The sequence below is a fragment of the Oryctolagus cuniculus genome, chromosome 14, assembly GCF_964237555.1.
Source record: "Oryctolagus cuniculus chromosome 14, mOryCun1.1, whole genome shotgun sequence".
Lineage (NCBI taxonomy): Eukaryota > Metazoa > Chordata > Mammalia > Lagomorpha > Leporidae > Oryctolagus > Oryctolagus cuniculus.
This window is the reverse complement of record NC_091445.1, coordinates 89022311-89094399: the sequence shown is the minus strand read 5'-3', so window position 1 is coordinate 89094399 and position 72089 is coordinate 89022311. Positions and strand designations below refer to the sequence as shown.

The 72089-nt window shown below is 44.3% G+C and overlaps 1 long non-coding RNA gene and 1 other non-coding gene across 2 annotated transcripts; one reads left to right on the top strand and one right to left on the bottom strand.

Annotated features, from left to right (window-relative positions):
- The first annotated feature begins 14562 nt into the window (after positions 1-14562).
- LOC138845220 (uncharacterized) lies at positions 14563-66474 on the top strand. The gene is made up of 3 exons (XR_011382111.1): positions 14563-14793; positions 32623-32729; positions 66362-66474. It is a non-coding gene; the product is annotated as an uncharacterized lncRNA (long non-coding RNA).
- A 524-nt stretch (positions 66475-66998) lies between these two features.
- On the bottom strand, positions 66999-67101 carry LOC127492914 (U6 spliceosomal RNA). The gene has a single exon (XR_007922732.2). It is a non-coding gene; the product is annotated as a U6 spliceosomal RNA (small nuclear RNA).
- Positions 67102-72089: the final 4988 nt, after the last annotated feature.

The following is a 72089-nucleotide window of genomic DNA, read 5'->3' as shown; positions in this document are numbered from 1 at the left end:
GTGATCCCTGTTAAATAGAAGAGTGGGAATAAGAGAGGGAGGAGATATACAATTTGGGACATGCTCAATCGGACTTGCCCCAAATGGTGGAGTTAGAAATGTGCCAGGGGATTCCAATACAATCCCATCAAGGTGCCATCTCACTAGTCCATTTGATCAATTTCAGTTCACAATTGATCACACTGATAGGTCTAAGAGTCAAAGGGATCACACAAATAAGACTAGTGTCTGCTAATACTAACTGATAGAATCAAAAAGGGAGAGAACAATCCATCATGGGAAGTGGGATACACAGCAGACTCATAGAATGTCAGATGTCCTAAACAGCACTCTGGCCTCAGAATCAGCCCTTAAGGCATTTGGATCTGGCTGAAGAGCCCATGAAAGTATTTTAGGCATGGAAAGCCAAGACACTCTGTGAAAAAAAAAAAAAGACCTAAATGAAAGATCTCTGTGAGTGAGATCCCAGTGGAAAGAATGGGGCCATCAAAGAAGGAGGTACCTTTCTCTGAAGGGAGGAGAGAACTTCCACCTTGATTATGATCCTGTCGGAATAAGATCGAAGTTGGCAAACTCAAAAGGCTTCCATAGCCTTGGCAACTCATGACTAGAGCCTAGGGAGATTACTGACGCCATAAACAAGAGTGTCAAATTGTTAAGTCAACAACAGGAGTCACTGTGTACTTACTTCTCATGTGGGATCTGTCCTTAATGTGTTGTCGAATGTGAAGTAATGCTATAACTAGTACTGAAACAGTAATTTACACTTTGTGTTTCTGTGTGGGTGCAAACTGATGAAATCTTTACTTAATATATACTAAATCGATCTTCTGTATATAAAGAGAATGGAAAATGAATCTTGATGTGAATGGGATGGGAGAGGGAGCAGGAGATGGGAGGGGTGTGAGTGGGGGGGACGTTATGGGGGGGAAGCCATTGTAATCCATAAACTGTACTTTGGAAACTTATATTTACTAAATAAAAGTTTAAAAAAAAAGAAATCTGCACTTAGAAACTTGTAGAGAAATTGTAGAAGTAAAACAAACAACAAGAACAAAACCAAAAATCAGAGAGAAAGACAGGCTTGCTACAAAAGAGGTATAATTAGAGAGCTGACTTCTCAGTAGCAACCTGGAGGTCAGAAGATAGTGAAACACTATTTTTAAATTGCTGGAGATAAAATTATTGTCATCCTAGAATCGCTTACCCAGTAAAACTGTCATTTAAAAATAGTATGAAATGAAGAGCTTTTAAAACAAAAACTGAGGCATTTACCAGATGTCTTAAAGAAGGAAGCATCTCAGAAGACTGAATTTCAAGGAAAATTAGTGAGCAACAAATACAGTAATATGTTGCTATCTACACATGAACAATGAAATAAAATAGCAATATTTAATTCATGGGGTGAAAATAAATTTAAAAAATTTCCCATTAAGGAAGCCTACATCAGAAACTATCATTTAACATTAAAACATCATAATCTTGTACTGTTTAGCACAGGCTAAATAAGTCTTCTTAAAATTAAGGGAGGAGAGAACCTCCACTTTGACTATGACCTTGTCTAAACAAGATAAGAATCGGAGAACTCAGAGGGCTTCCATAGCCTTGGAAACTCATGACTGGAGCATAGGGAGATTACTGATGCCATAGACAGGAGTGTCAATTGGTAAAGTCAACAACAGGAGTCACTGTGCACTTACCCCTCATGTAGGATCTCTGTCCTTAATGTGCTGTGCATTGAGATTTAATGCTATAACGAGTACTCAAACAATATATTTCACTTTGTGTTTCTATGGGGGTGCAAACTGTTGAAATCTCTACTTAATGTATACTAAACTGATCCTCTGTAAAAAAAAAAAAAAAAAAAAGAAATTATCAACTCCCAACTTGACTCTCACTGGGATTAAACATGACAATAGGTCTGATCTGATTTCATCATCATTTTAAAAAAAAATCATCTATTATTTTTCACTTTATGTTTCTGTGTGGGAGCAAACTGCTGAAATCCTTACTTAATGTATACTAAGCTGATCTTCTGTATATTAAGATAATCGAAAATGAATCTTGATGTGAATGGAAGGGGAGAGGGAGTGGGAAAGGGGAGGGTTGTGGGTGGGAGGGACGGTATGGGGGGGACGCCATTGTAATCCATAAATCGTACTTTGGAAATTTATATTCATTAAATAAAAGTTAAAAAAAAGAAAAAAGAAAAAAAAATTAAATACAAATGTTAACATTGCTAGGAGAAGCACTAAAACTAGTAGGCACAGAAAAAAAATGGAATAAGGAAAACAATATAAATCTCAAGCAACCTAATCAAGGAGAAATTGGGAAAAAATAAATGGAAAAATCAGAGCCAATAGAATGTGAAAGTAAGATGGTAGAGATGGATTAAAATAGACTTGTAATCAATGTAGGTGGGCTAAACTCCTGAATTCAAGACCATCTGAATATATTTTTTAAAAAGGTAATGTGATATTTTGCAAGTACACATTCAACCAAAAACTTAAGTGCAGAGAAAGATTAGAAGTCAAAAGACAGAAAACTAGATAATAGAGAGTTAACAAAGGGAAATTTGCAAGACTGGTTTAGCATCAGAGAAAACATACTTCAAGGCTGAAGGAATTACCAGAAATAAAGTGATTAATCGTATTTTTATAGAAGTTTCAATTTACTGGGAAGATAGAGCAACCCTAGTTTTTATAGTCTTGTAAGACAACTTCAGAGGGCATGTGCTGTGGCACAGCAGGTTAATGCCCTGGCCTGAAGTGCCGGCATCCCATACGGGTGCCAGTTTGAGACCCGGCTGCTCCACTTCTAATCCAGCTCTCTGCTGTGGCCTGGGAAAGCTGTAGAAGATGGCCCAAGTCCTTGGGCCTCTGCACCCATGTGGGAGATGGGGAAGAAGCTCCTGGCTCCTGGCTTCGGGTCAGTACAGTTCCAGCCATTGCGGCCAATTGGGGAGTGAACCATCGGATGGAAGACCTCTCTCTCTCTCTCTATCTGCCTCTCCTCTCTCTGTGTAACTCTGACTTCCAAATAAATAAATAAATCTTAAAAAAATAAAATACAACTTCAGAACATAAAATAAGTACAAGTTTAGAGGCAGCTACTAAAAGAAATTGACAAGTCCATCATGAGGCCCAATCTGAGGTTCTCAAACTTGAGCACACATCACTGTTCCCTGCAAGGCTTGTTCAAACCTCACTGCTTCTTTTAACTCCAAGAGTTTCCAATTCACTAGATCTAGGGCGGGCCCGAGACTGCATTTCTACAAAGCTCCCAAGTGGTGCTGATGTTACTGGCCTAGGGACCACAGCCTAAGAACTAGTATTCTAGAGAAGTACATAGGCAGCAGCAGAGGTAAGGGATGGTCCCTTACTCTGGCTTGATTTATGATATTTTGACTTTACAATAGTGCAAGAGTATGTGCATTCAGTAGAAACTGTACTTTGGATTTTGAATTCTGATCTGCTCCATTACTCTTGTTATACAAAGGACCACAGCTTCCAGTCAGCCATCCATCATGGGGCTGGGGTAGGGCTAGGAGGCGGGGAATAGTCATTACTCTGCAGTGTACTGTTACTGGCATTTTTTTTTTGGATGTAGAGCATTCAATAAACCACATGAATTATTCAGTATTTCATTATAAAATAGGTTTTATGTTAGACAATTTTGCCCAACTATAGATTCATGTATTCTGAGCATATTTAATGTTGGCTAGGGTACGCTATGCTATTTGATAAGTTAGGTATAGTAAATGCATTTTTTTACTTAGGATATTTTCATTTTACAATGGGTTTATCAGGATGTACCCCAAATGTAAGGCCCAGAGCCTCTGAATCAGAAAGCTTGTAGTAGTCATTGTGGAAAAATATTGGTGACACTTGTTATGGCAATCAACAATACAAACTATAAACTAATTCAGCATCTGGACTAGCATTGTGATGCAGCTGGTGAAGCTGCTGTTTGTGCTGCCAGCACCCCTTACCACAGCGCCGGTCAGGCCCCAGTTGCTCTTCTCTCTACTGATGCACTGGGACGGGCAGAAGATGAAGGCCCAAGTACCTGGTCTCCTGCAATCCATGTGGGAAACCTGGATGGGCTTCCTTGCTTCTGGGTCCTGGATGGGGCCTGGCCCAGCCCTGGCTGTTTCAACTATTTGGGGGAGTCAACCAGCCTATGGAAGATCTCTCTCTCTCTCTCTCTGTTTCTCCCTGTCTTTCTCTGTTAACTCTGGCTTTCAAATAAATAGACAGATAAGTAAATCTTTAAAAGAAACCCTATTTTCAGAAAATTGGATACTAAACTGTGATGACAAGGAATGAGCTATAGCTACATGCATCAACATAGCTAATTCTCAAAAATGTTTGAACAAAAGGAGAAAACAAGAAAGCAATACATAAAGTAGGATTTCATTCGTATAAAGTTCAAAGCACAACAAATTAAAACTGTTAGGGATATGCCCAGTTATGAAAAAAACCATAAAGAAAAGAATGAATAGGATTGTTTCTCTGTGGGGTGGGGGTGGGGAGATGTTATCAGAGGGAATAATGCACTAAATCTTCAGCTGGGAGAGTTATTAGATGTTTACTTTATTCTGATTGTACAGTAATGATGCCTATTTTAGTATGTAAGGTATATTTCTTGATGAAAAGAAGAGAGTGTATGAGAAGGAGCAATCACTTCCTACTAAAGAAGTCAAGTGTGGGTTCCACGTGGAGTCAGGACTTGAGCCGTACCTGTACGTTCGATGGGGAAAGTCTAGGAGGAGGTAGGGAGAAAGGTATTTTACCTTTGGCCAAATGACACAATCAAACCATAAGAAGTACACCAGTCTGCCCAGGGAGAATTGTTCAGGCAGGCAGATCTGGTTGGCAAAAGTTAGACCAAATTTGTAATTCAGTTAACTACCTAGGACACAGTTTTGAGGAGATGGACATGCATGAGAAATATTCTGATGAGAGAATGTCAGGGAAATTCAGGGGAGTGGCTGCTTTCTAGTGGAAAATTCCAAATCACGTGGCTTATGAGAAACTTAGGCAAGAGTCTGATGATGCCGGCAGACCCATCTCTACCTACAGTGAAACGTCTCTGCCTCACCAAGTTCATTTTTATCATCGTAATATATGTGTGAGCCTTCAGGTCAATAAATCCGTAAAGTTTACCATGAAAAATAATAGTTAATCCTCTCTAATCCTGCCCGTCCCTGAGTTCCGTTGCCTGGGCTCTTTCTTCTGATTTTAATTTCATGAAAAACATCCCTGCCTTGCTGCTTCTTGATTTAGCCGTGATTCGCTCTCCTGGATTAGGACTTAGCTCTTTCATGACTGCCATCCTTGGACACTACCACACACAAATACTTCTCCTGTCCTCCCCAAATAAACCTTTCACAATTTTGTCTACATCAAAGCACAGTGTTTACACGTCTATGATCATGTTGTAGTCTCAGCAGAGCCACGAGGCACACTGGGGATACATTTCTTTTCTTGTAGAACTTGAGATTTTTCATCTGCTGGTTCATTCCCCAAATGCCTGCAGGAGCTAGGCTGTGGCAGGCTAAGCTAGGAGGCATGGAAATCAATCTGCGTCTCCCATGTGGTGGTGGGGATCCAAGTACTTCAGCCATCACCTGCCACCTCCCAGGAAGCCGGAAAAGCAGCAGTCAAGACTTGAACCCAGGCACTCTGATATGGGATATGGGTGTCCCAAGGATGTCCTGAGTACTGTGCCAAATGCGGGCTACTCTAGTACAACTTTTAAATTCTACAGCAGTTGATTGCCTCTTTTATATTTGTAGTTTTCTATTTAACTATCAATGAGTTATTCAGGAGCTCTCCATTTGGGAGAGCTAAATACCTCTTAACATGGTCTCATTCAGCTGATTTTTTTTTTAAGATTTATTTTATTTATTTGAGAGGGAGGGAGAGAGAGAGAGAGAGAGAGAGAGAGAGAGAGAGAGAGAAAGGTCTTCCTTCCCTTGGTTCACTCCCCAAATGGCTGCAATGGCTAGAGCTGCGCCGATTAGCAGCCAGGTGCTTCTTCCCAGTCTCCCATATGGGTGCAGGGGCCCAAGCACTTGGGCCACCCTCCACTGCCTTCCCAGGCCACAGCAGAGAGCTGGATGGGAAGAGAAGCAGCCGGGACTCGAACTGGCACCCATATGGGATGCCGGCGCCGCAGGCAGAGGATTAACCTAGTGCGCCTCAGCACTGGCCCCAGCTGATTATTTTTATGCTTTATTTTTGCCCCTGGAGGAATTCCTCTTGGCATACTCTGCTTCCTTGTTCCAGTCTGCCTTAACACAGCGTTATTATCCCAGGGCTCCACTCAATGCCATTCCAGAAATGTTCACCTTCCTTCTGCTGGAGACCATCTTCCCTTTTCCTCTCTGGGCCTAGGGCGGGGCTTGTCCAACGAGAGGCCTTCCTGCACACCCAGTCTGATTCTTTGGGGGATAGCCTCATGTCAGTTATCTTCCTCTGTCTTGGGCTTCTCAGCTTTCTCAGACAAGATCCATCACTGGCCTGATGGTAGGGGTGTGTGTGTTAAGATTGCCCTCCAAGTTTTCCACTGCGAAGTCTGCGTTGTGGTAAGGTCTTAGGGAAGGGAGCAGGCTTGCTGTTCAGTTTGAAGACATTCCTTAATCATTCTGTTTTCAATAAAGAGCCTTGGTTCCCCTAAAAATATTCCAGGGGTCTAAAAAGTAGCCCCGTTCAGTCCAGATGGATGAGGTTGAAAGTTATATCATCGGATCATAAAACTATCAAGATTTTAAAAGGGGTAAACCAATTCAGTTTTATAGTCAACAAATATATATTTTGTACCTAATTTGAACAAGGCATTGTGTTGGAAACTGAGTGAACACATACTTTTTCACTAGATTTTTTGGACCTGAAGTCTACTCTTTGAGGAAAAAGAGACCAGTTTAATATAAATCCCAGAAAGGAATACTGACGCACAGTTTTGAAACTCATTACTCCAACAAGCTCTAGGTTCAATATGGAAACATTTTCAAAAAAAGATACCGATAGGTTCACAAAAGTCAGTCCCATCAAGAGAAACTAAAATGTTTTAAAAACATTTCTAACCTCTAAGACTAAGGAGACCAACCATGTGTTTTAACAATTTTAGTGGCAGTGGGTGGTAAGGTTCAGCCATGCCACATGCAGTTCTTGGAATATACTAAATTCTAGGTTGAGTAGATAGATGGAGTGCATCTGCTATTGTGCAAATCTATCAGAAAATATTTTCTATCTTATTTAAATTAGGTATGGGTTGGAATGACCTTCAAAGACCAACAGTCCTGAAAACTGTAGCCTGTGGGTATTTAAGAGTCCCCAAGGTCAAAACTATTTTTTGGAATAACATTAAGATGTTATTTGGCCTTTCCACCGTGTTGCTACTTGCACCAATGATGTTTGTGCTTTAGCATGAACCAAGACAGTGGCATGAAACTATGCCAGTAGAAATACTATATTCTGTACTACTAAGTCCTTATGGTGAAAAAAAAAAAGCCAGTTTTACTTAAATGTCTTTGATAAACCGAAAAAATGATTAATCTTATAACGTCTCAACTATAAGTTCACTTGACAACAGCAGTGTGGTAAAATTGTTCATGCACAGAAAACACTCTGGTGTCTACTGAAGTATGATGGTTGGCTTGAGGAGAGGTGCATGTGAATTGTATGAGTTACATGCTAAATAGCCATTTCTCACAAAACACATTGTTTTTTGCTTGAAAGAATGACTGACAGTCAAATTATGGTTCTTCATACTTGAGTATTTGTTAGACATTTTCTCAAAAAGTTAACGAAGTGAGTCTATCGCATCAAGGCAAACTGGCAGTGTACATTGCCAGTGATCAAATTCAAGATTTCAAGCAGAAATTAGAACCTTAGGAAAAAACCCCATCCAGCCCCGTGAGATTTACAACGTCCTGCTATGTCCCGGCTCTGCTGATGAGATCGATGACGATGTTAACCGTTATGATCTTTAGTATTCAGGTAATAAAATCAGTAATAAAATGTGTCGAATTTGGGAAGAAGAACACAGCTTGGGGATCCAATAGTTTCCAAATGACTAATGCATAGGTAAAAGACCCACTCGGAGTGAAAGATAGAAGAATTTTCATGTGACAAAGCAACATTTACTACTTGGGCTGGTGCCATGGCTCACTTGGCTAATGCTCTGCCTGTGGCGCCGGCACCCTGGGTTCTAGTCCCGGTCGGGGCGCCGGATTCTGTCCTGATTGCTCCTCTTCCAGTCCAGCTCTCTGCTGTGGCCCGAGAGGGCAGTAGAGGATGGCCCAAGTCCTTGGGTCCTACACCCACATGGGCGACCAGGAGGAAGCACCTAGTTCCTGGCTTCAGATTGGCGCAGTGTGCTGGCCATAGCAGCCATCTGGGAGGAGAACCAACCGAAGGAAGACCTTTCTCTCTGTCTGTCTGTCTGTCTCTCTCTCACTAACTCTGCCTGTCCAAAAAAAAAAAAAAAAAAAAAAAAAAGAAAGAAAAGAAATTAATACTTGGTGAGTAACGGGCAGAATTAGGAATGAATATCCACAACTATTTTGAAAGGCTAGGGGCCAGTGCTGTGGTGTAGTGGGTTAGCGTCCTGGCCTGAAGCACTGGCATCCCACATGGGCACCAGTTTGAGACCCGGCTGCTCCACTTCTGATCCAGCTCTCTGCTATGGCCTGGGAAAGCAGTAGAAGATGGCCCAAGTCCTTGGGCCCCTGCACCCATGTGAGAGACAGGGAAGAAGCTCCTGGCTCCTGGCTTCAGATCAACGCAGCTCCAGCCGTTGCGGCCAACTGGGGAGTGAACCATCGGATGGAAGACCTCTCTCTCTCTCTCTCTGCCTCTCCTCTCTCTGTGTAACAATTTCAAATAAATAAATAAATCTCTTTTTAAAAAAGGCTATTAAAGGGGCCAGCACTGTGGCAATAGTAGGTTAAGATGCCTCCCGCAGTGTTGGCAAACCCATTTGGGTGCCAAGTTCGAGTCCTGGCTGCTCTACTTCTGACCCAGTTCCATGCTGATGGCCTGGGAAAGCAGCAGAGGATGAGCCAAGAACTCGGGGCCCTGTGCGCATGCGGGAGACCTGGATGAAGCTCCTGGCTCCTGGCTTCATATCGGCTCAGCCCTGGTTGTTGCAGCCATCTGAGGAGTGAACCAGTGAATGGAAGACATTTTTCTCTCTGCCTCTCCCTCTCCCTGTCTGTAACTCTACCTTTCAAATAAATAAATCCTTTTTTATAAAAGGCTACTAAAATGCTCTCACATTTCTTGACTACATATGTGTGGATTTATCTTCATTTACTTCCATTGAAACAGCACATTATCACAGAATCTAAGCATGTAGGAGAAACTAGATTCTTCTATTAAGCCAGATGCTAAAATACAATGCAACAATGGACATTTCTCATGATACCTCTCAAAAATAGATGACTGATTTTTATAAAATATGCAATGGTTCCCAACTTGGGAAGATACTGTCCACCTTCCCCACCAGGACCCTCAGTTTTGGTTGTCACGTTGGTGGAGGTAGGGAGGGAGGTGTTACTATCATCTACAGAGTAGAGGCCGGGGAATGCTCCTACACATCCCACAATGCCTGGGGAAACCTCCACGGCAGAGTCATCCGATACAGCACATCAGCAGGGAGACACTCAGCCTAGTGGTCAAGAACCTGCATCCCTCGTTGGAGCACCTGTCTGATTCCCAGCTTTAGCTCAGGACTCCAGGCTCTTCCTCTTGCAGAGCCTGGGAGGCAACATTGACATAACAAGTATTGAGTTCCTGCCGTTCATGTTGGAGACTGGATTGAGTTCTAGGCTCCCAGCTTCCTGCTGGCCCAGCCTCCTGGGGAGTTATGGGCATTTGGGGATGACAGCTGGCAGATGACAGCTCTCTCTCTTTCCATGCCTCTCAAATAAATAAAATAAAAAAAAACCCAAGACATCAATAGTACAGAGGTTGAGAAACTCTAGAATAAGTTACAGAATAAGAATAAATCATTTTCTAAAAGAAAATAAAGGGTAATTTTTGAGCTCTGGTTTACCGCTACAATTAGTTTTTTAGAAGCTTGTTTCATCTTGTGCTCAAGAAGCAGCTTGTGCTTGGTATTACATATGCGGATCTGCATTTCGGAATACGTAGCAGATGTGAGGCCAGTGAGTCTGAACAGGAAATAAGAGACACAGAAATTGGCACCTTGTACTCTGGGTTCGGACTCAAGGCAATCTCTGAAAACCACAATTCACCAATTAGTCATTAAACATAAGATTTAAAGAACTGGCAAAACATTGCATTTTAAAAACTGAAATAGAATAGTACTACCGAATGGAGATAGTTCATACTTGCTGGACAAATTAATGACACCATTTTGTAGAAAGAAATAATAAAAATTCTAGGATCTCAGAGTAGGTAGGATCAGCAGAGCAGTCGCTCCTCACACTTACTGTTGTGGGTTGAGTTATATTCTTCCTGCCCTTCTTCCCCTGTCCTCTACCCCTGCCCTAGAGTATGTTGAGATCCTAACCCTAGAAACATATGAAAGGGACTTTATTTGGAAACTGGGTCTTTGTAGATGTTAAGATAAAAGTATGCTGGATTAGTAGACCCTAAACCTAATTATTGGTATTCGTGTAAGGAGAGAGAGATGGGAGACGCAGAGGGGGAAGAAGGCCTTGTGAGGGTGGAGGCAACTGCAGGGACAGTCACCAGACATGAGGCTCACGGTGTTAGCAACCACTGAGCGCCGGCAAGAGGTAAGGACTGGTTCTTCCCTCGAGACTGCAGAGGGAGCAGGACGCTGACAGCCCCTCGATTTTGGACTTGTAGAACTGCCAGGCTACATTTCTACTGCTTTAAGTTACTTGGTTTGTGGTACCTTGCTACAGCCGTCCTAGGAAACTAATATATCTTTTATCTCATGCCAAAATCTCTTCTTCAAACCTCTTGCAGCCTCTTTAATGGACTTGGGCTGAAAGAGTCCCAGGATGGGCACTTACTACCCAACAGAGCTGGAAGATTAATGACTTACAGATTTTTTAAATAGAAAGCTTTTATTTAATAAATATAAATTTCATAAGTACAACTTTTGGATTATAGCAGTTCTTACCCCCATACTCACCATCCAACCCCTAAACCATCCCACCTCCTGAACTCCCTCTCCCATCTCATTCTTCATTAAGATTCATTTTTAATTATCTTTATATACAGATCAATTCTATACTCAGTAAAGATTTCAACAGTTTGCACCCACACAGACACACGAAGTATAAAGTACTGTTGGAAGACTATTTTTACCATTAATTCTCATAGTGTAACACATTAAGGACAGAGGTCCTACATGGGGAGCAAGTGCACAGTGATTCCTGTTGTTGATTTAACAATTGGCAGTCTTATTTATGGCATCAGTAATCACCCTAGTTTCTTGTCATGAGCTGCCAAGGCTATGGAAGCCTCTTGAATGCACAAACTCCAGCATTATTTAGACAGGGCCATAGTCGAAGTGGAAGTCCTCTCCTCCCCTCAGAGAAAGGTACCTCCTTCTTTGATGGCCCATTCTTTCCACCGGGATCTCACTCACAGAGATCTTTCATGTAGGTCATTTTTTTTTGCCACATGACTGAGAGATTTAAATAGCTACAGAGCTCTTCCTTACATATTCAATTGAAAGACTTTTCTGTTCATTGCTTAATTTGCTTGATTTCTATTAACCATCAGTTTAGAATTCTGTCATCTATAATGCATACTATGATATACGAGGGTAGTTCCAAAAGTTCATAGAAAATGGAATTAAAAGATGAATTTATTTTGGTGCAAAACTATTTTGAAATCCAAAGGTTTTCAGAAAGTGCATGAAAAGTGTATATTATGAAAAAGTTATGTGCGGATTTCAAAACTGTTTTGCATCGAGATCAACTTATCCTTTGCTTCCATTTTTCTGCAAACTTTTTGAAATCACCTTGCACTTTGGCAAACGGTTCCCTGAAAGTCCATTCATCTCATCAAAGACAAATGCTGAGATCCCACAAGGTGAAACGGAGGCCCTTTCTTCTCTCCGTCTGCCTCTCAGTTCAGGAAGCACAAATGAGAGAAACTGGCCAGAGAGCCCACTGGGAACTGTGGCTTCCACCAGCGAGAAGGGGCGGCATTGTCTCAAGTCGCTCAAATTCAACTTCTAAAACCATCTGCCTGGGGAAGTGGGCCGGAGGGCAGGGGCCCAGTTTACATGAAAGGGACAAGCAGCTTTTTTACCTTTACACAGTTAGTGGGTGAGATGGAATTAGAACCCAGCTCATCCCGTGCGAGATCCCTACTGGTTTTCTGATGCCATGCAGAGTACCTTATCTGAGCAAGCCTGGCAACATCTGTAATTTAATCCGGCACGTTGTGAGGGAACTCTGCACTGGGTGCCTAATAAATGCTCTCTATTTAGTTTACTCCCGTGTCATTGTGTGTCCTTTCGCAGAAATGAAAATCGATTTATAACAAATTCACTCAGTATTCACGTGGGCGATGCATACATTTGAAAATGTTCAGCTGCAATTTGGATCTAATTAGTTGACACTTTGAGGACTGCCAAAAATTTCTGATTCAGGAGTGGATTGGCTGTTTCAACAACAAATCCTCAAAAACATCTGTAGAGTAAAGCCAACTGGCAACAATATTTATGTTACAGCTTTCAGCTGTGACATAAGGGGACATTCCATCTTATGTACTTTGCATTCATTGCAAGGGCTTTGGCCTCAAGGATGCTCTGTGGGAAGGGTTTCCTCACTTGCCTTGTCTTTCCTTCCTTTGTGGGATCCAGTTTACAAGGTGCTTTGGATAGAAAATTCCATAGCCTGGCAGAATATTTTGTTTGCATCTAAACATTTCATTTTCTGTAGGTAAAATGAAAAGCAAGGCTGATAGTCACAAAGCAAACAACTTTTAAAACAAGTTTTGGGGGCTGGTGCTGTGGCGCAGTGGGTTAAAGCCCCACCCTGCAGGGCAGGCATCCCTTAGGGGCACCAGTTTGAGTCCTGACTGCTCCACTTCCGATCCAGCTCCCTGCTGATGTGCCTGGGAAAGCAGAGGAGGATGGCCCAGGTGCTGGGACTCCTGGACCCTTGAGGGAGACTCGGAAGAAGCTCCTGGCTCCTGGCTTTGGATTGGCTCAGTTCTGGCCATTGCGGCCATCTGGGGAGTGAACCAGAGGATGGAAGACCTTCCTCTGTCTGTCTCTGTCTCTCTGTAATTCTTTCAAATAAATAAAATAAATCTTTAAAAAAAGTTTTATTTATTTTTTTTAAAGGCAGTATGACAGATATAGATATCTTCCATCCATTGGTTCATTCCTTAAATGCTTGCAACAGTCAGGGCTGAGCCAGGCCAGAGCCAGCAGCCTGGAACTCTGTTCAAATCTGTCACATGGCTGTTAGGGACCGAAGTATTTGAACCATCACCTGCTGTCTCCCAGCGTGCACATTAGCAAGAAGATAAATCAGAAGTAAGAGTTGGGACTCCAACCCAGGTAGGTCTTTTTTTTTTTTTTTTAAGATTTTATTTATTTATATGACAGGTAGAGTCATACAGATACAGGGAGAGACAGAGAAAGATCTTCCATCTGCTGGTTCACTGCCTAAATGGCTGTAATGGACAGAACCAGGCTGATCCAAATTCAGGAGACAGGCGCTTCCTCCAGTTCTCCCATGCAGGTGCAGGGGCCCAAGCACTTGGGCCATCTTCAACAGCTTTCCCAGGCCAAGGCAGAGAGCTGGATCAGAAGAGCAGCAGCTGAGACATGAACCAGTGCTCATATGGGATGCCAGCGCCGCAGGCAGAGGCCCAGCCCACTATACCACAGGGCCAGTCCCCCAACCCAGGTACTTTGACATGGGTTGCAGTTGTGCCAAGTAGTATCTGACCTGCTGAGACAAATGCCCACCCAGGAAATCATTTTTAACGATGGAGAATGCTGCCAACAGAGCAGGTGTTGGCTAATATTATGATGAAAGTATTGCTGATGATAATGATGAAAATAACTACATTGGACAATTGCAGCTCCTACTAGTCCAGTCACAGTACCAGTTCAACACAGTACCTTGATAGCTCTGTAAAGTAGCTATATGTTATTCCGGTCTTAAAGATGAGAAAATTAAGTTACTTTTTTAAAGTCTCACAGCTAGTTACACAGGGGCCAGCATCTCAAGTCAGCTATCCACCTTATGAAGTTCAGCCTCATAATCACCGTGTTATATAAACTCAAGTGTGTTTTAGGAGACACATGGAGTAACAACACAGTATAAGCTGTAGTGTGTATGTTCTACATTTCTACAAGGCTGCCATTTCAGTCACTGAGGCGTGGATTTAGATCAGAGGCATACTAGCTTTCCCAAGGTACAAACAGTGACACAAAGCGAAAATCGGGCTGGCAGCAGAAGCGGGTATTCAAGGCAGTGTGTTCTTTTGTGTTGGTGTCCTCCAGCAGAGGTTAACAAAACTGCAAGGCAATGACCTCAGCCACGCCCCTCTCCTTCCCATTTCTTATTAATTCCATCTTAGAGTGAGAGGCAGATTCTGTTCGAATAGCTGCTTCAGTTATTCATTTTGATATACTAGTGAAAGGATGCAGACCTCTCTCTAGAAGTCTGAAAACTTGATCTCCCCACTCCATCTCATCAGGATCAAGCCAGGGGAGCAAGCTCCAAGGCACAGCGTATTGTGAAAGAATGCCAGAGTCAGATTGTCTGGGTTCAATTACCGGCGTCATCACCCACTAGCTATGTGATTTTGGGTAAGTTTTAAACTTTCTTTATGCTTTAGTTTTATTCTCTCAAAACAGAGCTAATGCTTGTAACTCCTTATAGAGTTGTTGGCTAGATTAACTCACGCATGTAAGCCACTTGGAACATATAGGAAGAACTCAGGAAGTGCCAGCTACCATTGCCAATGCTGACATCTCTTAGACCCTTGTAGGAATCGAAGTGCTTTGACCCCTGCTGTGACCTTTGTTTTCACTGGGGAAAATTAAGCAGTACCAAGGGTTGTTACTTGTAAACCCCAAATTCCTTAAGGAAATTATGTATTATTTGTACTAGACAGCAATGATTTTTAGGATAGAGCAATGAGCTATAGAATTTTCTAAAAATCTGATTTTTATGGAATTATCTTTTTAAAACGCACTCAGTTAAGAAGTTTGTCTTTTGAGAATTTACTTGTGAGGGGCCAGCATCATGGCATGGTAGGTTAAACCACTGCCTGTGATGTCAGCATGCCCTGTGGGCACTCGTTCAAGTCCTGGCTGCTCAGTTTCTGATCTGTCTCCCTGCTGATGCACCCGGGAAAGCAGCAAACAACGGCCTGAGTGTTTGGGCCCCTGCTGTCCACATGTGAGACCTGAATGAACTCCTGGTTCCCTGCATTAGCCTAGCCAACCCTGGATATTGTAGTCATTTCAGGAAGTGAACTGTGTATAGAAGATCTCTCTCTTTCTCCCTCTCTCACTGTAACTCAAATAAATAAATAAATCTTAAAAGGGATTCACTTTTGGGGTGGCCACAGGGCAGCAAGATAAGCTGCCATTTGGGAACCCTGCATCCCCTATTGGAATTTCAGCTTGAGTCCTGGCTATACTGCTGCTGATCCACCTCCCTGCTGATACACATAGGAAGGCAACAGACAATGATCCAAATACTTGGGTCCCTGCCACCCATGTGGGAGACCCAGACGAGTTCCTGGCTCCCAGCCTCAGCCTGGCCCAGCCCTGGCTGTTGTGGGTATTTAGAGACTGAACCAGTGAATGGAACATTCTCTCTCTTGCCCTCTCTCTGTCATTCTGCCTTTCAAATCAATAAATTAATTAATTTAAAAAACTTAAAAAATTTTTACTTCTGGCTGAAGACAATATAGAGAGAGCACAAAGCAGAGGAGTAGTAGGCACTATAAATGCCTACTATCACTAGCATTAATGTTAACATATTCATATCTGATTTGCGGTCCTCATTAGTACTTCATCCATGGTTCATTTTTCTGCTGCGGATGGTAACTAAATATTTGTTATATCTTCTGAATGCTGAAAATGTTGCCTTTTTAAAGCACAGCAATTGTCATTTTTCCTTCTCTGAACTTCCTGATGAAAAATATCTGACTTGCCTTCTTCTCTAAAGCTGGAATTAGAAAAAATTTAATCTGAGTGTGAAAGAATAAATTAGAGCCCATACAGAATTCAAAATAGTGTTCCAGTGCTTCCGAGTTCAAGTTCGTCAATAGAACCTGGACAGAATCCTATTAACATCCATGGAAAGTAAATGAGCACGCAGGACCTGAGTTTCCACCCTTTCCATGCTGAGGAACAGCAACCCAAGAAGAGGATCCCTGGGTTAAATGACCTGCTTACATGAACCTGTCCTTGGCCTGGAGAGTATATTTGGTGTTTATATTTTACTGGATGATGCTGTCTCAATGACAAGTCTTGTCTCTGTCACAACATAGTATTCACTTAATTTCTTTTTATTTGACAGGTAGAGTTGTAGACAGTGAGAGAGAAGAGAGAAAGGTGTTCCTTCCCTTGGTTCACCCCCAAAATGGCCGCTACAGCCGGAGCTGTGCTGATCCGAAGCCAGGAGCCAGGTGCTTTTTCCTGGTCTCCCATGCAGGTGCAGGGGCCCAAGGACTTGGGCCATCCTCCACTGCACTCCCAGGCCACAGCAAAGAGCTGGACTGGAAGAGGAGCAACTGGGACTCGAACTGGTGTCCATATGGGATGCCAGTGCCGCAGGCGGAGGATTAACCAAATGAGCCATGGGGCTGGCATCTAAAAATTTTTTTTAAAAAAAGATTTATTTATTTGAAAAGCAGAGAGAGAGAGAGAGAGAGGGAGGGAGAATCTTTTAGCCACTGGTTCATTCTTCCAAGGGTCACAACAGCGAGCACAGGTCCCAATGGGTGGCAGGTACCCAAGCACCTGGGCCATTTTCAGCTGCCTTCCCAGGTGATTAGTGGGGATCCAGATCCGAAGTGGAGAAACTGGAGCTCAAACCAGTGATCTGTGTGGGGTGCTGGCATTGCAGCTGGCAGCTTAGCTCACTATGCCACAATGCTGGCCCCATCCATTGTATTTAACGTAATTTAAAATAATTTTGTTGCTAAGTAATGCATATGAATTTTAATTAAAAATATCCTACCAAATAAGAAAAAATGGAAAACTAAAATCACCTGTGTCATCCCACCATAAAACCAGAAGTACTGTTAACTTTAGGGAACCTTGCATGAAGATATTTCTCTCTCTGGGATATTTTGAAGATTTTTTAAATGAAATAATCTAGCTTCTTCATAGCTTCTGTATTTGTGTCACATTCATCCTTTCCCAAATAAATATTAAAACACCGCTCAGTTGTATTTTTCATCGTTTACTATTATAGGTTCATTTTAGGGGTGAGTAAGGGACTATATTTTGTTTCTCCAAATGGATGGCCAGTTGTTCAGAGCTAACTCACTTAATAATCCATTTCCCTCTGTTGATTTGAGGTACACCTTTTCATATAGCAAGTTCATCCATAGCCAACAGTTTGTTTCAGTTCTTTCCACTCTGTTTTACTGATTCATATGTCTATCCCTGCATAGAACTATATCTATTAACTATTACTAATTTAGTGGGTATTATTAGAAAAAATTGGGGAGCTAGCATTTAGTGTAGTAGTCAAGATGCCTGTGACTTGTGTTACGTATCTGGATTTGAATCTTGCCTCCAGCTCTTGATTCCAGCTTCCTGCTAGGAGGCAGTGGTGATAGTTCAAGTGACTGGGCTCCTGAGACCCACCTGGAAGACCTGGGTGGAGTTTCTGGCTTCTAGTTCTAGCCTCAGTCCAGCCTCAACTCTTGCAGGCATTTGGGAAGTAAAACAATGGGTGGGGGTGCACCCCTCCTAATAAATAAATACATAAATAAATATTTTTAAAAAATGTAAAAGGAAAAATTTGGTGACTTTATTTATATAAGATCTGCATTTATCTTTTTAAGTTTAATAATACATTCTACTTTTCCTTTTTTGGGGAAACATTCACTGATTTAAGTGTTTTCATAGATAATATATGCACAGTGTGTAAACTCAAATGGTACAAAAGCATAAATAGTCAAAAGTTCCTTCCCTTACTTTCTCTGCCAGTTACTTCCCACTCCGGAGCCAACTGCTATTTCTTATTTATCTTTCCAATGTTATTCTATATATAAGCATAGAAATAGTAAATGAAAATGATACTTTTGGCCAAGGCCCTAAAATGAGAGAGATTAGATTTCAGATGCTGATGTGAGTGTTATATCAAAATATAAATCTCCAATGGGAACACTCAAAAGTAAGTTCCATGACCCTTCAACTTCTTACCTTCACTGAAGATATAAAAATTGTGTGCTGTTCTCAGAGAAAGGAAAGTTATATAGATTTATATGTGAAGATAATTTCTTAAGGGACAGCAGTGCTGTATATCCTATTTCCCACTGTGCTTGGGCCTAGAGAAAAGAATCTTCCATGACAGTATTTGCGAGCTTGAGGTGTGGCCTTGGTTGAGTGGCTGACATCAAGAACAGTGTTTCAGGCCGGCGCCGCGGCTCACTAGGCTAATCCTCCACCTTGTGGCGCCGGCACCCCAGGTTCTAGTCCCGGTCGGGGCGCCAGATTCTGTCCCGGTTGCCCCTCTTCCAGGCCAGCTCTCTGCTGTGGCCCGGGAGTGCAGTGGAGGATGGCCCAAGTGCTTGGGCCCTGCACCCCATGGGAGACCAGGAGAAGCACCTGGCTCCTGCCACCGGATCAGTGCGGTGCGCCGGCCGCGGCGGCCATTGGAGAGTGAACCCATGGCAAAAGGAAGACCTTTCTCTCTGTCTCTCTCTCACTGTCCACTCTGCCTGTAAAAAAAAAAAAAAAAAACAACAGTCTTCACTCTTACCCGAGAGCAGAGGCTAGAAGGGGCTGGCTGCTGACAGCAGGGCCATAGGAGTGTGGCCAGGTGGGCTGGGCCTGAGGGCTCAGTTCTGTCAGGGCAGAGGGTGTGGGAGTGGCTCTCACATCCCAGGCAGGTGCTGTGTAAGGGAGGGAGAATGAGGGCTAGAAGGGAGTAGAGAGGGGAGGGAGAAGAGAGGTGGGGGAGAGATTGTATTAGTTTGCTTATGTTGCTGTAAGAAAATACTCAAAACTGGTTGAGTTATCAAAAAAATAGCTATTTACTTCTCACAGTTCTGGAACCTGGAAGTCTAGATCAGGGCACCAGTAGGTATGGAGTATACTGAGCTCCCAGTCGTAACTCTTTCAAATAAATAAAATAAATCTTTTTTTTGTTGTTGTTGACAGGCAGAGTGGACACAGAGAGAGAGACAGAGAGAAAGGACTTCCTTTTGCCATTGGTTCACCCTCCAATGGCCGCCACGGCTGGTGCGCTGCGGCTGGCGCACCACGCAAAAAGAAAGGGTATCTTTGCCTTCCTGAGGAGGGTGTCTCCATGTCAGCACTGCTCAAACGGCCCCATCTGAGCCTGGTACTCGTTTCCCTAACACCTCTCTGAGGGACCCATGGGAGTTTGCTGACACCTTCTTCCTCTTTGGGGAATATTGGGAAAATTCAGAGCTCTGGATAAGGTCAGTGCACCTAGGTTTGCTTCTGACTGCCATTTAATTTGAACTTGAGCAAGTTATCTCAATCTTTTTTAAAAAATACATTCCCTTGTGCATTTTTGAGATTTACAACATGATAGTATATGGGATACATACAGACTAGCTTCTCCTTTCAAGTATTACTTTCCTTCAGTGTAAAATTGGAATAACTATAATGTTTCTTGTTTCATAGGATTGTGCTGATGTCTCTAGTCCAAGTGCACTAGTTTATCAGAGTGCCTGATAAGCCAAGTAAGCAGAGGCTTGAGGACAGGAGATCTGGTCCAGGCTGAGCAGGGATTAGCTTTGCGGTTGTGGGTAGCTCATGTAATTGCTCTTTTCTTCAGTTTCCTCATTCAACTCAGCTCTTATTTATTCAGTGTGGGTTCCAAGAGACATTGTAAATCTCAACTCCTCTGATCCTCAGTTTCCCCACTGGAACCCTGATCTGATCGACTAGCTGGTTTTCACATCCCTTTCATGTTTAACTTTCCATAAAATCCTTACAGTGGTTGCCCTCCCCTCTGTGAACCTGGGTTCAGTCATGCGCTCTGCTCTTAATTACCCACGGTCCAGGCCATCACAAAACAATCCACTGCTCCTTCGCTTCTAGATGTCGTGTGATATCCGCATGAACTCAGAGAGTCAAACGTAAACACACTTGCACACACGTCCCTCTTCGGTATTTATTTTAAGTTTCCTTTTGACTTGATATCGCTGGTGTCATCAGTTCAAGGGCTTATGAACTGGATAATTTCCAAGACCCACAGTCACTAAAAAAAGGATAATCCCCTTGCAAATCCATCAGGGTGGACTCTAGTTAAAGATGTTATCCTCTGTCCTCTCTTGGATGAAGTAGAAAGCATGGTACAAACAAAGCTTTGGTGCCAGACAGACCAGAGTGTGGAGGTTTTTTGATGATACTTACCACCGTGTGATCTCAGATTAGTTACTTAATCTCCGCAAACTTTAATTTCTTCATTTGTATATGCCATCTCAACATATTGCTGAGAAAATGAAATGAAACAATTATGCAATAAAGACTGACACAGTCTACATTCTTTTCTTCCCTTATATTGGAGAACTACAGATTACAAATTACGACCACTGAGAGGCCTGTGATCTTGAACCCTGAACTTTCTACCCAGCACGGGCAATGCTATCGTGGATGCTACTTTTTTCCCCTTTCAGACTTAAAATTCAACATCAAAAAATCGCTTCAGTGAATGAAGTTCCCAGTGGTTATTCACTGCGGCATTATTCAGCATTATAAAATTCTTCTATTTGCCCTAAATTTCTGAGCTAATGCAGACCACATCATCTGATGGGGGAGTGCTTATGAGGTCGCCTGCATGAGAGGATGGCGGGGGGAGGTGATAAAATTCTGAGGCTCCGTCCACATGCTGGCACACAGGACATGGTGGCAGAGTACTGCTGTCCAGAGGAGAAGTAAGGGGCTGGCCCTGTGGCGGAGCAGGTTAATGCCCTGGTCTGCAGTGCAGGCATCCCATAGAGGTGCTGGTTCGAGTCCCGGCTGCTCCACTGCTTTTTTTTTTAATAAGATTTATTTATTTATTTATTTGAAAGTCAAAGTTACACAGAGAGAGAAGGAGAGGCAGAGAGAGAGAGAGAGAGAGAGAGGTCTTCCATCCGATGGTTTACTCCCCAATTGGCTGCAACAGCTGGAGCTGTGCTGATCTTCTTCCTGGTCTCCCACATGGGTGCAGAGGCCCAAGGACTTGGGCCATCTTCTACTGCTTTTCCAGGTCATAGCAGAAAGCTGGATTAGAAGTGGAGCAGCCAGGACTCGAACTGGCACCCATATGGGATGCCAGCACTGCAAGCGGCGGCTTTACTTGGTATGTCACAGCGCCAGCCTCCTGCTCTACTTCTGATCCAGCTCTCTGCTGTGGCCTGGGAAAGCAGTAGAAGATGACCCAAGTGCTTGGGCCCCTGCACCCATGTGGGAGACCTGTAGGAAGTTCCTGGCTCCTGGCTTCGGACCAGCTGTTGAGGCCATTTGGGGAGTGAACCAGCAGATGGAGGACCTCTCTCTCTGTCTCTCTCTCTGTCTCTATGTAACTCTGCCTTTCAAACAAATAAAGAAGTAAGTTTTTTTTTTTTTTTTAAGAAGACAGGAGAAATAAAAAGGTGAGAAGAACAGGAGGTAGAATGCAGATAAATAGGAAAAGAATAACTTACTTGCTCTTTTTATTTTTTTTTGCTGTGACCAACTGGTAGTAGATATTCCAAGAAACATTATAATCTCTCAAATAGTGACTAGAGAGAGGTCATTTTCAGGTTAGGTGACACAGAAAAGAAAAGCAAAACTGAATAACTGAAACTTTGAGTGTCCAAGTGCTGATTAACCGAGAGCTGGCTCTAAAAAACAATGAAAACATCTGCTGGCTTCTTTAAAGGAAAAAAACCAATCCCTTTGGGCTTTTACTGCAACGAATCCTGTTCTCAATTTTCGGTTTGGGAGTCATCCAGGAAAAAAATGACCTCTCCCATTCTAGTAATGAATTTCTGTTCCCTTTTGAACTTTAAATATGTTAATTTAATCCCCAGATGGTCACCAAAAAATATGCATTGTGGAACCATAGATCTTGGTGTTCTGCTTCGGGACTTGTCCTTATGCTGTCACTCCAATTTCACTCGTTTTCAACAGAGAGCTCACCGAGGGGAAGATGGCCTGGGAGAGCCCAGCCCTGGCCTGCCCCTCCAGTGTTTACAAGAATTTTGCCTTTTTGTGATGATGTCCCTTCACTGAGTTGAAGCATTCCCAACCCTCCAACAATTTCGGCGATTGGCTAAGAACAGTGAGTGGAATGCCATCAAAACCACAGTACTTCTCATTTCTGGACTTGAAACCACAAGCATTCGGAACACATTATCTTACAATGTAGCAGATACCTCCCAACTGGGAATTTACTGATTTCTTTATAAAATAATTCAAGTACCTGTCCTTATAAGAACAGATTATCTAGTAGGTTAATCTTAAGGTCTGAGTTTGAGTTGGTGTGGAGGGCTAAGGATATTTGGATGTGTCTATAGTCCTAGTAAGGCTGACTCCCACTGCATCCCCAAATCACCTCCGTCAGAGGCAGCTACTTAGTAAGGTGTGGATTCCTCGTTCTAATCTGGGACTCATTGGCATTTATTCAGTTCTGGGCCCTATCCTGGAGGGGAAGAGTCTAGAAAGTATAGGAGACCTTTGTCCCTGTCTTCAGCACACCCAGTCCCTGCTCCCTTAAACCATTCTGGATTCCCCAACTAAGCAAATAGGCTGAGCTGCACACACAGAAAGCGCTAAGTGAACACCTGAGCTTCCATGTAAGCATTTATATGAGCAGAATATGAACATCTAGGGATGATGTGGATTCCCTATTACTTCGGAAAAAGTTTTCTTATTTAATTGAAAGCAATTATTTGAAAAGGAGAGATAGAGATAGAGAGAGAGAGAGAGAGAGAGAGAGAGAGAGAGAGGGAAAGAGAGATCTTCTAGGTACTGGTTTATTCCCTGGTAGCTAGGGCTGGGTCAGGCTGAAGCCAGGAGCAAGGAACTCTGTGTCTCCCACTGGGTGGCAGAGACCCAAGTACTTGAATCATCACCTGCTATCTCCCAGGGTCCCAAGGAACCTGCATCAGAAGCAGAGCCACTGCTAAACCAAATGCTTGCCTCCAGCAGAAGCTGTATGAACAACAGCTGCGTGTGTATGCAACCATGCCCATACTGTAACAGGATGCACAGACGAGAAATTACAGACCTCCCTTCAAGGAAAGGATAATCGAGTAGGGTAAGTGAGAAATGTATGCATCCCCCTAACAAAAGGAAGAAATTAAGATCCCAAGCCACCCAAACCACATAGTTGTGGCCGCGTCCCATATTCAATGATGACTTTTATATTTTGTTCATCTCTCTATCTACCTATTTTATTTGTTTTCTTCCTTGGCCTATAAGTATTGGATGTGGCCTCTAACAAGAAGGTCTACCATAGCATAGAGATACAATATTACTAGAAAAAAGAAAATATTTCCATCCTCACTGGTGTCTTCCAATCCTGCTGGTCCATACTCAACACACAAGTCGCGAGATACTGGCGTGGGTAAAACCTCCCTTTCTCTGCACCTCAGTCACCCTTCCCTACTGATAGATACTCCCCGAGTCTTACAGATTGGAGATGCACAGCCTCCAGTGCTTTAAGTTCTGATTAGCAATTGCTGACTAAGCTTCTATCCTACCACCTCTCCTCCTCCCATGATCCCATTGTGTTTGCTATCCAGCCTCACTTCTTCTAACACAGAGGTCCTCCAGTGCTCCTGCCTCCCCACTGCTTGGTCCCCCCTTGTGACTTTGCTTCTTCCCTTACCCAGAGGAGATGCAGATGCATTGCTTTATCCACTTTTTTTTTTGACAGGCAGAGTGGACAGTGAGAGAGAGAGACAGAGAGAAAGGTCTTCCTTTGCCATTGGTTCACCCTCCAATGGTCGCCGCGGCTGGCGCGCTGCGGCCGGCACACAGCGCTGATCTGATGGCAGGAGCCAGGTACTTGTCCTGGTCTCCCATGCGGTGCAGGGCCCAAGCACTTGGGCCATCCTCCACTGCACTCCCTGGCCACAGCAGAGAGCTGGCCTGGAAGAGGGGCACCCGGGACAGAATCCGGAGCCCCGACTGGGACTAGAACCTGGTGTGCCGGCACTGCAAAGCGGAGGATTAGCCTAGTGAGCCGCGGCGCCGGCTGCTTTATGCACTTTTTAAACATCTGCCTCCTCAATATCCAGACTTGGATCAACCAGATCCCCTGTCTTCTCCTATGTTTACGTCTTGGTTGCCCAGTGCTACCCCTCGACATTCAGGGTCTCCAAACCCAGTCTTGTCCTTGGAGTGCTCAGTGTACTTTAAAAAAAGTCCTTCTCGATTTTCTCTCCAAGTCTCTACAGGGACTAGATTTTCACTACTGCCTTCAAGCTACTTTTGCAGTATTTTCTGTCCCCTTATTTCATAGGGAAGATGAAGACTATTATTTTTGATCACCCTGAAAGCAAAGGTCTCCTTTTTAGGAAATATCTACCTCCTTATCATTACTACCTCCTCACTTCAAGTGCAGTGGAAAAGCTATGCTGCTCCTGAACAAAGTTTCTCTGTCTGTGTTGCTGCCACAGCTTTCGTAGGATGATAATGTGGGGAGAAATGAGGCCTCCATGAGTCAGCTGGAATTCGTGCTTCTTCAATCTCTCTCTGAAGCCATTTCTTGGGTAAACATGTCCCTACCTCCGTTATGACAATTGTTATCTCACAGCTAAATCTAGGGTATTCTCATGGACTTGTTATTACAAAATTTGGGGGCAAAGGATAAAAAGCACTTATGAAAAGATACACATGAGCTAAATTCTTGAATACCCTAGTCCGTATTCTACTTTGGATACTGCATTGCTAACGTACTGTACTTGCTCTATACTTTTAATTTAATTTTGGAGGAGTTGCTTACTAGTCTTTATCAAACCAAGATGTAAGAGAGCAAGGTCCATGTTTATTCAAACCATCAGGATCAATTTCAGTCCGTCAACAATCCACTTAAGGAGAGGAGGCAGGGAAGGTGCTCTTAAAAGTTAATAAGAGGGAGCTTCAGAAGCCCCTCAACAAAGGAAGATTATCTCTAGAGATAGGAAACCCTTCACTGTAAATCAATCTGTTTTAACAATGTTAAATGGTAGGAGAGGGACTTCAAAAAGTTCATCAAAAATGGAATTGAAAAGCGAGTTTATTTTGGTGCAAAATTATTTTTTGAAATTCATGGGTAGTCTTTTTTTTTTCCTTAATACTCATTTTCCACGAATTTTTTGAAAGTCACTTGTAGAAGAACGTCTGACTCAAGAGTTTGTGCGTGTGATTGCGAAGTCTTCCCCAGAGGGATGCCCTTTGCAGGAAGAGCGCCCCGGGACGATTACTGTTAGTGAGGACCCAGCCAGCCCTCTAATGAGCCTTACGTTCAGGACGCCAAAGAGGATCACCCAAGCCAGCACGGGTATAGAATCCCGATATTTCAAACTACTACCAAATTAAACTTGGGAACCCTGTGAAATCAGCTTGTGAGTGGCAGAGGCTTGCTTGTCCAGCGGTGGGCTTAACTTCCTTTACTCAGATCAGCCCACGTGGTGGCTGGCCAAGTTCTTTGTCAGCCAGGAAGGACGGAAAGCTTGAGAGAGGCGTTTGATGCCTAGATTGTGAGTGTGTGCTAAATGATTCATGCTAACGGGGCAGGCTATGCTGGGTTCCAGTTGGAGTTTAGATGTTTCTTTAAGCCTTGGCTTACCCATCTGTTGAGTGAGGATGCCAGTAGTATCTGTTTTGAGGGGTACTTAGCCATCCTTAGTTTTACAGATCACAATAAGGAAAAAAAATCCATAATTTTTTACAAGTATTTTTGTCATTATATCTAAGCCACCACCCAACTCTATTTTGCAAAGAATCTTTGCCACTGGGGATCATGCTCAAGGTCATGCCTGAGTCTGAAACCATATATGCTGGTTGAATGTACTGGCTTGAAATGAGCAGGCCTTGTTCACTTCAGCCCAACAGGACAGGAGCAGCCAGTGCTTTGTGGTAGGAAAATCTGAGGGCTCCTTGGACCAGGTTACCTACCCACACAGGAGCTGGGCTCCCTGGAGAGGCCATAGCCGAGGAGAGCGAGCAGGACCGGGACAGTTAGGGAACAACCCAGGGGAATGAAAACCTTCAGGGATGAAGGGATTTAGGATCCTGCAAATTGTGTCTTAATTTGAAGAGGACAGAGTAGGAAGCAAAATATGTCCCTCTACCCAGTAAAGTGCCTTCCTCCGGAACAACCTCTGCTGTTGTGTGTGACAGCCCTGCCAGGGTGCAGGGGTGTATATCTCTGAATGTAGACGTGTGCAACTACAATCTATTCTTTAGACCAAGGACACACTGCATACCTTTGGTTGTGTGGGATTATGGATATTAAGAGATTTTATGGCAGGGGGAGGGAGAGCATTTGGTGTAGCAGTTAAGCCACTGCTTGGGACACCATATCCGCGTTCAAGTCCTGGCTCTACTTCCGATGGCTGCTTCCTGCTAACACACATCCTAGGAAGCTGCAGGTGATGGTTCAGGTGATGGTTTCCTGCCTTCTCTCCCTGGCGCTGCCTTGCGGGAGGCACAGAATGAGTTCTGGGTTCCTCGCATCAGCCCGGCATAACCCAGCTAGTGTGGGCATCTGGGGAATGAGTCAGCACAGGGAAGATTTCTGTCTGTCCTTATCTCTCTGTTTTTCAAATACATAAAACGTTTTTTTTTTTTTAAAGAAGTTCTACATGTTTGCTATCTTTGCTTTCATATGAGTATATATATTGTCTGAAATTAAACAATAGAATGTTAACTTTGCAGGAGACATTGGAGAGGAAGACAACTAATATTGGGGTGACCCCAGTCTTCGTCTCTCCAGAGAACACTGGGAGGCAAGTCCTGTATGAAAGTGCTGTCACTGGCCGGCGCCGCGGCTCACTAGGCTAATCCTCCGCCTAGCGGCGCCAGCACACCAGGTTCTAGTCCCGGTCGGGGCACCGGATTCTGTCCCGGTTTCCCCTCTTCCAGGCCAGCTCTCTGCTGTGGCCAGGGAGTGCAGTGGAGGATGGCCCAGGTGCTTGGGCCCTGCACCCCATGGGAGACCAGGAAAAAAAAAGCACCTGGCTCCTGGCTCCTGCCATTGGATCAGCGTGGTGCGCCGGCCGCAGCGTGCCGGCCGCGGCGGCCATTGGAGGGTGAACCAATGGCAAAGGAAGACCTTTCTCTCTGTTTCTCTCTCTCTCACTGTCCACTCTGTCTGTTAAAAAAAAAATAATAAGAAAGTGCTGTCAGTGAGGAAGCTGATTGGTCCATGCTGTGGATGGACGGCTTCCTTATGGAAGGTCCTTCAAGGTTGCTTGTGGATTCTCTGTGCAGATTTGTCTCTTAATGGACTTTTATTTCCAATGTTCTGCATTATTTGGTTCATTACAACAGTAAAACTGAGAGTGTTTTGATTTGGCCTCCCTCTTCACCTTTCTGCTCTTCCCATCCTAATTCACTTAGTCTCTGATGCCCAGAGTGTGAGACTGTGGATTTTAAATGATGTCTCTCAAGGAGAGATTACTTACAAGACAACTATGAAGAAAACTTGCTTTAATTTATCAAATGCACTTCCCATATGGGTTAAGGCACTCTTGTCCTGGCAGCGAATTTTATGTGTGTTCCCGGGTTTCCCACAGTAATACTCTGGCAAGAGTTCAACTCTAGAATGCATGGGCTATCTCTTATGGGAAGGTGGAGGAATAGCTGCAGATCTGGAGATAAATAGATTTTCATGTCATTCTGACATATTGTGCATGGTTCTTAGCTCTGAGTATGAAGCAGTTCTAGGCTCACCGGGGAGAAAGGATGGACACAGGTGTGATGGGAAGAGCAGGAAGCCAAGGGTTTCCCTGTTATTCTCGCCCTTGGTTCTTCCTCCGATTGAAACATTCTTCCAACTCCATAACAGTCCTGCTTCCTGCTGTTGGTACTCATGCTATTAGTCCCAATGGACATCTACACTCTGCCATCTCACTGGCACCTCAAATTCAGAGCAACTAAGACTAAACACCATCTTTACATACAGATCTGTTTACTCTCCACGTTGCTTCTCTTGAGCAATGGCATTATGTCCATCCAGTATCTGGGACCACTGAAGTCATTTTCGACACCCTCAAATTTGATTCTCTATATCCAACCAGTACATTTTAAAAAAAGATTATTTATTTGACAGGCAGAGCAGGGAGAGGGATGGAGGGAAGAAGGGATGGGGAAGGAGAGAAAGAGAGAGAGATAAAGAGAAGAAAAGAGAAGAGAAGAGAGAGAGAGAGAGAGAGAGAGAGTCTTCTACCCACTGGTTCACTCCCCAGATGGCTGCAACGCCCGGAGCTGTGCCAGTTCAAATCCAGGAGCCAGGAGCTTCTTGCAGGTCTCCCATGCAGATGCAGGGACCCAAGGACTTGGGCCATCTTCTACTGCTTTCTCAGGCCATAGCAGAGAGCTGGATTGGAAGAGGAGCAGCTGGGACTCGAACCAGCTCCCATATGGGATGCCGGCGTTTCAGGCCAGAGGTTTAACTTGCTGTGTCACAGCAGCAGCCCCAAGGAGTATATTTTTAAAAGATGTATTTTATTTATTTATTTGAAAGGCAGAGTAACAGAGATAGAAAGGCATCTTCCATCTGCTGGTTCACTCCCCAAGTGGGCACAACAGCTAGGGCAGGGCCAGGTTGAAGGCAGGAGCCAGGAACTCCATGCGGGTCTCCCACATGGGTGCAGGGGCCCGAGGACTTGGGTCATCATCCGCTGCTCTCCCAGGCACATTAGCAGGAAATTGGATTTGAGGCAGTGCTGGCACCAGTACTCCCATATGTAATGAGTCGTTGCAAGCGATGGCTTAGCCCATTGCATCACAATGCTGGCGCCCCAGTCAGTACCTCTAAGCTTGCAAATTTCACCTCCGTTTCCTCTGTTTCTCCATCTTGCCTCCGCTGCTTTCATTTAGGCCCTTATCATGGTTTCTTGGACCACTACCAGATCTAATCAAGTTGACTTCAGTCTGACTCAATGCTATTTAAAGCTGTCCAATTATGTGCCAACTAAGTATTATTGCACACCTCATAAGTGCTCAGTGGAGTGCTGGGTACTATATCTGCAAGGTTTATAAAAACAGGTCATAGCTAATAACCATTGGTTTTTACTCTGTAACAGATATGTTCTGCTCATCTCCTATTAATCTTCACAATATCCCAGAGGTACATTTCACTATTTTTTTTTCTGACAGTCAGAGTTAGACAGTGAGAGAGAGACAGAGAGAAAGGTCTTCCTTCTGTTGGTTCACTCCCCAGATGGCCACTACGGCCGGCGCGCTGCACTGATCCGAAGCCAGGAGCCAGGTGCTTCTCCTGGTCTCCCATGCGGGTGCAGGGCCCAAGCACTTGGGCCATCCTCCACTGCACTCCTGGGCCACAGCAGAGAGCTGGACTGGAAGAGGAGCAATCAGGACAGAACCGGTGCCCCAACCGGGACTAGAACCCGGGGTGTCGGCGCCGCAGGCGGAGGATTAGCCTAGTGAGCTGCGGCGCCGGCCACATTTTACTATTATGTCCATTTTATAGATGAGGAAATCAAGGATTAGTGACATTGGTACAATGAGCCTGTGGGAACATGCAGCAGGGTGGGTGAGGTCGGAGCAGGCCTCTCATGACGAATGGGAGTTCTCCGGGAGACAGTACCCAGGACCGCTGACACTTGAACCAGCCAGACACTGCAATAATGTGTGTGTGTCACACGCACTTACTAGTTTCATCTTTGTGATTGTTAGCAGGTGGTACAATTGCCATTGTTAAATGAGAAAACAGATCAGGAAGGTTCAGTGATGAATACAAGTGGCCAATGTGGCATTCAAAACCAGAGTTTTGTTTTAGAGTCAGCACTGTGGGCCACTGTACTGCTGCCTTTCCACAAGGAGTGCTCAGGGCATTGCAGACAAGCAACGCATGGCGCTGTTGAGGGCGCAGAGCACATGGGGAATGAGCCTTGTTCTGGGCTGAATTGTGTTCCATTGTCCACTCCAGGTTGGAATCTGGATACAGCTGCTCACCCCCTCGCTGTGTGCCCCAGTCCCATTCCACTCATTGGAATTAGTTGCTTGAGGCCTGGGGCTTTGGAATGGGAAATTCCTGGGCATACTGGGAAGCACAGCTAACCACTTTGCAGAAATTCATGCAATGCCTTTGACTCCCTGGAAGCATGGAGCTAACATCTGGAAGTGTTTTCAAAAGAGTTTCTGTAGACAAGGGTAACGAGCCACTTTAGGTTCACCTGATGTATGCAGTGGTGGCTAGGACCTGTGATCTAAAGATCCACAGTCTCATTCCTCTGAGAGAGATCCTGTAGTTTAATGCGTCTCCCTACTTGCAATAGTTTAACTCCTTTAAGACCTGGTCTCCTGTAAACCCACTTTATAATCTTGAATTTTGAGAAAAATCAGCTCCGCTCCAGATTTGTCTATTGTTTTGTGGGTCAGGTGTGTTATCAGTATAATTTGGCGTAATTGGTTTTGGGGATTGTACCCACAGGGCTTAACAAGATCTAAGACTCCTAGTGTATCATTACCCACACTTTTTCTAGGCACACACAGGAACATAAAAGGGGCAGGGATTCTGTTGTGAGTAGGAGTGGTTTTAACGGATATCCACGGCTTTGCCTCCCGCTTTTGAAGTCCAGCTCCCACAGAGCTGAGAGCAGCTTTGGAATACAGAGCTATAGAGACCGTCAGTGTGCAAGACTAATCTACTGTTTGCAATTATACTGACTGTTGGCAGTGAATGATTATAGAAACACTGACTTGGAACTACTGCTATCACGGTGTTTTCCCTGGAATTAACTGTTCACAGTTAACAGCCCAATTTTCCCTGTGCCACTACAAAAAGAAAAAAAAAACAAAAAAAGTCATGATTTCGGTCGATAGCATGGAAATGTGGTTTCATGAAGAAAATCAGATTTCCTTCATGTATTCTGTGCTGCTTAAATACATTCCCATATAATAATGTTGGGATTATTTTTAATAAATCACATTTATACACTTTTTAGTGGGTCAACCCTGTGACATCTTTGAATATTAAACTGATTTAATTTCATAGAGCCAGTCTAGGGGAAATCACTTACTAAGTGGTAAAATGACCACACACAATAGCAACACTGAGGGTGCATATAAAGTCATCCCTTTCTAAAATATCAACTAAAATAGTTTCCCCAAAAGTAAGAGTGTGCATGGCACCAGACTAGATTGTAACTTACTAGAAAGTCTTATACTTTGCCAATTTTTTTATTTTTAAAAAATTTTTAAAAAGATATTTATTTAGGAGGCATAGAGGGAGAGACAGAAAGAGCGAGAGACAGAGAGAGCGAGAGCGAGAGCGAGAGAACTCCCATCCATTGGTTCACTCCGAAGCTGGGAGCCTGGGATTCAAGCCAGGTCTCTTGTGAAGGTGGCAGGAACCCAACTGCTTGAGTCGTCGCTGTTGCCTCCCAGGGTCTACATTAGCAGGAAGCTGGAGTCAGGAACCAGAGCTGGGGATCCCCCCAAGTCTGCTATGAGAGCTGCTAGGCCAACTGCCTATCCCAGAAAATTTCTTCTGAGTACCTAAGACAGAGAAACAATCACTTTAAGAATGATTCAGGCCAGCTCTCTGCTGTGGCCCGGGAGTGCAGTGGAGGATGGCCCAGGTGCTTGGGCCCTGCACCCCATGGGAGACCAGGAGAAGCACCTGGCTCCTGCCATGGGATCAGTGCAGTGCGCCGGCCGCAGCGCGCTGGCCGCGGCGGCCATTGGAGGGTGAACCAACGGCAAAGGAAGACCTTTCTCTCTGTCTCTCTCTCTCACTGTCCACTCTGCCTGTCAAAAATAAATAAATAAATAAAATAAAAATAAAAAGAATGATTCAACGGCACCTTCTTAAAGCATCTGCTCGTACATTTCCGCTGCTCACTAGGCAACTCAAGAAAGCAATCCGCCCTTTTCACTGATAATATCCCAGTGGAAATTGTGTTCACTGAAGTTAACCAAATGAACTTACTTCTGAGCTTTCCTGTGAAATCTGAGAACAGAATGGGAGGCTTGTAAGCCAGGCTCGGAGGACTGCCTTCAGCTTTCCCTGCCCAGTTACTGGGAATAATGCTAGATGCAAGAACTGTGGCATAAACCGAGCCACAGGCAGGAAATGCTGATCAGCAAGACCTGCTGGCAGTAACCCCTCATCCTTGACATCTGTCACTGGGTTTTGTGAATAATGAATTTCATTCCTATAAATTACTTTGAAGTAGCTAGGAAGTCAGAAGTGTAATTAGTGATGATAAATAGGTATATCTGAAGACATGGAAGCTCAATCAATCTTCTATTACCTCTTCGTAGAGGAACCAGGCATGGCCATTAACTGCTGGCAAGATGAGGTCGACCAAGCAGACGCTGACAACACAATGATTTACGGAATGTGTGTTCCATTACAGACAGGCTTCAAAGTGAGTAGGCACTTTCCATTCGTTCCTTCTAATAGCAAAATAATCTCGAGCCACAAAGCCTTGTGTTTGAAAATTGTCTCACTGAGAATGCCAGACTTTAGTCTTCCTAAAGTCAGCTGGCTTTTAAAATGTCTTCATTCATTATTGCTTGATTCTTCAAGTTATAAGCGCTATGCTCTGCCTCCATGTAACACGTATTGAACAACCATTTCCTGCACACCTACTGCTCCGGAGGAGCCATCAGAGAAGACGATGAACGCACAGGACACATTCCCAGTCCCCAGGTGGCTTGGGATCCAGGGAAGGTAGTGCAAGGCAATGTGGAGGCCTTGGCGAAGGAGCAGAGAGACTGTCACAGGCAGGGAATGTCAACACAAGCCACCAGTGGGCAAATAATGGCCAAAGCGTCTTAAGGAAGTGGGGGCCAGGGCCAGGTCCAGATCCAAGGCATTTAGCAATGAAGCAGCTGGAGTTGATAACGAGGAGGAGAGTGGCTGTAAGGACCCTGGAGAGCAGTGTGTATTGGGAAAGGATTTCATGTCTCCAAGTCCCAGTTTCCTCATATGCAAAACGGGCATAATGATACTGTCTCACAGGGCTGTTTGGAAAATGGAATGAGACAGCAAACACGTTGCTATTAGCTTAATGTCTGGTTGCCACACTAGCAATTACTATACTGCTAATTGTGTTTCCCCCAGTTTTAGCAATAGTTTCAAACCGTCCTCAGTTTCTAAAGCAACAACCAACTTGGTGATATACATCGTAAATAAGAACCATATGAAATTCAGTGAGATACCTTTCTCACCATCACCGTCACACTGTAGCATAAAAAAGCCTCCTTGGACCCTTTTCAGCTTTTTGTCTGCATAGAGTTTTCCAAGTTCAACTCTGACAAGGGCCTTCTTAGCAATCATAATGAGACAGATAAAGCTTTTTAATTTGAGTATATACTTGATCTGACAGCTGCTAAGTGTGGCGGGGCCTCAGATCCGCAGATTGATAAATTAACAGCTTCTCTCCCCTTCTGCTTATTTTTCTCCCCCATCTTTGCTGAGTTTTTTTTTCCCCTCTGAGATTTGAAGGCTCATGGTGTGAGCAATTTTCCAAATTTATGGCATCTTGCCAACATAAATCCTTGTCCCTGGGGGCTGGCCTCAGCCGTGACGTGAAGAATCTTTTACCACCACCACACTTCTGCAGTGATAGGGCACAGAGCAGTTTGGGCATCAGCACACAGTGCCTGCCCTCCCTCTTTCCTCTAGTCCCAGGCCCTCAGTGTTTTTAATCAGGTAGGTCTGGAGCTTGCAGGGAGCTCAGAAGAAATGCACACACCATGGAACAGGGGCCCTTGGGTGAATGGGAGGGTGCTTTTGTGACTTCCATAGCCCTTGTACCTCTCTGAACCATTTTAGTGTCTTGCATAGGTATTATTGTTATTGCCTTCCCTCCTCTGTCCCCATGGGGAAACAGGTGCAACTCTCACCTTGACCCACTGGCTGTGAACCTGACTCTACCTTGGGCTTCAGCTTGAGGTCCCTCAGTTCAGGTTGCCTCACCAGCTCTAACCAGATGCCAGCAAGTCTGGTCCAATGTGGCTTCCTTTCCTGTTTCCCAAACTCGTCTGCTTCTGAGACGTCACTGGGACACTCGATAAACCTACAGGTTCAGAGGCCCCTCCCTTGGGGATTCTGATTCCATAGCTATGAAGTAGAGGCCAGGGGCTGACTTTTCAGTCTTACCACCTGGGAAATTTGGAACACACACTGCTTTCGTCTTCCTGGGAGTGTCCATTGCATTCTGATGATGGGCTCTTGCAGGTGAAGTGTGTGTGTGCGTGAGAGAGCGAGCGAGCACAAGAGAGCGAGCTACAGATTCGATAAGAACCTGAGGATAAGCCTCAGCAAGTTACTGTCATTGTGCAGGTGAGTGACTGATGGGGACTCCAGAGGCAGCAAGGTGGGCACTGCTGCCCACTTCAGCTTCACTTGCTCCTGACACTCTCATGAAGGCATTGACCTACTTTGTCCATGCTCTTTGAAGTGCCACCACATCTCCGACTGCAGAATACGAAGGCTTGAAGTGATCTTGAACAATCTCCACTCTAGTTTTCAGGTATTTAAACCATTTGAGAGATAAAGTTCTCTCTCCCCAGGGCAGGCATTTGGCACAGTGGTTAAGTCACTGTTGGGAGCCCCACATCCCATATTGTAGTGCCTAGGTTCAAGTTCAACTAAAATAAAAAATTTCTAAAAACTCTTTCTTCCTCACTTCATAGTCTGGAAAAAAGTGACTTTCCTAATTTCTGCTCTTCTCTTAACTAAGAACCTAGACAATTTTACATAAACTAAAAAGTTTCTGAACACTATTTGGGAGGAAGGAAGAATAATAAAATATTTGTCAAGGGGAAGAGAAAGAACAAATGCAATATCTTTTTAAAAAATTACTAGGTTTGTGTAGGCCTTATTTGTGAAAATATATAAAATAAACCTCTCTGTATTTAGATATAAAGTCCCATTGTTACTTAAAGAAAAAAAATCAATTTTTGTATTCTAAAATTTCCATAATAAAACATTTATGGTGTGCTACCTAAACATCACTTGATTGATACAGTTTTCCCATTTGTTGTATTCAGCAGTATAAAGATTTATAGAACACAAATTTTCTTTTGAGATTTCTTATCAGTTATCTGACACTCATGTCTCCCACATATGAGGGAGTGGTCTTCACCCAGCTCATAGCAAATGTGTATTACAGACATTTTTCACATTTTTTCCCATCAAAATAAACCTTGTATTCCATTTCTCCATGAACTCGTGGAAGTACCTTTGTAACTCTGTTCTCTGCCTGCAAACACCTTTCCTCACTCTGTAGCTTGCTTTACCTGGGTTATGACCGTCTTGACTGCTGTCCATTTCAAGATAGTCACAATTTTCCATGTTTTTGTTTTGTAATTTTTTAAAAATACCTTTTCTAAAAAATTATTACCTTCCCCAGTATCATAAGGTAGTTTCTGATGCGTTGCTTCAAAAAATTTGGTTTTCAATACTTAAGTTTTGACCTTTATGAAATTTTTGTTTGTTTTGAAGCCAGGATCTATTTTTATTTTTTATTGAATTTTTCATCACTTCCAGCTGATTTTTTAAAAAGATTTATTTATGTTTTTGAAAGTCAGAGTTACACAGCAAAGAAGAGGGAGGGAGGGAGGGAGGGAGAGAAAGAGAGGAGGGTGGGGAGGAATTTCATCTGCTGGTTCACTCTCCAATTGGCTGAAATGGCTGGAGCTGCACCAATCTGAAGCCAGGAGCCAGGAGCTTCTTCTGGGTCTCCCGCATGGGTGCAGGGGCCCAAGGAGTTGGGCCATCTTCCAATGCTTCCACTGCTTCCCAGGCTGTAACAGAGAGCTGGTCTGGAAGTGGAGCAGCCAGAGCCCATATGGGATGCCAGCACTGCAGGTGGAGGTTTTACCTGCTATGCCACAGTGCCGGCCCCCTCCAGCTGATTTTTTTTTTTTACAGGCAGAGTGGACAGTGAGAGAGAGAGACAGAGAGAAAGGTCTTCCTTTGCCATTGGTTCACCCTCCAATGGCCACCGCGGCTGGCACCCCGCGCTGATCCGAAGGCAGAAGCCAGGTACTTATCCTGGTCTCCCATGGGGTGCAGGGCCCAAGCACTTGGGCCATCCTCCACTGCACTCCCTGGCCACAGCAGAGAGCTGGCCTGGAAGAGGGGCAACCGGGACAGAATCCGGCCCCTCGACCGGGACTAGAACCTGGTGTGCCAGCACCGCAAGGCGGAGGATTAGCCTAGTGAGCTGTGGCGCCGGCCCCCTTCTTCATTTTTTTTCAGAATTCCTTGGGATTTTCAGTCCTGGACTGTTGTGTATATTTTTCAATCATTTTCAAGAGACATTGAACATCTCATGGTCATTTTTTAACTGGAATATTACTAGATCATTAGATCATTTTGGAAGAACTGTTTTATGATATACTTTCCTCTTGATGGACATGGGACAATTCTCCAGTTATTGAGACATTCTTATGTTTCTTCACAAATATTTCAAGTTTTGATTTCTGACTATCTCACAATTTTGTTTGCTATTAGGAATGAGATTTTTATTTTCTATTACACTTCCTGCTTGGTTACTGACACTGAATGCAAATACTACTGACTGTGTATGTTACTCATACCCAGTAACCTCTAAATTTTCTGATTATAAATATAGATTTCCAAATCTTTACTTTCATCGGAACATAAAAGAAGTAAAAGGGGGTGAGATCACAATGTCAAGATGTTTTGGGGGACAGCTATGTGTGAGCTTTGCGTTCTTTTTATCAAAGGACGGGGGTGAATAGGAGCTCCTTTACCTTAAATCAGATGTAAAGACTCTAAAGAGCCTAACAATATGTATGCCCTGTGCTTCCAGGTAGAATGGGCGCCTGGATTCACTGTGGAAAAAGTAAAGGGGCTGGTTGAACAACGGAGAGGTGGCTGTATTGGTGGCCTGGACCACTGGGGTGGCTTAGGACAAATATGCTGGAGTGTTTCTGATGGGCCAGGGAAGACAGTGCCTGGGCAGGATCATGCTAAGTATTATGAAGCAAAGAAACAGCCTGCTTAAATGGGTGCAAACTCCAACAGAAGGAAAGCCTCAGATATCTAGGGAGCTGAAGGAGGAGCCAGTGGTCCGCTGGACTTAACCTTCCCGAGGGAGCTACAGACGAGAAACCCTTGGAAGTGGGGTGGGATTCAACCTCTCTTCATCAAAAAGTGCCTCCTGGAGATGTTCAGCTCTCAACACATAGCCAGAGAAAGCTGACACCCGAGCCTGGCGAGCTAGGCGGGACATCTCCTCTACTTTAGTTCTTTCCATTTTGGATTCTGCGGGTAGAAGTAAGAAACCACAGCCAGCAAGGTACCTAGCAAATGTAAAAATGCAAGCTTGGGAAGAGGGAGAAGAAGCCACCACCAGCCATAGGCTGCTAGCCTAGGTTAGGCCTGCACTGGGGGTAGTTTATAACGAAATTTAAATTTCAACTGTTGCACTGGAAAGGGTGTGTATATGATTGGTTATAGGACCTCATAGTACCAAGAGTAACTATGATAGTTATGCGACTTTCCTAAACATCATCTGGAGTAGGAAAGAACTAAGCCTGCTGCATAAGTGGAAAAGATGGTAGGAACAAAGGAATAGCCTTCTCATTGCATCCCACGAATCCTGCTTATTTGGTGTCACTGCGAGATAGTTCAACATAATGTGTCATCTTATTTAATTTATCGTATGAAAGGCGTTCTATTGTATCAGTTAGGAACTGGGCTCCAGAGTCAGATTTTTGTGTTCTAACTTTGTCATCTATCAGATGTCAAACTTCTCTTCACTTTTCTCCTTCATAGAGCACAACATTGTGCTGTCATGAGCATGAGCACTAAATGGGCCAGTACACATAAAGTCCCTAGGAAAGGACCTCCCACATTGAAGAAGGATGTAAATGTTCATTAATGGCTTTATTTCTGGTTAACTTTAAACATATTCAATTACTACATACAATAACGTTTGGGAGACATAATTTACAGAACTAAAAGGAGTTGAAAATTTGTGAACACAGTTCGAAAAAGTATAGTTGTTGTTAATGTAGTGGTTTATCTGCTTGAGAATAGATCCCTAAGTTTTTTTTAAAGATACAAATATGGGGTTTTCCCTCTGAAAATAAAGGCTGACTGTTCGTTCTTCTAACTGAATGCCACTGGTCTGGCTGGCATCTCGTTAACCCTGCTGGCTATGTCCCACAGAAATTCATGGCGAGTTCAATTGCTGCCTTTTTACTGTTTGGCAGTGCCTCGGCTCCCCACCTCGGGCCAATTCTTCACTGATTTCCAGTGGGGCTATTTGCATATTCTTCTTTCGCTTCCACTCTTAGTCCCTCCATCAAACCCCATGTACGTCTGTGAGCTATTTTATGAACCTGACAGACAAGGAGCATTTGCTAAATGGTATTCCAACTCCCTCAGTATCCCCCATCTGTCCCTATTCCTGTGACCCATTTCCTAAAAAAAGTGTCCTTCTTTCTTTCCAAGATGAAATTCTCAAAGTTTTCTGATTTCCACTGATTCTTCCATTATCTTCTCTCAACTTCATCAAAATTTCCTTTTTTTAAACCTTAGTTGTGTTAAATTCCCACCTCAAGTAAAGAGGAAGGAATACATTAAAAGAAGCTGAAATGTCTAAAACGAACTAAAAAAAAAAAAATCCCTAGTTAAGTTAATCAGAGAGTATGGGGCAAGAGGTGAGAAGAGATAAAGATGGTGGAAAAAATACATAACTAATGCAAAAGAAGCATATATTTGGGGCCAGTGTTGTGATGTAGTAGGCTAAGCCTCTGCCTGCGGTGCCTGCAACCCGTGTGAGCTACGGTTTGAGTCCCAGCTGCTCTATGTCCTATCCAGCTCCCTGCTAACAGCTTTGGAAAGCAGCAGAAGATGGTCCAAGTGTTTGGGCCCCTGCACCTACATGGGTGACCTGCAAGAAGCTCCAGGCTCTTGGCTTTGGCCTGGCCCAGTCCTGGCCGTTGCAGCCATTTGGTGAGTGAAATATTTTAAATGTTCAAGAACACTGCTTTTTTTTCTTATATTTTTTAATTGTTTTATTTTTGAGATAATTTTTTAAAAGATTTATTTTATAAAACAAATTGCAGAGTTTCAGAGAGGCAGAGACAGAGAAAGAGAAGTAACTCTTCGTAACTCTCTATAACTCTGTCTCTCAAATCAGTAAATAAATATTAAAAAATAAATGCAGCATATACTCATGTTGAGATATCCCCACCTTCTAATGTGTGTTAGCCAAGCAGTGTCTTCTTAGAGCAAGGATGCCCTTTCCAGTCTAGATTACTTTGACCACATTCTCTATTGAGCTAGAATTGAAATGCAATAAACAGCACATTTTAAAAAGGCTGTACTTATTTTTATTTAAAAGGCAGAATGAAAGAGAGACAGACAGAGAGATTTTCATCTGCTGGTTCATCCCCAAATATCTGCAACAGCATCAGACCTAAGCTAGGATCCCAGAACTCTCGCCGGGTCTCTCAACGTGGGTGGCAAGGACCTGGGTTCTTCAGTCATCACTGCTCCCTCCCAGGGCACACATGGTCAGGGAGGAGCAGGCACTGGAACCCAGGCCCTCTGATATGAGACGGGAGTGCCCCAAGTGGCATCTTAACCACAGTGCCAAACATCCAGCCCCAATAGCATATAGTTAACATTGTATAATTTTGTAAGTTTTAAAATATGCATATATCTATGAAACCATTACTAAGTCAAGTTGGTGACTTTGTTTCCCTATGTCCCCTGACAACCACTGATCTTCCTGCACAACCAGAGACTAGTCACATTTTCTATAATTCTATGTAAGTGACATCAGATGATCTGTGTTCTTTTTTTGGGAGGGGGTTAGGGTCTGGCTTCTTAGCATAATTATTATGAGATTCATTCATATTTCATTGCATTAATAATTCATTCCTTTTTGTTGCCAAGTAGTCCTCCACTGTATGTGTGTAAAATTGGCTTGTCCATTCACCTGTTGTTGAACAGTTGGGTTGCTTTTAGATGTTTGCTGTCATGAATGAAGCTGCTATGAACATTCTTGCGTAAGTCTTTGACATGTGCTTTTATTTCTCTTGGAAGAATGTAGGGAAGGAATGGCTGAGTTAGTATGTTAGGTTTATGTTTAACGTCTTAAGAAATGAAAAATTGTTTTCCAAAGTAGTATTCTATCATAATTTTAGCTCCTGTGTATCAGGGAGAACAAGTGATGTTTGCCTTTCTGTGTCTGGCTTTTTTCACTCTGGTTTATTTTTCTCTAGGTAAAACCATTTTGATGCAAATTACAGAATTCCATTTTTTTAATAGCTGAATACCCCAGTGTGTCTGTGTGCATATTATATATATACATATATATTACATTCTCTTTATCCACTCATCTGACTATGGACACCTTGGTTAACTCCATGTTTGGCTATTGTGAACAGTGCTAATACTACTGTAGTTTTTTAAAATTTGTATGTATCTCATAAATCAACATTATGAACATAGTGATTCTTCTCACCATGCCCACCCTCCCACCTGTTCTCCACTCCCCCTTCCTGCTCCCTCTCCTGCTCCACTGAGAAAAAAAAAAGGAAGACAAAAAAAATGGAATAAATAAGAGAACTGTTCCTCAACAGTCTATACAAGGGGCCTAGTGTAGTTTTAATATCTGTGAATATTTAAAAATTTACTGTGATTGAAGTTGACATTTTTTCATTTGATTATTGTCTATAGCCCTTGCCTATATTCCTACTGAACTAGAGTCTTTACTTTTTATTTGTTGAACTCTTTATTTAGTGGAACATTAAACCTGTGACTATAATTTAAATTAAAAATGTTATCTCAGGGGTCGCCACCGTGGTGTAGTGGGTAAAGCCACTGCCTGCAGTGCCAGTGTCCCATATGGGTACCGGTTTGAGTCCCCGCTACCCCACATCCAATCTAGTTCTCTGCTGTGGATTGGGAAAGCAGTAGAAGATGGCCTAAGTCCTTGGGCCCCTGCACCCACGTGGGAGACCCAGAAGAAGCTCCTGGCTCCTGGCTTCGGATTGGCACAGCTCGGGCCATTTCGGCCATCTGGGGAGTGAACCAATGGACGGAAGATTTCTGTCTTTCTCTGTCTCCTTCTCTCTGTAACTCTGTAATCTGTTTTATAAGTAAATCTTTAAAAAAAGTTGTCTCAAAAATAAAAAAATTAAAAAGTAAGAAAAAAAGCAGTGTTCTTGAGCATTTAAAATATTTCAAATATTCACTTTTTCATGTAAATGGTATACATAGAAAATATGCTGAGTTAAACACTTTTAGTAGCACCAGCTAAGGTTTCTAAAGAAAAGTTATGTCTAGTCAGCAATGTCTTTAGTCAAGTCATAGGAATATAATCCTACTGGATCTGCTGCTTTGCCCTGCAACAGAGTGGATTTTCAACAACGTGAGGACACATGCCAGCCAGAAGGCACTCACCAACCAAATGGCAGCTGTCCTTGGAGGACTCCTGATGACACCAGCAGGGCTGAGACAGCCCTGGAGCCTAAGTAGTGTGGCCCTGTGCCAGGAGCATAACCGTCTCATTCACTCCCAAGGTTTTGGCAATATGTGCACTCCTGTCTTCTTTTGATAAAGCTTCCAATTTCCATTATTCCTTTGGGAAATCAATTTCAGAGAAGCTGCTGATAGCCCTGTGTGTGTATGTGCATCTGTGTATATAAACACCCACAAATATAATTACACAGAGAACTGCGTATCCAAACCTAGGCATCTATCTTCTGCTCCGGAAAGACCGAGGCTATAGCTGTCCAAGTTGTGCAACCTCTCACTTGTAAGTTACTAAGTTACTAACCCTGAGCTGCAAGCTTCTCACTTGTAAGTCACTAACCCTGAGCTGCAAGCTTCTCACTTGTAAGTCACTAACCCTGAGCCGCGGCGCCGGTGGCTTTCGTTCAGCCAGCTTCCAGAGCCAGAACTGGAAAAGCGTGCAGTCGGGTAGATTGTTGGGAGACGCTGGATGAACTTTGGCCTTCAGCTGTGGCGAGATACAGGACCGCCTTGGAACCAGCACGGGCGGGGTCAGCTCATCACGAGGCACAGGTCCCTAGATCCCTGCTGTTACCTCGGGGACTTCCTGGCCACACACACAGAGATTTGGTAAATTACAGGTCAGTGATAGTTTAGCACAGGCTGAACGGTTTAACTCCTTTTATTCTTTTTTTTTTTTTTTTTTTTTTTGTCCAAGGGTCCTCTCTGTTTCGCTCCCCTCTGGGCCTTGGTTTTGGAGACTCATTCAAGTTTTAACACCAAATGAGGCAGGACCCACCCAGGAGAATCATGGGCCTCCTCCTCTGGCTCTTTGGGCTCCCTGAAGCTTTGGGATGACAGGATTTTCTTGTACTGGTACCCTCCTGGTCCCTCCAACTAAGGGGAAGGGGGACTTAATCATCCTCCCTCATCTGCATTTGGCCACACAGCTGCCATCTTGCCCGTCTTGAGGACGTCCTCCTAGCTTGGGTAACTCTTTAGAGAGAATGACTATCACAGTTTCTCAGATCCCTGGTTCACTGTTAGCAATTTTATTTGAAAGGGTGGGGGAAAGGAAAAGGAGAGAGAGAGAGAGAGAGAGAGAGAGAGACTAGTTTTCATCTACAGCTCCACTTCTCACATGCCCACAGTTTGGCCCAAGTCTGCAAGGCTGGGAGCCAGGAACGGAACCATACTCTCCCACGTGAGTGGCAGGAGCCAATGGCTTCCATCACAGCTGCCTTCTGGGATCCGCTTTAGCAGGAAGCTGGAATTGGATTAGAGCTGGATATTCAACGCAAACACCCATAATGAGCTGATACGGATGCCTTACCCGGTGTCCCCACTGCTAGTCACACACTCACCCCTCTTTTGTTCCTTTAAAATGTCACAGCCTATCCTCTTTGGGGAAACTCTTAATTCCCGGTAGACTATATGCTTTTCTCCATTAAGGAAACCGCACCCCAGGCTCTGCCTCTTCATGTAGCATTGTCCTGATGAGCTCAGTGGCTAAATGCAAACTTGACACAGTTTACTCGAGAGAAGTGTTACTCTAAACTTATTTTCTGGAAAGAGCAAGGGCTTTTAAGTTAAAAAGGTTGAATTCACTTGCTAAATGGGTGAATTTGGGCAAATCACATGGACCCGCTGCTTTCATATCTGTAAAATGAGCATAATAATATCTAACTCTGAGTATTCTTCATGAAGACCAGTTGTGGGGCTGAAGCTGTGGCTTAGTGGGTAAAGCTGCTGCCTGAGATGTTTGCATCCCATAGGGGCACCGGTTCTAGTCCTGGCTGCTTCACTTCCTATCCAGCTCCCTGCTGATGGCCTGGAAAAGCAGTGGAAGGCCCCTATACCCACAAGGGAGACCCAGAAGAAACTCCTGGCTCCTGGCTTCGGATAGGCCCAGCTCTGGTCATTGCGGCCATTTGGAGAATGAACCAGCAGATGGAATATCTCTGTCTCTCCCTCTCTCTATAACTCTGCCTCTCAAATAAATAATCTTTTTTAAATTAAAAAAAAATTTTTTTTGACAGGCAGAGTGGACAGTGAGAGAGAGAGAGACAGAGAGAAAGGTCTTCCTTTTGCTGTTGGTTCACCCTCCAATGGCTGCCTCGGCCAGCGCACTGCGGCTGGTGCACCGCGCTGATCCGAAGCCAGGAGCCAGGTGCTTCTCCCAGTCTCCCATGGGGTGCAGGGCCCAAGGACTTGGGCCATCCTCCCCTGCACTGCCTGGCCACAGCAGAGAGCTGGCTTGGAAGAGGGGCAACCGGGACAGAATCTGGCGCCCCGACCGGGACTAGAACCCAGTGTGCCAGCGCTGCAGGCGGAGGATTAGCCTATTGAGCCCTGGCGCTGGCCAACAAATAAATAATCTTTTAAAAATATTTATTTCTATAGTTTTAATGATCTGTGATTGTTTTAAAATTGATTGCATATGACTAAAATGAAATTTTTAATTTCATTATTGTTTATAGGCCTTACCTATATTCCTACTGACCCAGGGTCTTTTTACTTGTTGAAGTCTTTGTTTAGTCTTTATTTAGTAGAGCATTAAGCTTTTGAGTATAATATGAATTAAAAATATGTTATCTCAAAAATTAAAAGAGAAAGAACAAAATGGAATAAAGAAAAGAGAAAGTAAGACAAGATAGAAGGAAGGAGGAAGAAAGGGAGGGGGAGAGAGAGAAGGGTGGAAGTGAAGGAGAGAGGGGGAGGAAATATCATTATATTCTTTATTTTTTAAAAGATTTTTATTTATTTGAGAGGTAGAGTTACAGACAGTGAGAGGGAGAGACAGAGACAAAGGTCTTCCCTCCGCTGATTCACTCCCCAGATGGTTGCAAGAACCGGAGCTGCGCTGATCCAAAGCCAGGAGCTAGGAGCTTCTTCTGGGTCTCCCATGCAGGTGCAGGGACCCAAGGACTTGGGCCATCTTCCACTGCTTTCCCAGGCCATCAGCAGGCAGTTGGATAGGAAGTGAAGCAGCCAGGACTCGAACCGGCGCCCATATGGGATGCCGGTGCTGCAGGCGGAGGATTAACCTACTGCGCCACGGAGCCAGTGCCCCCCTCCCCCCCACTATATTCTTTGAATTGTATCTGTGGATGAATGAACTAATGAATAGATAAATAAATAAATCTCTCTGGAATTTCCATACTGCTAAAAGCAAAGAATCTAATTCTTTTTTTATTTACCTTCCTGATAATTTTCAGATTAAGTGTCTAGGAAAAATGATTAGGAGGCAGACGACTTTGTACACAGTTCTGAACCAGAAACAAGGGGACAGTAATGGGAGAGCTATTCTCCCATCTTAGATTCAGAACAGCCACAGCAGGAAGGCTGGATGTGGACTGACGTGAATTTCAGGGAGATGGTCCCAAAGTCTCACTTTCCCATTGCTCCTGCCTGATTGGCTCTTTTTTCCTTTGCAAATGACTTTCATGTCTTCTTCTCCCATCCCCACCCTCGGAGACTTGCTCCTTGGCCTTTGGAGAAAAGCAGATTACCCAGCACAAACTGCGTGGCTTCCTTGTCTTCCACCCTCCCTGTTCATCGCTCCCGTTCTCTCTGTCCACCTGCATGCTGTCCTCTGTGTCACTCTATCACAGGTGACCTCCGACCTCAGAATGCTAAGCTCTCCTGACTCATCATTGCCCCTCTTTCTACTTATTGATCCTTCTTTCCTTGTTCTCCAGGGGACATTTTTCTGTTTCCTCTTGTTAAAACCTCGCTGTCCCCTTGGCCTGCATCCCTTTCACACTATCCTCTCCCGGTTGGGAGCACAATCCTGCCATGGAGAGTCTATGCACCCCAGCTCCACTTCCTGATCTCCTCCTCACACTTGAGCTGCCTTGGGCTTTTGCCAGCACCACTTGCCACTCTCTGGCTTCCCAAAAGACAAAGGTTTTATTTTGGTTTCCAGAGGCATGGAGCCCTCTACAGCTGGTGACACTGGATCTTCTTTTCTCTTTTGAAATTCTTCCCCTCACTCTCCACCATCTCCCTCTCCTCTGGTTTTCTTCTTCTTTTTAAATTTTCATTTTACTTGAGAAACAGAGAGACAGACGGGGAGAGATTTTCCACTCATTGGTTCCCTCTCCCACACTTCTACCACAGCCAGGGCTGGGTCAGGAAGAAGTCTGTCCAGGTTGCCCACATGGATGGCAGCAATCCTAGCACCTGAGCCTGCACCTGCTGTCTCCCAGCAGGTGCATCAGCAGGAAGTGGATCGGCAGAGGAGCAGCCAGCATTTGGATCAGGCACGCTGACTTAACCGCTGGGCCAAACACTGGCTCCTCCACGGATTTCTGCTGTCTGTCTGTGTCGCTATTCCACAGTCCTCTTCGTGGACAAGTCAACCTCTGCCAATACTTCCAGGTTGGGTTTGCCAGGATTTCAGGCCTTGCCTTGCTGTTGTTCTTGGTTTATTCATATCCCTTAAACAAGGCCATGCATGTAGGAGATTGGCCATGTGATTTATGAGGCCAAGTGTAAAGGATCCTTTGCTCAAGGATTATTAAGAGTTTCAAGATGAGGGCCGGCACTGTGGCGCAGCAGGTTAAGACAGGGTCTGCAGCACCAGCATCCCACGTGGATTCCGGTTCAAGCCCGGCTGCTCCACTTCCAACACAGCTCCCTGCTAATACTTGAGAAAGCTGTGGATGATGGCCCAAGTCCTTGGGTTCCTACACCCATGTGGGAGACCTGGAAGAAGCTCCTGGCTCCTGGCTTCAGACTGGCATAGCCCTGGTCACTGGGGAGTGAACCAGCAAATGGAAGATCTCTATCTCTCCTTCTACCTCTCTCTGTAACTTTTCCTTTCAAATAAATAAGTCAATCTTTAAAAAAAGAAGAATTTCAAGATGGCAAGAGCAGAACATTAAACCAAGCATGGTCCTTTTATAACTGTAGAAGTTGCATGTCCAAGAAACCTGTACTGAACACCAAATCTTCAAGGTCATGTCTTCCAGGTTCATATTTCTATTAAATACTCTTCCCGGCACTGAACGTCTGTCAGTCCCTCCTTCTCTCCGCAGATGTTGTCTCTGTCTGGCACTCTCACCTACTAGCTGTGTGATGTTAGGCAAAGAACTCAATCTCTCTGAGCTTCAGTATAAAATCTGAAGCCTAACTTAAAGTTTGTGCAAGTATCCAGCTTCTCTGGCAATAACAGACTTTGATGATGACATTGTATATATATTATAAAGCCGCAGAACATAAAAAAGCTTTGAAGCAGGAGGACTTGGGAGCTTCTGTAATGCCCATGTTTGCTGTTTTTCCAGTTGTTTGCATGTTGTGCTCTTTTGCAAGATGATAATTTTTGCCCCCAAGGCTTATTTTTGAAGAACACACAATACCGTGTTTTCATGAAAGAACGAGGTGTATGAGAGTGAGCTCACCAGCATGGTCCAGTCAGTCTGATTCTAGGAACTTGGCCTTATGTGCTCAGGCTGAGGCCGGGCTCTAATTCTCACAAGCAATAGAAAGTGGACTCACATAGGAAAAACAGAACGTGAGTCCAGGCCCAGGCTGCCACCTCTGGAAGAGATTTTCTCTGGTGAGTGACAGGCATATTTCCAAGTATCGACTGCATGTTACAACCGAGATGTTCTATCGGGATCTGAAACTCAAATGCCTGGTGCAGGACTCAACTGGTGCAGGACTCAACAATTCCTTTCTTTCTCAAACCTGCTCCTTTTCATCAATCCCATGTCAATCGACCCCAATCCCATTGACCTCCAAGCTGCCGAGGCTAAATACCTTGATCAATATTGACTCTGCTTTCCATTTTGAGCCCCAGAGCCCCTCATTTGCCAGGTGCATCCAGCAGCAATAGAAACAATGAGTACATCTAAAATGTGGAGATGAGGAGGAACTGGCTTGGCCAGATAACAATAGAAAGCAGTTCTGTATGACAGTTGGTATCATCAACCAAAAAAAAAAAAAAAAAAAAAAAAAAAAGAAAAATCACAAATGACATACCAAGGAAAATATTGTTTATAATATTGATTTCAATTTTATAGCCCTAATCCATCATTACTATGTGATTATCAGTCCTCTTCCTACTTTTCTCATCATTATTTCATAGATAGTATTTCTACTCACACTTTGTACGATGCTCATGAATGAACAAGAAAGAACACACACATATAAATGGAAATGTGGTTAAAGTATACCAGCAGGCACGTTACAGAAATATCACAGGTGACCCACATACCTCTTTAAAAAAAGTCTCATCCCAGTACTGAGTAGGAAAATGCAGATGAAAATTATAAGATATAACGTGTACCTACTAGGCTGGCTAAAGAAAGGGTAATGTGCTTTGGTCAGGTGGTGATAAAATGGTAGAGTCTGAAGGCAATTTATACCCAAAACCTTTGACTCAAATTCTTCATCTGGATGGCTTTCCTGAGGGAATTCTGCACAGTTCTGCAAGGAAGGACATGTAAAGATGTTTCACTTCAATACTTTCGATGACAACAAAGGACAGGGACCTCTTAAATGTTCTGTTAAAAGTAATACAGCCAGTCAGGGTAAATCCATACTGGAATATTCTAGAATAGATGAAAATAATGAAAAGTGATCTTAAGTCCTAACTTGGAAAATCTCTAAAATTGTTCAGCAAAACAAAAGTAGGTTGATGGGGCCAGCGCTATGGGGTAGCAGGTAAAGCTGCCTGCTGCAGTGCTGGCATCCCATTTGGGCACTGGTTCAAGTCCTGGCTGCTCTACTTCTGATCTAGCTCCCTGCTATGGCCTGGGAAAGCAGAAAATGGCCCAAGTGCTTGGGCCCCTGCACCCGCGTAGGAGACCCGGAAAAATCTCCTGGCTCCTAGCTTCAGATCACGCAGTTCCGGCCGTTGTGGCCATCTGGGGAGTGAACCAGCGGATGAAAGACCTTTCTCTCTCTCTCTTTCTCTCTCCCTCTCTGCCTATCTTTAACTGTCTTTCAAACAAGATAAATGAATCTAAAAAAAAAAAGTAGGTTGACATTTCTAGGAAATTAAAATGAAAGTTAATAGCATGGCAGTCACAGGTATGTAACCGAAGAGAAGCAGTTCTGGAAGCACCTGCCACATGACTCAGCGCTGACCTCTGGAATGGGTGGTGGCCTCTCGGAAGAGGACGAGGCAGTATTACTCTGTACAAATTCCTCTTTGTAAATCTGAGTAACAGTAATGAATGACCGTATGAATTATTTAACTTAAGATCACAGTGGTTGTATTTAAGAAAGAAAAATGGCTGAGATATTTTATCATCTCATATGGTTCAAAATACCTGATTTTATCTAACATGTGTGTGTGTGTGTGTGTGTGTGTGTGTGTGTGAGATCTAAGGAAGCATTCTTCAAAATGAGGCTTAGAAACTACTTACATCAAAAATCTCTCTGGGTACGTAAACAAACAACAGATCCCCTAGGCTCCACGAGTGGATTTAATTCAATAGCTGTGAGATGGTCCCAGGAATTTGCATTTTAGAAACCAGAGTTGGAAAAACCACTGGAGAAAGGAATTGACTGTATTTGGTTTCCTTGGATGATTTGCAATTCCTGACTGTTTAGGGAGGATGGAAAGTCAGGAAAGATGAACCCCACATGAAGATTTGGAAGGTTGGAACAGGAGACTTTGTGATTTAGTACCTGCATTTTCAAAAATGCTGCCTTACCACCTGTGTCTGTGGGTGCAGGTGCTGACCTGAGCCTACCTGAAGTGGTTACTCGTATGCAAATCCATACCTGCCAGATTTGTACCCCCTCAGAGTAGGCAAGAGAATGTGTGTTCTAATTATGGCTGACCTTTTCTTTTGTAGTCTACAAGGAGATTTAGCCTGTCTAGCCAGTACAGATGCAAGCAAAATCAGCCCTGAACGCTCCAGGTGTGTCACGCTTACCCATTACAGTTATCTATTTACCTGTCTCTCCCTCAAGGCTCTGAGGTCCTCAGGACAGAATTCCTTAAGCTCTGTAGCTGCAGCAACCAGCATAATTTCTGCTCATCCATATTATGTGCCAGCCAGTTCATATATCATTTCTACTATGGGGTGTTTCCATTTTAGTAATCCAATCTAGAAATTACAGTCTGTGAAATGAAAACTTCCCTCGAAATTTTATTTCTCCTGCTTTTCACCATTTCAGCTAGACTTGGATAAATGCAATAAGAGTGATTTATTAATGTCATTCGTTAGAATTGGAGCCACTAGGGACAGGCATGTGGTGCAGATACCATTTGGGACTCCCTTATCTCATATCAGATTGGCAGGTTCCAGTCCCAGCTCTGCTTCAAATCCAGTTTCCTGCTAATGTGCAACCTGGGAGGCAGCAGATGGTGACTTTAGCACTTGGGTCCTTGCCACTACGTGGGACACCCAAGTTGACTTTCAGGCTTCTGGCAACCCTGGCTGTTGTGGGCATTTGGGCATTGACTCAGGATGGAAGATCTCTCTCTCTCTGTCTCTTTGCAATAAATAAAAATTAAAAGAAGATAAATGGGCCCATGGGACATTCTATCATGATTATATTGATTTTTCAATTTTTCTAAATTTTACTTTCAATTCTTTTCATAGTATTCATAAGCTTAAATCATAATACTACACTTTATAAAACCTACTTGCCAAATATTTATTCAGGTATTTATTTTTCTTTGTGGGCAGTCTGTTCTTTCAGGGAAGACAATGGACCCAGTACCTGATACATGACAGATGTTTGAGTTAGAAATGTGCCAGGGGATTCCAATTCAATCCCATCAAGATTGCATGTACCAATGCCATCTCACTAGTCCAAGTGATCAATTTCAGTTCACAGTTGATCACACTGACAGGTCTAAGAGTCAAAGGGATCACACAAACAAGTCTAGTGTCTGCTAATACTAACTGATAGAATCAAAAAGGGAGAGAACGATCCAACATGAGAAGTGGGATACACAGCAGACTCATAGAATGGCAAATGTCCTAAATAGCACTCTGGCCTCAGAATCAGCCCTTAAGGCACTCGGATGTGGCTGAAGAGCCCATGAAAGTATTTTAGGCATGGAAAGCCAAGACACTCTGGCAGAAAAAAAAAAAAAAACCTTAAATGAAAGATCTCTGAGAGTGAGATCCCAGTAGAAAGAATGGGCCATCAAAGGAGGTACCTTTCTCTGAAGGGAAGAGAGAACTTCCACTTTGACTATGACCTTGTCTAAATAAGATCGAAGTCAGCGAACTCAAAAGGCTTCCATAGCCTTGGCAACTCATGACTAGAGCCTAGGGAGATTTCTGACACCATAAACAAGAATGTCAATTGTTAAGTCAACAACAGGAGTCACTGTGTACTTACTCCTCACGTGGGATCTCTGTCCTTAATGTGTTGTCCAATGTGAATTAATGCTATAACTAGTACTCAAACAGTATTTTTCACTTTGTGTTTCTATGTGGGTGCAAACTGATAAAATCTTTACTTAATGTATGCTAAATCAATCTTCTGTATATAAAGAGAATTGAAAATGAATCTTGATGTGAATGGAATGGGAGAGGGAGTGGGAGATGGGAGGGGTGCGAGTGGGAGGGAAGTTATGGGGGGGAGCCATTGTAATCCATAAACTGTACTTTGGAAAATTATATTTACTAAATAAAAGTTTAAATAAAATAATAAAAAAGAGAAATATTTGATGAATTATTGCCTCTCGAATTTAACACAGTTTAAGAGTTTTAAAAATAATGTCATTGCTATGTTTATTCCTTCCTTTAAAAACACAATTTAAAACATACAGAATATTTTCAAGGAAAAAAAGCTCAGATGATTTTTTACAGGAAGATGGAATTTCAAAGAAATCCTAAAAATAATCAATGAGATAATGAGATAGCTCCAATGTGACTCGTATTTAAGAAATAAATATAATATGGGTACTTCAATATAGTCATGGAAAAAATGGAATTTAGAAATAAGTTTAAGAGTAGGCAGTGAGCCTAGCAGTTAAGACGCCTGCATCCCACCTGGGTTCAATTTCTGATTTGGCTCCAAATTTAATTAGGCAAGGATTTTTCATTATATGTATTTCCCATGAAATTTTTTCTTTTTTCTTTTTTTTAAAGATCTATTTTATTTATTTTAAAGTCAGTGTTGGAGACGGGGAGAGAGCCAGGCCAGGCTAGGCCAAAGCCAGGAGCTTCACTGGGTCTCTCACATGGGTGCAGGAGCCCAAGGACTTGGGCCATCTTATGCTGCTTTCCCAGGCACATTAGCAGGGAGCTGGATCAGCAGTGGGGGTAGCAGGGACTTCAACTGGCACCCATACGGGATGCTAGCACCATAGATGGCGGCTTTACCTGGTACACCAGCCTTCCAAATAAACTTTAAAAATTCCAGTTTCTGTGAAGGTTTTTTTTTTTTTTTTTTTGACAGGCAGAGTTAGACAGTGAGAGAGAGAGATAGAAAGGTCCTCCTTCTGTTGGCTCACCCCCAAAATGGCCGCTACGGCTGGTGCTGTGCTGATCCGAAGCCAGGAGCCAGGTGCTTCCTCCTGGTCTCCCATGTGGGTGCAGGGCCCAAGGACTTGGGCCATCTTCCACTGCCTTCCCGGGCCACAGCAGAGAGCTAGACTGGAAGAGGAGCAACCAGGACTAGAACCCAGGGTGCCAGCGCCGCAGGTGGAAGATTAGGCAAGTGAGCCACAGCGCCGGCCCATGAAGTTTTTTTTAAATTTCACTTAAAACAAATTTCACGTATTTCATATATACAGCTTTAGGAACACAGTGATACTTCCTACCATTCCCTTCCTCCCTCCCCCCTTCCTCCTCCCCCCTTTTCCTATTCTCACTCTCAATTTTTACAATGATCTATTTTCTGTTTACTTTAAAATACCCTTATTCATTCATAAATAATTTCACTTTAGCTGATCAATGGTTTCTCTATATAGAAAGAAAACATGTTGGATTAGGTAAATTTTAATTTCGCTGCCCAATTCTAAAAACTAATTAAAATTTGGTTCTTCATAACAATGTGAGAAAAGTGACTCCTACTCTTGTCCTTTTTGTTGTTCACTTTCAATACATTTTCTGCCCTTTTCTCTGGCCCTTTAACATTTGAAGACGGAGGGAAGGGAGAGACGATCGATTGTCCAAATATTGACCCACTCTGCAAAGTTGGTGCCACCTGACTCCTGAGCGCCTGAGCCCTGATAATCCCCCTTTCAGCACCTGCAATGACCTCATTGTCCTGGGCTGAGGCCACCATTATGTCTCCTGCAGGGCTGGGTTCAGGAAAAAGCCATTCAGAGCCACCAGTCTCCGGGACGGGTGCTGGACTCAAATTTCAGTCTGGTGCTTTGATGATGAATTTTGAAGTACCAGATGTGCTAAGCATAATACGGCATATTGTTATCTTTATTTATTAGTCTGTGAGAATTTATCATCTCTAGCTGGCTCCCAGCTCGCCATAGTTCACAGCCCCTCTCAATCTTTGGCTTTCATCAGCCACTCATGATTTTATCTGTTTTCTGAGGCATTCAGTAATTATTTGCCTGAAACTCCATCTTAATGCTGTGAAGAGCATTGCTTCTACCGCTGAAATGCCAAGAGGTTAACCAGGACAGTGACGCACTGGAAAAAACTATGTTTTAATTCATATTAATTATAATTGACTTCTGTCATCATTTAGGAAAAAACTGAATTTTTTTTGGTGGGGGGTGGGTGAGTGGTGAGGTGAAGACTACATTTAGGGAACCGGCGCTGTGGCACAGTAGGTTAATCCTCCACCTGCAGTGTTGGCATCCCATATGGGCACCGGTTCTAGTCCTGGCTGCTCCTCTCCAATCCAACTCTCTGCTGTGGCCTGGGAGAGCAGTAGAAGATGGCCCAAGCCCTTTGGCTCCTGCACCCACATGGGAGACCAGGAAGAAGCTCCTGGCTCCTGGCTTCGGATTGGCTCAACTCTGGCCGTTGTGGCCATTTGGGGAGTGAACCAACGGACGGAAGACCTTTCTCTCTGTCTCTCCCTCTCACTGTCTGTAACTCTACCTCTCAAATAAAATAAATAAAATCTTAAAAAAAAGACTACATTTAGGTTGAAGACTTTGCGAATCTTAAAATGTACTGCAGGCTATCCACGGAGACAGGAGGAACCTCACCATGGGACCTTGGTGAACTGCACCTGCTGGAACTCATTTTAGCTTCTCTGTCACAGTCGTTGGTGTTTTTCACACACATTAAACTATTTCTCTGAAGTTCAGGGAGATGTTGAGCAAGTTCACATCAAACCTCTCTGCATGGGCCGATAACTAAAGGGCTGGGTGATCGTTCTCTCCGCAGAGTAGAAGGTCTCTAAGAGACACTACCTTTGCTTTTGGAACAGCTGCGTGAGAGGCAGCAACCATACACAGGCAAACCAATGGCTCTCCAATGGATTCACCTGGGCACTTCAAATACTGACCCAGAGCCCCAGGCCACAGCGTACGAGATCAGAATCTTTAGGAGTCATCTCCAGGGCTGTGTTTTCAGTCCAGATGATTCCCAGGTCACACGGGTTAGGGAAGTGCTTCCTCACCATAGACAGGTGGTAGCCCCCCAGCTTTCCTGTGATTAAGGCTCACAGAGTTTGCCGGGCTAAGCCCCCACCTTGGCACCAGCAGCCGATATGGGCACTGGCTGGTGTTCCGTCTACTCTACTTCTGATCCAGCTCTCTGCTGTGGCCTGGGAAAGCAGTAGAAGATGGCCCAAGTCCTTGGGCCCCTGCACCCATGTGGGAGATCCAGATGAAGCTCCTGGCTCCTGGCTTCAGATCGGCCCAGCTCTGGCCATTACGGCCATTTGTGGAGTGAACCAGCAGATGGAAGACTTTCCTCTCTGTCTCTTCCTCTGTCTGTAACTCTCTCTCTCAAATAAATAAATAAAATCTTTGAAAAAAAAATCACAGAGGTAGCTCATTAAAATGCAGACCTGTAAGCCCCACCCTTATAGCGCTGGTTTGAGACTGAGGCAATTGCATATTTAATGAATCTCCCTGGTGAAGCTACTGGTGGGCCAAAGAAGCACACCTGGAGAAACACCGGGAAGGTAGCTAACCTGAGCTTAGCTACAGGCGCTAACTAACGAGGGCCTTGTGATCAAGGCTGGTTATTTCCGTAGGAGAATCATGCAAAAAGTTGTCTTTTGGATTATGGAGTATCAGTGTTTACTTTTCAGACTGAAGACAGGGCAAGAGTGCACAAAAGTATAAAAAGGTACCCATTGATGGGCAAAGTTTCTGCATCCTGAGTACTCTATTGGTCAGGGTTACCTAGAGACACAGAAGCAACAGAATGGATGTAGGGAGGGGATTCATCAGGGTACTGATTCACCGGATTAAGGAGGCGGAGAAGTCCGACCCCAGGCGGGCAGAAAGCTGCGGGCTCCGGGACCCCCGTGGCGCGGTGTGGCTCAGCCCTGAGACCCCAGGGAGCCACTCTTCTCCATCCTGGAGTCCAAAGGCTGGAGAGCCTAGAGTTCTGACGTCCGAGTGTAGGGCAAGAGCCGCATAATCCCGGCCACGGAGGAGGACACCACCGACTTGCCTTTCCTCTGCGCGGCTCCCATCCCAGCGCCCGGCGATTCGGCGGCTCCACCCACACTGAGGCCGGCCTTCTCCCTCTGCTCTATTTAGAGGCGCACAGCGGTTTTCTCTGGAAACACTCCCACGTGCACACCCAAAGTCAGGCTGCTGGTTCTCCAGGGGCTCCTGAATTCTCGCGAGTTGACACCTGAAATGAACCATCACAACTGCGTGGACTTTTTGATTTGAGGAAAAGAATTTCGTGTAATTTGTCCAATCACTTCAACTACAAAAGTAAGTAGTAAAAAACAACAACAAACAAACAAAAAAAACACAAAAAACAAAAAAACACCTTAAAGGCTGTTGTGACCATTTATGGAAAATGAATTGCTGTAAGATCTAGAGGGAGTTAAGTTTTAGAAACACTGAGAAATCTGGATGGGTGTTTGGCCCAGTGTTTCAGATGATGCTTGGGATGGTTGTAACCCATATCAAAATGTCTGGTCCAAATTCCAGCTCTTCCACTCATATGCATTTATAGAAAAGGCTTATTTGTTTATTTGAAAGGCAGAGTTACAGTGAGGAAGAGACAGAGAGAGAGGTCTTCCATCTGCTGATTCATTCCCCAAATGGCTACAACAGCCAGGGCAGGGCCAGCCGAAGACAGGAGCCAGGAGTTTCATATGGGTCTCCCAAGTGGGTGCAGGGGCCCAAGGATTGGGGCCACCTTCTATTCCTTTCCCAGGCACATTAGCAGGGTGCTGGATTGGAAATGGGACAGCAAGTACTGGAACCAGCATCCATGTGGGGTGCCGGCACTGCAGGTGGCAGCTGACCCTGTATGCTGCAGCGCCAGCCCTGCCCCTCCACTTCTGATCCAGTTTCCTGCTAATGCACACTGGGAGACAACAGACGATGGCTCAAATACTTGGGTCCCTGCCATCCACATGGGAGACCTGGATCAAGTGCCAGGCTCCTGGCTTCAACCTAGCCCAGCCCTGGCTGTTGCTGGCATCTGGGGAATGAACAAGTAGATGGAAGATCTCTGTCTCTGTCTCTTCTTTGTAGATAATGTGAAAATAAATAAATTGGAAACCTGGCAAATTGATCACTTGGCAAATTAGTAATATGAGAAGTGAGTCTTGGCAAATCCAAAAAGCTTTTCTTGTCTCTGTGCTGGAACCTGTGCTGACTTCCCTTCCTTTGGTAAGACAATCTCTGGACTCCCTTCTTTTTTTTTTATTATTTTTTTTTATTTTTGACAGACAGAGTGGACAGTGAGAGAGAGAGAGACAGAGAGAAAGGTCTTCCTTTTGGTGTTGGTTCACCCTCCAATGGCCGCCAAAGCCGGCGCACCGCGCTGATCCAAAGGCAGGAGCCAGGTGCTTCTCCTGGTCTCCCATGGGGTGCAGAGCCCACGCACTTGGGCCATCCTCCACTGCCCTCCCTGGCCACAGCAGAGAGCTGGCCTGGAAGAGGGGCAACCGGGACAGAATCCGGCACCCTGAATGGGACTAGAACCTGGTGTGCTGGTGCCTCAAGGTGGAGGATTAGCCTATTGAGCCGCGGCGCCGGCCTGGGCTCCCTTCTGACCTCTGCATGTGATGGGTGCCAATGATACACCTCTCTCCCTGCCCCAGCCCTGTTGTCAGGGCCAGTCCTGTCACTCACATTCCCCTCTCTTTAGGGCCAGTGTGTTTGTTCTTCCTTGTTATGGGGTTGCTGTGTGCAATACAATACTCCCAGCATCCTGAACTTAAACACACAGAAAATTATATATTTTTTTTGAGCTTCAATTTCTAGGTTCTTCGATAAACCAGAAGTTCTTCCGTATCAAGCAGTGAAGGATCCCAGCTTGTGCTGGTCTCAAGCCGGCCGTCCAGGGCTCTCAAAGCCCCAGGACTGCCGGGTCTGAGTGGTTTGGAGCCTGGCTTCCAGAATGGGCTGAAGAGGACTGCAAGGCTGGGCCACTCTAATCTGTATTCCCAAACCCTAGAGCTTCCTGCGTCTTTCTTTGGCAGATGGTCTTCATTTCCAGGCATGTGATACAAGTGTTCTTCCAATGGCGGCCAGCGAAGAGCTGACAGCGGCGGAGGCTGGCTGGGATTGCCTGTTGACACTGCAGCCCGGTCTGGGACCCACAGCCTTGAGTCTCTACTGCCTCTACACTCTGGTGGTTGCATTTACATGTTATCTGTGTTGCACCGACACTGTTGTAGATGGCCTGTGAGGCTGTCCCTACAGAGGGAGGAAATTTCATGGAAGGATGGAATTAAAACCCAAGCATAGCTTTCTTATACGAATTTTCCATGAAATTTTTGAAGACCATTTATATGTAATAAGGAGCTTTCAATTTAACTGTATATATACATGTGCTTATGTGTAATTATATAAGTATATATGTATTTGTATAATAACACATATATGAGTTCAATTATTTATTGTATGTTTGTTTCTCCATTAGACTTTGAGCTCCTTAAATTACATTTATTTTTCTTTTTATTCTTTATGTCCTGAAGGCAAATCAGAGTGCCTGACACACGGTGGATGTTCAACAATATTTAGTGAATGAATGAAATGGGCAAGCTCAGGATTCGATACAAAATTCAGTGCAGTGTTTAACTGGTATAATGGGGAATTGCTTAACGCCCTGGCCTGAAGCACCAGCATCCCATAGGGACGCCGATTCTAGTCCCGGCTGCTCCTCTTCTGATCCAGCTCTCTGCTATGGTCTGGGAAAGCAGTAGAAGATGGCCTAAGTCCTTGGGTACCTGCACCTGCGTGGGAGACCCAGAAGAAGCTCCTGGCTCCTGGCTTTGGATCAGCACAGCTCTGGCCATTGCAGCCATTTGGGGAGTGAACCAGCGGATGAAAGACCTCTCTCTCTCTGGCTCTCTGCCTCTCTCTGTAACTCTGTCTTTCAAAAAAGTAAAATAAATTTAAAAATTAAAAAATAAAAATTAAAAAAATAAATAAACCAGTCTAGACCAATGGAGAAATAGAAAAAAACTATTTCAAGTAACTTGGCTTAACATTGGCTGCCTCATAGTACATATCATCATATACACCTGCTATAGTTTAACATACATAGATAATTTATTTTCACAACAATTTTAATAGTTTATTGGTGCTGGAAAATTTATGGACAATTTTCATCTGCTAGCATGTAGCATCTCACAAATGCAATATGATGTGGGGTCAGTTTGATGGGTGCAGGCAGTAAGGATATCTGGAATATCATCATTTGGAAACAGGATCTCCTTTTGTCATCAGGTCTCTTGTAGGGTTTCTGGTCCTTCTTCACCCACTGCTCCTTCTCTTTCAATTTAAAATATTTTATGATCAGCAAGCCTTTCCCCTTTCCCTCACTGCTGCTTCATATACAACAATGCCATGCACTTCTTCTTGTGGAGATAGCCGGCTCTAAATATGGGAGGCCCAAGAATCTGAGCACAATTTTATCCTTGGCAGCATTCAATGATGTAGGTACTGTCACCAGGTCTACAGATGGAGAGCCCGAGACACAGGGAGGCTAGTTACTTGCCCAGGTCAAGTCGGTAAATAAGTAGGCAGAGCTGCAAGTCCACGGGGTTGAGAAAAGCTTGTGCTCCACCACCAAATGCAGGGTCCAGCCCCGACAAATTGAACTAAAGCCCGTTTGAAAGACCTGAGCAACAAATCAGTACTAATTCTCCCAAGACACCTTCTCTGGGCAACCTCTCTCCCAAATACGCATATCAAATTTTTCATTAAGACTTACCTCGCCTTTTACTTTGCATTTTTCTTTTATTTACAGTTTTTCTTTGTCTTCAGGATGTATTGGCTATTTTTTTTGTTGTTGTTGTTGATAGGCAGAGTGGACAGTGAGAGAGAGAGACAGACAGAAAGGTCTTCCTTTGCCGTTGGTTCACCCTCCAATGGCCGCCGCGGCTGGTGCACCGTGCTGATCCGATGGCAGGAGCCAGGTGCTTCTCCTGGTCTCCCATGGGGTGCAGGGCCCAAGCACTTGGGCCATCCTCCACTGCACTCCCTGGCCACAGCAGAGAGCTGGCCTGGAAGAGGGGCAACCGGGACAGAATCCGGCGCCCCGACCGGGACTAGAACCTCGTGTGTTGGCGCCGCAAGGTGGAGGATTAGCCTACTGAGCCGCGGCGCCAGCCAGGATGTATTGGCTATTAACAAGTTGGCAAGAAATGGTCTTACTGAAGCATGCTAATTTCAGAAATATTGACATGGATCAACCCCTAGAACCACTAGAAAAGTGAAAGGCGAGCCCTGGACATCCAAGGCAGTGGAAGTGGGGTCTCTTTGAGCTGAACTTCATGTCTATTCTTAATCTGGCAGGACAAATTCAGGTTGCCCTCTTGAGCGGCATGTAGATTTCCCTTTGTTCTTAGGGCTTACACAGGACATAGGCAGCTAATCCATGAATTAAAAGAAAACCTTTTCATCCATGTAAAAAACATGTGCAATATGATGTAGAACCCAGGAGATTTTTTTTCAGAGTTCAGTTTTTTCAATTTTTAAAATTTTAATTTTAATTAGTTTTTAACAGATTCAGTGTGATTTTTAGATACAATAGTAAAAACATAATGATGTCCCCTTCCTCCTACCCTCCCTCTCTTACCCTCTTTCCCTCTCACCATTTTTCCTTCTCTCTTTCTTTGTGTTTTTTTTTTTTTTTAGTTTTTGAGATAACATTTTAAAATTACATTACAATACAAGGCTTAATACTTCACCAAATAAGAAGTTTAACAAGTAAAAAAGCAAAAAAACCCTGATTTAGTGGGAATACAGACAACAGCTATAAATAATCATTGCACAGAGAAATGATCATTCCACCCATTTACAGTAAATTTTAAATTAATCAGAGATCATTAAAACTCTAGTAGCATAACATTCTTAACCATTGGTCTGACAAAGGTATAAAAGTTTTAGAAAACTATATGTGTAGACATGCTGATATACACAGACATTTCTTTCTTTTTTCTATTTCTTTTTTGATAATTTTCAAAGTTTTAGCTTCCACATGTAAGGGAGTAGGTGCTGCGTTTGTCTTTCTGGCCCAGCTTGTCTCTCTCAACCTCATGTCCACCAGTTGCTTGCATTCTGCTGCAGCTTCCAGGCTGAGTTGAGTTTGGGTCCCGAGATGGCCGTCTGACAGATGCTGGAGGGAGAGTGGATCCAGCAGTGACCTAGTTACTTGGTGTGACTTTACACTTGTGTCCCAGTACCAGGAACCAAGAGCAGGGACAACCTGTCCCAGCTGGGTCATATTTGAGTTTCCTGAGGAAAGCTTGGGTGAGCAGTGTGCCTGTGGATTTACACAACGCCACCAGGAGACCTGGTGTTCCCTGCAGTACCAGGGACAGCTGTCTGAATGTACCGGACGCATTGTGGAAATGCTGTGGAGTATGGCAGTGATTTATTAGGGCTGACTGGGCGTGCCAAGCCAGGCCTGGCTGTCAGCGCAGGCAGAAGGAAGGGATATGGTGTTGGTTCTCGCCTGGCCTTTGCTTACTTAGCAAGCTGTGTTCCTGGGCTAATAGTTTACTTCCTTGCCCTGCCTTCTCATGCCCAGCGTGTAGGGGCTGGACAGCATCTGTGATTTCAAGGAGAAGTTGTAACAAATGAAGATTTCCTTCCATCCCCTTACTCCTCACGTTATCAGAATTTCTGGAAGACAGGAGATGACCAGAAAAATTGTCAACAATCAAGTAAAATTTTATACTGAAAAAATTTATATGTATTTTATTTTTTCAATATTTATGCATTTATTTGAAAGTCAGAGTTACAGAGACATAGAGAAAAAGAGAGAGAGAAAGAGGAAGAGAGAGAGAGAGGAAGAGAGAGAGAGAGAGCGATCTTGCATCTACCGGTTGACTCCTGAAATAGCTGCAACAGCTGAGACTGTCGTGGAAATTACAGATCAGTAAGACTAACTTCTATAATCCAAAACTGGTATATGAGCTGCCGGCACCGCGGCTCAACAGGCTAATCCTCCACCTTGTGGTGCCGGCACACCGGCTTCTAGTCCCGGTCAGGGCGCCAGATTCTGTCCCGGTTGCCCCTCTTCCAGGCCAGCTCTCTGCTGTGGCCAGGCAGTGCAGTGGAGGATGGCCCAAGTGCTTGGGCCCTGCACCCCATGGGAGACCAGGAGAAGCACCTGGCTCCTGGCTTCGGATCAGCGCGGTGCGCCGGCCGCAGCGCACTGGCCGAGGCAGCCATTGGAGGGTGAACCAACAGCAAAAGGAAGACCTTTCTCTCTGTCTCTCTCTCTCTCTCACTGTCCACTCTGCCTGTCAAAAAAAAAAAAAAAAAAAAAAAAGAAAGAAAGAAAAAAGAAAAAAAACTGGTATATGACAAAAATGTGAAAAGCCATCATTGTGCAATTGTCAGAACCCATAGAACGTATGCACAAGAGGTCAGTCCCAGGGTAAACTACAGTTATTGGGTGACAATGAGCATCCATGTACATTCATAGATTGTAACGAATATTCTACTTTGGTGCAGGATGGGGACAGTAGGAGGATGGATGGAAGAGTAAAGGGAATATGGGAATCCTACTCTCTCTTCCATTTTGCAGTGAGCTTCAAATCTCTCTAGAAATGAAGTCCATTAAAAAATCAAAAAGCTAAAAATGGTGCAAGAGGACATTAAAATGCTATGATGACCTGACTCATTGGACACGCATAGCCTGCAGCTCCACTCTGATCTTCCAGGAACTCATGGGTCACGGATGCCTCTGTCCTGTATGCGCCATCATGATGGCCCCGGGCCCCTTCCCTCTTCAGTTTCAGTGCCTGCCTCCTTCTTGGCACAGCATCCTCTCACCAGGCTCTCTTCCGCCCTTCACGCTCACTGACCCGGATCACCTCTAGTTTTCCACAGGGCACTGAAGGAGGAAGTCTTGCCCTTGAGGTTCTGGAAGGCTTATCCCACCAGGTGTTTTCAGGATTTCATCCTAGATATGAGATTGAACAGTATGCCTCCAAAATTCCTGGAAACTCAGACGTGAGCTTATTTAAAAATGGAGTCTTTGCTAAGGGAATTTTACAAAGCCGTCATTCTGGATTAGGGTCAGCCATGAATCCAACATGGCCATTGTCCTGAGAAGACAAGAGGGCATACAGAGACCCAACCACAGAGGCCAGAAGCCTGTGTGAAGACTACAGATGCTGCCCCAAGCCAAGGAATGCCAAGGAGGCTGGCACCAGCCTGTGGGGCAAGCCGGGGTCGTTCCTACAGACTTCAGAGCCCATTTCTGGGTTTTGCACCTACAGCCTCCAGAAACGTGAGTGAGATGTTCTGATGTTTAAAGCCCCTCGGTTTGTGGTATGCTGTCAGGACAGCCCCAGGAAGCTAGTCCAGATTCTGAGCACAGGTGTGGGTTTGTCAGAACTTCACCTCCCTGGGGGTGAGCACCGATGCACTGACTGTGGTGCCACTTGGGATGCAGGCATCCCATATCTGAGGAGCTGCGTTTGAGTCCTGCCTCCACTTTCAATGACAGCTCCCTGCCAGTGCACGCCCTGGGAAGCAGCAGTGGTAGCTTAAGTATCCCTGCCACCTGTGTGGGAGGCCCGGATGTTGTTCTGTGTTCCTGGCTTCTGCTTAACGCAATTCTAGCAGTTGAGGGCATTTGGGGAGTGAGACAGTGGTTGGAATACCTTTTTTTTTAAATTTTTATTTATTTATTTATTTATTTATTTATTTATTTTATTTTATTTTTTGACAGGCAGAGCGGACAGTGAGAGAGAGAGACAGAGAGAAAGGTCTTCCTTTTTCTGTTGGTTCACCCTCCAATGGCCGCTGCAGCCGGCGCGCTGCACGCTGCGATGGCAGGAGCCAGATACTTATCCTGGTCTCCCATGGGGTGCAGGGCCCAAGGACTTGGGCCATCCTCCACTGTACTCCCTGGCCACAGCAGAGAGCTGGTCTGGAAGAGGGGCAACCGGGACAGAATCCGGTGCCCTGACCGGGACTAGAACCTGGTGTGCCGGCGCCGCAAGGCGGAGGATTAGCCTAGTGAGCCTCAGCGCCGGCTGGAATAACTTTTTCTGTCTCTCTTCCTCTGTCTCTCTGCCTTTCTAATAAAATGAAAATAAATAAAAAAGTTATTTTTTTAAATAAAAAAAGAACTTTACCTCCATTTTTATCATTATTTGCTGGTTGAGATCTTTTATCTTTATCCTCATGTATATTCACTCAATCCTGACATAAAAATTAAAAAAAAAAAAAACACTCCTCAACATGGCTTGCTATGATAGCTCTTAAATGAACGGTTTCTGTTGTCCCTGGCTAAACTTCTTCTTTTCTTTGTAATATTAGATTCTCCAGTTTGCTCCCAAACCATTAATTGTAGCTATTTATCACCTATCATATCAGTTTTAATTCTTCTGTTGGGTCGTTCAAGGCTTTTCTTAATTAGCCATCTTCCCACTTATCAGACTCTTTCATGTGTTCCTTCTACTCTAACCTGAGTTCTCACTCGTGCTTTCTGCCCTTCTTTCATTCCTGGAACGCCTGGAAGCCCTCTGCAGGCTTCTCTGTCGCTACAAAGCCCACCCAACTTCCAAGTTGCAGCTCAGGGTGTCTCTCCATCTTCTGAACACATTTGTGGCTTTCTTTTCTTTAATAGTTTTTTTTTATTTCTGCGTTTTCATTGTATTTGAAAAGCAGAGGACAGAGACATCTTCCACCTGCCTGTTCTCTCCTCAAATGTCGAAACCAAAGCCAGGAGCCCAGAACTCAATCCAGCTCTCCCATGAGGGTCACAAGGACTGGAGTACCTGACCATCACCACAGCATTACAGGAGGCACATCAACAAGAAACTAGATTGGAAGTAGAGCAGCTGGAGCTTGAGCCAGGCACTGTGATATGAGATGTGGGCACTCCAAGCAGTGACCTGACCAGGGAGCCAATTGCTTGCCCCTTGCCTCATTATTTTCCAAACTCATCTTATAATTCTGTTCATTACCACACACATATATATCTTCTTTTTACAATTTTTAATTTATTGATCTTCATTTTATTTGAAAGGCAAAAGACAGAGATAAAAAGAGAGAGAGAAGAAAGAGAGAGAGAGAGAGATGTTCTATCTGCTGGTTTACCCTCCAAATGCCCACAACAATGAGGACTGGACTGCACCAACGCCAGGAGCCAGGAATTCAATCTGGGTCTCCCGCATAGGTAGTAGCGACCCAAGTAAGTACTTGAACCATTGTCTGTGCCTCCCAGGGTGTTCTTTAGCAGGAATCTGGATGGGAAGCCTCACTGGGACTCAAACCAGGCACTCCTATGTGGAGTGTGGGAGCCCCAAGTAGCATCTGAACTGCCACACTAAGCACTAATAATTTTGTGATTTTGTTCAGCCTATCTAAGTTGATTTTATGCTGTTGATACTTTTTTATATCCTCTCATAGATCTGAGCATAGTAATGGACACCCATTAAGATTTAAATACATTTACGTTCATCCAGAGTAGTCATGGGGTATTCAGCAAAGTTGGCCAAACATTCTCTTAGGAGACAATGTACTTAACCTACTAGAACTCTCTGAGGGGTCAAGAAGCATGTGGATATAATTTCTTTAACCTTTCAAAAAGCCTTCACAAAGTTCCACTCCAGAGGTTACTTAAAAATAAAAATGAGTCATGATGAGATTGTGGGGCCTGTTTTGTCACGGTTAGGGAACTGGCGTGAGGGTTGGAAGCAGCCTGAATCGGCTCTTCTAGTAATGAATGCCATATGCTCCCAACTGTCTGCTCAAAGGAAATGGGGGTCCTTCTCTGGGCAGAGGGAGGTCCGAGGGGTGACCCCCTCAACAAGTCCGCGGCTCAGTTTTCCATGGCATGTTTTGGAAGAGAGCGTGTATGCTGAAGTCTTTCTCAGAAGCAGTAAGCCCAGCCAACAGCAGGGAAACTCAAGGAGACTCTGGGAGGACGTCCGCTGTCCCAGGAGTGACTGATGTGTGCGAGTGTTGGCAGGGGCGAGGGAGAGCATCGGGGGAAAGCAGCACCGGCGAGTTTTGGGAGATGATGAATTCTGGGGTATCAGTTAGTACCAACTACCAAGCAAGGGATCCAAGATGTTCACTTCTCCTCCTCAAACAGTGTTGTTAAAATATTTGACGAGCATTTATTTAGAAAAAAGGCCAAAGTCGGCCTAGGGGGAGAGCTGAGAAGATGCCAGCTCTCAAACTCTTCCCTGCTGTCCTGAGAAATTCAGCCGAACCCTTGAGTTGCAAAACAACGACTACACCGTTGAGTGGCACTACCCTCCCCTGAGACCACCTACTTGTGAGCCTGTCACGCACATGGGACTCCTCCCTGCTCACGAAGAAGCACTGGTGTTCCATGGAATCTCCTATGTAGGAAGAAGAGGATTTTAACAGAAGAACAGGGTGCTCACTGCTGGGAATAGTGTTGGGAGGGAAAGAGAACACCAACCACTTGAAAGGTGTGTGTGAACAGAAAGAGAGGGCTTGAATGCAAAAGAAGGTGTGACTCCCAGCTGAAGGGAAACATGGCATCCAGAACAATCCTGAGGTGGTGTGCTAAGGCAGAACATAGTGCTGGGACTTCCAACCCAATGGCGACATGACCAGGGCCTGATAGAACGTTCAGAGCTCTGGGTCTGGGTGTTGCAGCTTCATGTTATACAGCTGTGTACTTCAAGTCTGGAAACTTCTGTAAGAAGTAATCTCAGAAAATGTGAAAATTTCAGCCCCTAGCCTTTCATCCTCCTATATAGAAGGATTCAAACAGACAATGAGTAGGCGCAAAGCTAGTCTAATTTTAGGTATGAGCCCATCTGCTGGGGAAGCTAAGATTGGAACAGTTCACAGGGAAATCATGAATTTGGAGTTAGCAGATAACAGTGATTCTTCTGTTTAGCAACTCAAATAGATAAAGCAGAAGCCATGCTAGATGGAGCCCTAAACAGTGAGGTGCAAGGATTATCTTGAAAGGAAAAAGTAGAACCTTTCTTTCTGTGTTAGAGAAGTCCCACCCAGTAATCACAGCTCTTTCTTTCCAGGCAACATAACGATGGTTTACTGGCACAGAGAGAAGAACTGAAGGAAGGAAGGAAGAAGCCCAGTCTAGGGGACTGAGTCCGGAAGAGGAATCTGCCCTTGGCAAGGTCTGAATGATAGAGGAGAAGCTGAATCAGGGATTCTGGGGAGTGGGACCAGAGAGAGGAGCAGGTGGCTGGGACTGTAGCAGTGACTACCAGGATGGCACTAGAAAGGACATTATTTTTTCTCTCCATGGCTATGCAGTGATACTTAAAAAAGGGACAACATGTTAGAAAGGATAATCTTTTTTTTTAAAAAAGATTTATTTATTTATTTGAAAGACAGAGTTACAGAAAGACAGAAGGAGGGAGGGAAGAAGAGTGAGAGAGATCCTCTATCCACTGGTTCACTCCCCAGATGGCCACAACAGCCAGAGCTGTGTCAATCTGAAGCCAGGAGCCAGGAGCTTCTTCCGGGTCTCCCACATGGATGCAAGGGCCCGAGGACTTGGGCCATCCTGTACTGCCCACCCCCCCCTCCCCTCCAGGCCACAGCAGAGAGCTGGATCAGAAGTGGAGCAGCTGGGACTAGAACAGGTGCCCATATGGGATGCTGACACTGCAGGTGGTGGCTTTACCTGTTATGCCTCAGCACCAGAAAAATATGGAACAGTTCACGAATTTATGGGTCATCCTTGCGCAAGGGCCATTCCAATTTTAGTATGTGTGATGCCTAAGTGAGCACAGAAAGGACAATCTTTATTTTTTTTAAAAGATTTGTTTTATTTATTTGAAAGACAGAGTTACAGAGAGAGGTAGAGAGCCAGAGAGAGAGGTCTTCCATCTGCAGGTTCACTCCCTAGATGGCTGCGATGGCTGGAGCTGGGCCTATCTGAAGCCAGGAGCCAGGAGCTTCTTCCAGGTCTCCCATGCAGGTGCAGGGTCCCAAGGACTTAGGCCATCTTCTACTGCTTTCCCAGGCCATAGCAGAGAGCTGGATCAGAAGGGGAGCAGCCGGGACTAGAAGTGGTGCCCACGTGGGATGCCGGCGGCTTCAGGCCAGGGCGTTAACCCGCTGCATCACAGCACTGGCCCCTGAAAGGACCATCTTTAGAGTTGAAATGATTACATAAGAGTCCATAAATCCCTGAAAAGTAGAAACTATCCCCTTAGTATGAGGATGGTGTAACCTTATAGAACAGCGTCTTTTTGGACAAGACACTGCCCTAGCATGCATGGAACTTATCATGGAATGCCCTCTAAAGAGGCCTACACACAGACACACGTCCATAAACCTTCAGTGGTCTCCTTTGCTCCCATCACCATTTGGTTCTCTGTCTACTCCATTCCATGGTCACTGGATCATTCTTCTATTATGGCACATGTTACACTGGATCAAGGCTGGTTATTTCCCTAGGGATCCTTGAAGTTGTACATTATATTGTACAGAATACATATTCATTGACTAGTTAGTTCCGTTAATTGGGTGATTACATATGCCCCCAAGGGGATTGGTGACACTATACAGAAACATGTAAGACCTGTATATTGGAAATAAATAAACAAAAGGTGAAATTAGGACAAAAGGAAGCAGGCTAGACAATGTAAAATATACCCCAGAGTCAGAAGAAACTCTTAAATCGGACTTGGGAGTGTGGAGAGAGGGCTCCTGGACAGAGAAGTGAGGTTAAGAGAATTCTAGGCAGAGGGTTCTGGCATGTGGGGTGTTTGCATAATGATGCAAGATGCTAGAAGCTGGGGTGGGAGTGGTGGCTGCCAGGTGGTGTCCATGAGACTGGAGATGAGCAAGGGATCATATTGCAGAGGGTTCTTCAGAATCTGTGTGGAGCAGGATTTTATTTTCTGGGAGCCAAAGTGTGTCATGACCCAGTCTACATTTTAAAACTATCTCTCCACATTTCAGGCATGGAAAGTCAAGACACTGTGGCAAAATATGTTCTACATGAAGGATCTCTGTGAGTGAGACCCAATGAAAAGAAGTGGCCACCAAAGAAGGATGTACTTTTCTCTGAAAGGAGGGGAGAACTTCCATTTTGCTTATGGCCTTGTCTAAACACTGATGGAGATTGTGGACTCAAAAGGCTTCCATGGCCTAGGTAACTCATGTCAAGAGCCTCGGGTGGTCATAGACATCATATATAAGAGTGTTAATTGTTAAATTAAAAAAAGGAGTTACTGTGCACTAACTCCCCATGCAGGACCTCTGTCCTCAATGAGTTGTATTATGAGAGTTAACTATAAAACCAATTGTCAAACAGTTTGTGTGTATGTGTGTGTGTGTGCAAATTGTTGAACTCTTCACTTAGTATAGAGTTGGTCTTCTGTGTACAAAGTTAATTGAAAATGAATCTTAATGGAGAATGGGACTGGCAAGGGGAGAGGGAGGAGGAGGAGGGGTGCAAGAATGGGTGGGAGGGTGGGTATGGTGGGAAGAATCACTATATTCCTAAAATTATATTTATTAAATTTGTATTCCTTAAAAATAAACAAATAAAAAAATAAGAATGGGAATAGGAGAGGGAGGAGGAAGAAGGGGGGAGCCTGGGTGGCAGGGATGTTAGGGTAGAAAGTATCACTATGTTCCTGAATCTGTATATATGAAGCACATGAAATTCATATACCTTAAATAAAATTTTATAAAGATAAAAAAAATCTCCAGCATTTCAGAGGGTGCAGGACGGATTAGAACATAAATTGTGATCCCAACCCCTCCCCCCCAAATCTCTCACCTTTTCTCTAAGAACCTCAGAAGGTGAACTCACATTTCATTTCCCCATTTCAAAGAGAAAAATAGACTATTTGGCACAAACTCTTTTGCGCATTTGCCAATTCCCACAGTCAAGAAGAAACCGATGGCACCTCCTTCCTTCCTGGTCCATGAAAGAGTTAACTCTTCCTGCCCAACACTCATTAGTGCACAATATTTTCCCAGGCAGATGGCTTCCTCTTTTATGTGGTGCCTTTCTTTTTGTCCTGGTTCCTTCTCCTTAGCCAATCAAGCATGCACCTCCTCCGCCCCTCGTTTCCTCTCCAGTCAGTTTTCTCTCCTTTCTTCCACAGTTCAGTTGCTGGAGTTTTTTTTTATATTCGCAGTTCATGCTTCTTCTAAGCCACTCTTCAACTGGTTTCACTCTGGATTTTGTCCCTGATTGCTCTAACCTAGATTCCAGTGACTTCCAAGCAGCTAAGTGTAAGGAATACATCCATTCTTCTCTTATTTGACATGATCATTGACATTTGAAATAGTAGACTATTCTTTTTTTGAAAGTCTCTCTTCCTTCATTCCCTCTTTTTGTTTTGCTTCTATATAGAAAATATGATTATTACATTTTGACATTTGCAGATTTAGAATCAAATACCTATCTCTTTCTTTAAAAAACATTATTTATCTATTTATTAGAGAGGTAGAGTTACAGACAGAGAGAGGGAGAGACAGAGAGAAAGGTCTTCCATCTACTGGTTCACTCCCTAAATGGCCACAATGGCCAGAGCTGGGCTGATCTGAAGCCAGGAGCCAGGAGCCAGGAGCCAGGAGCCTGTTCCAAGTCTCCCACACAGGTGCAGGGGCCCAAGCACCTGGGCCACCTTTCACTGCCTTCCCAAGCCATAAGCAAGCAGCTGGATCAGTAGCAGAGCAGCCAGGACTTGAACCAGTGCCCACAGGCGGAGGCTTAGCCTACTTATTTCTTAAATATTCAAGTTTTCCAGAAATACTTATCTGAACTCTTAAAAAGAGATGGACAAAAGGAACACATTTGGGCATTATTAGCACATGAGTCCACATGAAGTGACAGGTGAGAGGTTGGACAATAAGGAAGAAATAGGCTATTCATAGAATCCTAAAGAATATCTATAGATATGAAGTCGGGAAGAGAAACCAGATAAAAAAGTGAAATCAAAGGAGCACAGGGACCAAGGAGAGAAAAACACAGGAAAAGCAGTGGAAGAAGAGAATGAAGAAGAATGTGGCCTACATTCCATGGGAAGTTCAAATAGGGTTACATATGAAGAGTCCAGGAGATGTGGCAATTAGGATGTCCATGTGGCCTTTAGGGAAACAATTTCCATGCACTGATGAAAACAGAAAGGTAGAAGCCAACTTGCATCACCTACATAGTTACAGGAAGAAGGGGAAGTCAGCAAAGGGGGTCATTACATTTATACTCCATTTTCAAGAACCTTGTTGGGGGCCACAACTTTGAGAAGGAAAAACGTTCAGACAAGTCCTTATCTCCCTGTGTTCCTGCTTCTGTAATGAAAAGCCTTGGGTTGAGTCATTTATAAAGAGCATACGTTTGTCATTCACAGTTCTGGAGGCTGGGAAGTCCAAGGTCAAGGAGCCAGCATTGCCGGTGTCTGGGAAAGGGCTGCTGTCTGCATTCCCTACATCCTCACGTGGCAGAGGGCAAGCCCTGTGTCCTCACCTGGGAAGGGAGACAGAAGTGGAACAGGGACACAGGCCACGTGACGCCTTTTTATGTGCATTGATACTATTCACGTCAGGGAGCCCTCAAGATCCAGTTGCTTCTGAGAGCCTCATCTGTTAATAGTATCACACTGGTGATTAAGAGTCATAATATGGGCCAGTGCCGCAGCTCACTTGGCTAATCCTCCGCCTGCAGCGCCAGCACCCCGGGTTCTAGTCCCAGTTGGGGCACCAGTTCTGTCCCGGTCGCTCCTCTTCCAGTCCAGCTCTCTGTTGTGGCCCCGGAGTGCAGTGGAGGATGGCCCAAGTGTTTGGGTCCTGCACCTGCATGGGAGACTGGGAGGAAGCACCTGGCTCCTGGCTTTGGATCTGCACAGCGCGCTGGCCATAGCGGCCATCTGGGGGGTAAACTAATGGAAGGCAGACCTTTCTCTCAGTCTGTCTCTCTCTGTCTAACTCTGCCTATCAAAAAAAAAGTCACAATATGAATTCGGGGTCTGAAGACATTTATAAGCCCCAGGAAATCTTTGAAACCAGTGAAAAAAAAACCTTAAAACAAATAACATGAAGTGTTAGTTTACACATAGGTTATTATTAAATCCAAATGGATATTCATTAATGAACCACTTAAATGGATTGAAATGCTAACATTTTATAGGATTTGTTGTCAATGAATATGATAAACTGGGTATAAGAATCTTTTCTGAGAACTGGGAGGCTGAGTATATTCTTGAGACATAGTGTGATAAAATGTGAAGTTATCTTGATAATTTTCTTTTTTAGTACTTATTTATTTGAAAAATAGAGCAACGGAGAGGAGAAACAGACAGAAAGAGATCTTCCATCCACTGGTTCACTTCCCAAAGGGGCACAACAGCCAAACCTGGGCCAGACCAAAGCCAGCATCCTAGAACTTCATCCAGGTCTCCTGGATGGGTAACAGGAGCCAAGGCACTTGAGCCATCACCTGCTGCTTTCCCAGGCACATTAGGAGGGAGCTGGACCAGAAGTGGAGTAGCCAGGACTCAGACCAGCACTCTAATGCAGGTTATGTGCACGTCAGCACTGCGAGAGGCAGCCAAACCCTCTGTACGGCAATGCAAGTCCCTCTTGGTAAATGCTGATGTGCTGGCATTCGGATCCGGCTGAAGAGCCCATGAGAGTATTTCAGGCATGGAAAGCCAAAACACTGTGGCAAAAAACAAAAAAAAAAACAAAAAAACAAAAAAAACCACAAAACCCTAAATGAAAGATCTCTGTGAGTGAGATCCCAGTGGAAAGAACAGGTCTTCAAAGAAGGAG